Raw genomic sequence first — 72,089 nt, 5'->3', positions numbered from 1 at the left:
TGTATATGCCTGTCCCAAGTCAGCAGCCTGTAATTCAGTGGTTGTCGTTTGTTCAAGTGTTACAAATTTGTTTTTCGTTCATTTTTTAAACATAAATAAGGCCGTTAGTTTTCTCGTTTGAATTGTTTTACATTGTCTTATCGGGGCCTCTTATAGCTGACTACGCGGTATGGGCTTTGCTCATTGTTGAAGGCCTTACGGTGACCTATAGTTGTTAAAGTTTGTGTCATTTTGGTCTTTTGTGGATAGTTGTCTCATTGACAATCATACCTTCACATCTTCTTTTTTTTTATACTTCATCCATTTGTATATCAATATATTCTACTATGCTTTTAATAGTGCAGTGTAAGTGCATGGTGGACACTCTTTTGTAAGAAATCGATTTTTCTGAAAGATTAGATATGAGAAGCCATTCATATTTTCCCGCAAAAAATACAGAGTTACCGGTCCTTACCGGGAGTGTCGTAAAACGTTTTTGAGATATTCTTCCGCAAGCTTTAACACAATTTACAACTTCAAACGTTTAATGTTTTGCATGTTATTTTCTGTATTAAAGCACTAGCATGAATTTTATTAAATGGCGTGCATATATATTTCCAATTTCCTATACCTTTCCTAAGATTATAAATATAAGGCGATGTTGTATGATTGCCAATGAGACAATTTTCCACCAAAGTTCATATTAAGTAGATGTTAGCAATAAGAGGTAACGGTACGACCTTCAACAATGACAAACGCCGATACCTTAAAGTCGATTATGAAAGGACACGACATAAATAAAAAGTGAAACAATTAAATTGAGAAAAATAACGGCATAATTCACAAATCAATTGGGAAAAACAAAAATTAATGACATGAACCATTATCTTACCTCCTATACATTTCTAGGAATATGATTGCTTAAAAGCGACCTCGTGGAGACCGTGTATATTCAATATTAGGTTAGTAGGGAGGCGGGGCTTATTTCAATATTAGGTTAGTAGTGAATTTGCGACTTAGGCACTGTTTGATTATTTCAAATTTTAATATTGTTATATCAAGGTTGTTTATTATAAATATCTATCGTTTACATTAGTTTTTTTTAGTGCATATCAATTGAAGTAGGTTCTTAAAATTGAACACCTGAACACTTTAATACAGAAATAAGGAGATGTGTTATGAAAGCAAATAAGACAACTTTAGTCTAAATTCAACACATAAAGATAGTCGGTAAGATAAATTCGTTACATAGTGTGCTAGTGACCTAATATGATATATACAGGGTAAGTAAATTCCATATGGGGTTCGAGCTTCGCTCTCACCCCATATGGAATTTACTGACCCTGTATATATCATATTAGGTCACTAACACACTATGTAACTAATATTACAACCACTAAATTGCAGGTTTTAGACAAAAGACAGGCGCATACAAAATGTGGCGGGTTTAAACATGTTTGTGAGCGCTCAACCTTCTAACATATGAACAAACTATAGAAGCCAGTTGAAAATGGCTTATCTCATCAGATCGATACAAACAGAAAAAAAACTAACTAAAACATAGACCGGGTGTGACAGAGTATTTATACATCTCTTACAACAAAATATAAAAAGTAGAGACCTAAGACTATATATATTGATGTTTCAACTCATGATGGGGTTCAACTTGATTTATAGACTTAGCCTTTTGAATATATGTTTAGGCTACAACAGTGAACTAATGGAAGAAATAAATGTCTTAAAAAAAAACGAATGATATAAACATACAACAAAAGTGCCTAACTATATAAGTTTAACATAGAAAAGTATACGACGTATAATTGATTTTAAGACCGAGAAATATTTTCCAGTTAACAAACATATATACATAAGTACGTGTACGTACAATTGAAATTAAAATGAGATTTATAGAATAAATTATCGAAGAATCCAAAAAGAAAAATATTCAACGAGTGACCGAACAACACATGAATTTGCTAATGCGCGCAGCCTATTTGAATTCTTTGATTAGTTATTCTTGTTATTACATTGGCAAATGGCATTTTTTAAGTAGAAAGGGTAAGAAACTAACATGTATATCTAAAAGAGATTTAAATTTCACACACATTATTTGATAAGAAGATACCAAGTCAATAGCTGATAAAGAAATTAAGAAAACAAATGGCACACATACAGGTGAACTCGTTTGGACCCTGCAAAATGATTGACCAAAAGGAAAAATGTAAATCCTATAATATTAATGCACTGGTCATTAGTCATTTCTTTGCATGTCTTCTGTCATAATCATAACAGACTAAATGCACTGATCCAGGGTTTGGTGTTTGAAGGCTCTACCAATGAGCCATATTTTACCCCCCAAAAAATGGATGTAGTCTAATCTATGAAATATATTCATTTCTTAAAAAAAAGGGGTGAGGTATAATTGAAGAAAAAAAAATAATAAGCAACTTCGCATCCAATTTAGGATTTCAAGCATGTCAGTCATTGTGATTACAATTTCTAAAACATATCATTTATTCATTTTTTTTTTCTAATATATTTTTCGGTGTTAAAGAAGTTATCTAGTCCTCCCCTGAGTGCTCCGTATAAAAACATTTTGGGGGAAAACACAGATACATTGGATTTGACAGTTTGACACCACCATTTAATTGCTTTTGTGTTGCTACTCGTTACTCGACACGTTACTAGGATAACCTTGGGGTGATATGTATAAAACTACTTATCCGAAAGCACGGATTTTTTTCTACATGTCCTACGATAAATAAATAATACGATAAGATCTGTCCTACTAAAAAACGTTTGGGAACGCCCGAGAAAAGAAAAAGCGCCCGAGGAAGAAAAAAAGGCCCGGGAGAATAAGTGATTTCCTGAATGAAAAAAAAAACATTGCGCGTTTCACCCGTATAAATGGGGATATTTACGATGCTAAATCTAAAGTGTGTAGATAGTGTTGTTGCACTTTTACATTTTAGATTTAAAAATTGTATATAAGTTGGTAAATATAAGTATATAGAAGAATCATGAACGATATTGTCCTCGATCAAAACGTATATTTAGTTAGTTTAAAAAAAATCAGTGCCCGAGGTCTAATATTCGCAACTGCATGGTGAACACTTGTTCAATTACTTTTACCGTTCTTAAATAATGTGCAACTCCTTTAATTTTATAAAATTAATATTAATCTGGGAAATTTGAGAAACGTATCTGTCGGTGTTTAACGATTTATAAATCTTCAGCATAAACTGTGATCCATTATTATCTTTTCGAAATAGTATTCATATATTATTGTTAAAATTGAAACATTCATCTCTATATATTTCCCCCGGGCGCTAATTTTTTTCCCCGGCGCTTTTTCTTCACCCGGGCGCTCCCGACGCTTTTTAGTAGGACCCGATTAGATATCTTAACTTTAGTAGTTTTAAATTATTGAAAAACAATAGTTAATAGTTTTAAATAGTTTTAAGGAGTATGATTGAATTTAAGTAGAGTAGAACTCGTTTTTATAGTTTTACTTATAATTTTGCAAGTTAAATTAATCTAATCGTTATTTTTCAGTACAATATGAATTATGTTGAAACAAAGTTACAATTTCTTTTACAAATAACAGTATTCTTTAAATAGTTTATTACAGTGTAGAAAGTTGAACGTTAATCTTAACGGGATTCCTAAATGTTATGACACCTTCAGTAGGTCAGTCTAGTTATTAAGAGTTCAAATAATAGTCGTCTGCAAATGCAGCTGGTGGATATTTAATTACATTGTTTTTATCATCTCTGGGAATCAGGTTAACTTAGTGTGAAATTTTCTGTCTAATGTTGCAGACGTAAACAGTTCGCTTTAAAATTTATTACAGCGAAAACAATGTTGTGAAATTATAATAAATGTTGTAAATATTGGATAAAAAAATTAGTTATAAGCAAACATTCGATGTCATTGCTTTAGAGGAGATGATACTTTTGCAAATTTAAATGTGAAATTACAAAAAATCCTAATGCAATTGTTATAAAATATATCATATAACAAATACTATGAGAAAAATATAAAAATATTCATAACTGTCATACAAGCGCGTTGGGAGATATATTCTCCGTAACACATTCGAATATCAACCAGAATACAGGTGCGCCTATACATGCGATTTCTTTATAATAAATAACTAGAGGCTCTAAAGTACGAAGTCCTGTTGGTCTCACACAGATTATAAAGTGTCTTTTAAAGTCCTGCGCTGTGTAAAGTGTAGCGCTGGAGATATAGAGTCTAGCGCTAGAGATGTAAAGTCTAGCGCTGGATATGTAAAGTCCAGCGCTGAAGATGTAATGTCTAGCGCTGGAGATGTAAAGTCCAGCGCTGGAGATCTAAAGTCTAGCGCTGAATATGTAAAGTCAAGCGCTGAAGATGTAAAGTCTAGCGCTGGGGATGTAAAGTCTAGCACTGGAGATGTGTAAAATCTAGAAATGGAGATATGCAAAGTCTAGCGCTAGAGATGTAAAGTCAAGCGCTGCAGATGTAAAGTCTAGCGCTGAAGATGTACTATCAAGCGCTGGAGATGTAAAGTTAAGCGCTGGAGATCTAGATGTAAAGTAAAGCGCTGGAGATATAAAGTATAGCGCTGGAGATGTAAAGTCAAGCGCTGGAAATGTAAACTCCAGCGCTGGAGATCTAAAGTCTAGCGCTGAATATGTAAAGTCAAGCGCTGAAGATGTAAAGTCTAGCGCTGGGGATGTAAAGTCTAGCACTGGAGATGTGTAAAATCTAGCGCTGGAGATATGCAAAGTCTAGCGCTGGAGATGTAAAGTCAAGCGCTGCAGATGTAAAACCAAGCGCTGCAGATGTAAAGTCTAGCGCTGAAGATGTACTATCAAGCGCTGGAGATGTAAAGTTAAGCGCTGGAGATCTAGATGTAATGTAAAGCGCTGGAGGTATAAAGTATAGCGCTGGAGATGTAAAGTCAAGCGCTGGAAATGTAAACTCCATGCAGCGCTGGAGATCTAAAGTCTAACGCTGAATATGTAAAGTCAAGCGCTGTAGATGTAAAGTCTATCGCTGTGGATGTAAAGTCTAGCGCTGGAGATGTGTAATATCTAGCGCTAGAGATGTGCAAAGTCTAGCGCTCAAGATGTAAAGTCAAGCGCTGGAGATGTAAAATCAAGCGCTGGAGATGTAAAGTCTAGCGCTGAAGATGTAAAATCAAGCGCTGGAGATAAAATTGAGAATGGAAATGGGGAATGTGTCAAAGAGACAACAACCCGCCCAAATAAAAAACAACAGCAGAGGGTCACCAACAGGTCTTCAATGTAGCGAGAAATTCCCGCACCCGGAGGCGTCCTTCAGCTGGCCCCTAAACAAATATATACTAGTCCAGTGATAATGAACGCCATACTAATTTCCAAATTGTACACAAGAAACTAAAATTAAAATAATACAAGACTAACAAAGGCCAGAGGCTCCTGACTTGGGACAGGCGCAAAAATGCGGCGGGGTTAAACATGTTTGTGAGATCTCAACCCTCCCCCTATACCTCTAACCAATAAAGTAAATGTAAAGTTAAGCGCTGGAGATCTAGATGTAAAGTCAAGCGCTGGAGATATAAAGTCAAGCGCTGGAAATGTAAAGTCGTTTCCATTTTGTATACGTTACGTGTCCGTTATACATCTGTTGGTGGTCTGGATGATAAACTCACCAACGGACTTCAACCGGACGTATAACGGATAAAACGGATGTTAAACGAATGAGAAACGGACTTCTACCGGACGTATAACGGATAAAACGGATGATCAACGGATCTGAAACGGATATATGCCAATTGAATTTTTTGCGTCAGAAATGCCAATTATTGGTATGTCAGATTTCTTAAGGTTCATGAATTCTTATTATTCATAATCAACCTTAAAATAAGGGCGATTCTTCACAATCAAGCAGCTCTTATTTCAGACGCTGACCTTTTGCAGTATTTTGAAGAATAAACCAAAAACAGTTACACCTAAACATTTTGAATATTTATGCGATGTACATGTATTATTATTGTTGCCTTTTATTTTTCCGTATATATTGTTCATCCGTTTTATCCGGTACGCTTCCGTTAGGTGTGCGTTTTATGCGATACTCTTCCGTTAGATGTACGTTCGACATCCGTTCTGTCCGGTACATTTCCGTTTCTCGTACTTTGCATATCACACCTTACCGGATAGCACGAACGGACGCCTAACGGATGAAAAAAAAAAAGATGTCCGGACAGAACGGATGTCCAATGTATATACGGATGGTATGCTGCTTTCACGAAAAAATACTTTGGGTAGCACTTTACCATAGAGAATAAGCCTTCTTCAAATCTCTTCGTTCATAAGCTTAAGTTTTATAAAAATGTCTATGAACCAGAGTTTGAATAGTGTCGAAACTTTTATATTGACTGCTTTATTTGAATGAACGAATCAGTACATTGCTTTAAAATTAATGCACTTATATAATAGAATCGAAGAGTACATCGATAGAGAATGGTTATTAAATTGGGTATGTTGTAAATGTTAGATGAAATTGTCTACGTTTTTTTTATTCTTCTGTAATGTTTACTTTTTTCAGAGTGTTTTTTTTTCTTTTTTAGCCATGGCTTAGTCAGTTTATTTTCGACTTGTGGGTTTTTATGTCCTCTGGGTATCATTTGCCTGTTTTTTAGTTATGATTTTTTTAAAAGTAAAAGAAATGGAGGATAAATGGTTTATTTTTAAATAAATTGTTACCTATGTCAAATTCAAAACATTGCCAGTGTTTATCTTATGAGATCACCACATGGTAGACATGTCTACCGAAACAAAAACATATTCCAATAAAATCGTTATCACGATATGATCGATTTTTTTAATATCTTGATGCATTATAAGCATTTCCAAAATTATTTGATTTCATAATATTAATCCACACATTATGCTATCTTATAATATTATTGATTTTTATAATATATCTTAAATTATGGTGTACCATAATATTCGTTATGGTGTAATACTAGCACTTTACCAAAGAAAATAAGCCTTCTTTAAAAGTCTTCAATCATTAGCTTTAGTTTTTCAAAGATGACCATTAACGAGAGTTTGAATGGTGTCGATAGAGTATGCATGTTATTAAATGTGGTATTTTGTAGATGATAAATGATAGTTATGGATTAACCGTTTTACAGATGATATCGGATATGTTCCTTATTTCATAACTAAAATATCCCCTTTCCTTTTCACGTATATGACATACCGAATTAAAGTATTTACCGGGTTTGTAATAACATGAGCAACACGACAGGTGCCACATGTGGATCAGGATCAGCATACCCTACTGGAGCACCTGATATCATCCACAGTTTTCGTTGGGGTTCGTGTTGCTCAGTTTTTACCTTTCTGTGTCGTGTATTGGGTTCTATTATTTGAATGTTTGTCTTTTCTTTTTTTGCCATAGCCTTGTCAGTTTATTTTCGATCTATAAGTTTGACTGTCCCTCTGGAATCTGTCGCCCATCTTTCACAGAGAGTGGTTATATTGTTTTAGTATTTTGTAAGCGCGACATTTTTGTAAACTTAATAGGTAGTAACATTCATATATGTAATTTATTATTGTATTAGTTTAAAGCAATTCAATGGGACGTCGTCATATATCTTATATGAATTCACTCGTTTAAACTTAAATTGGAGAAAAACAGTTTCCTTACGACAAAACACGATAATACCATATCAACCCGGCTTTTTACTAGTCTGAAATGTTCACCAGGATTCAAGTCTTGCTAGTTCACAAAGTGTCAGTCTGTTGTCTGCTCTCTGGCTGGAGTTGTCTCTTTTACATATATTCCCTATTTCGATCTCAATTTTATGTAATTAGACATGACGTCCTACTCGGACATATTATTGTGAATCCGGAGCAATAAGTCATTACTCTCAATAAAAAAAAAATACTACTTAATTCGGAAATTAAGGAATACAGGTGTTATAGTTTTAGAATATTAGCCGAGATAATAGAACAATTTTTAAACCTTTATACAACATTTCTCGTAGCTTTTATATTATATTTTATTGTTTGAATCAACTGATTTACCATTCAATGAATTGCGATTAACACGTAGTGATTGATATTTGTTTGGAGTGTTCAAATCTCTATATTATAAATATTTAATATATTTATTTATATTATTCTATATTATATTTTGACTAACAAACTTCGTGTTTTGACTAGTATGATGTGTAAAGAAGTCAACGAATAAATTTGGATAAATAGAAATAGAATATTTTTTTTTTCGATTTTAATATTATATATTAACAAACAAAAATAAAAGTCTATTATAAATGTCGTCATGTATAAGTCATCATCCACATTTCATACAGTACTTATATCTTAATTTATTTCCAAAAGATTATTTTGGCAGGTTGCACTCCCATTAGTACATTGTGATATAATTTCAACTAGGCATTAATATTATGAGTTCATTCTGCAATGTGTATAAATTTTCATATCAAACGTAAATTATGTCATCTGTTTCTTACCAATTAACGATACTGCTGAACTAAATAATATTGTATTACATATGACCTTGCTTCGCATTGAAATAGTTTAATATTTACAATTTGTTTCTTCTGCTGTTTTTATACTTGTATATAAATTAATTGTGTGGTTCTCAAGAACCAATATGTTATTTTAATTTTTTAAGAATTTTTTTCTGCAGATATATAGAAGTGAAATGGACAATAACTGAATTTTGATATGCAACGTGTTATGTAGGAAAATAACAATCATACATGTCATAGTGCTGTTTTAAATACTCAGGTGTATCTATCATCAAATATTGACCGACGTCGAAATAAATATTTATTGGTAATACATCAAAATGAATATCTAATTTCTACCTGCCTATGTTTATAGATTATGATTTAAATTCTGTCTTGATGTCTCGATTTTTATTCTAAGATGTAATTTTTATTTACATGTAAGACAACACAAGAGACTTTTCTTTTACAGACACAATTTTAATTTTAAAGGATTTGAAAAGAAACATTTCAAATTTGATGGTGACAGAAAAAATACGTTGTATGCATGTGTATTCGAATTAATGTACCCACCTTACCCAATATACTCAAATACACATAAGCAACATTAAAACGGTCTGCAACATAAACTGAATTTGAAACAATAACAATTGCATGTAATGAGTTTTTGTGGATCTGACCATTAATTAAATTTCGTCAAATCAAGACATATAAACACGTGAAAGTAATGTGTTTCTATACCTATTGTGTACATAGTCATTTATAATTTATAAAGACGCCTGAAGGATGTGTACTATTTTTTTGTAACATTTCCCCTTGATAAAACTAATGTATTGAAAACGAGGTCAACTGACACACTTATTTTCTACATTTATTTTCTAAAACACGATTTATTCATTGTTTAAGGAACGATAATACATTTAAGAAAAATATGGCTTATAAGACGACACGATTTGTCTCCCTTGTACAAAATACTGTCCTAGATAAAAGACATTGAAGACGACAGCATTTTAAATATGACGCGAGAAAGGCGACGGTTGTCGGATGAATATAATCAATAGATGATCATAAGAATAGCATTTTAAGATTAATAAATTACGGAACTTGTTAGCAGTACCCAAAACATTGTTTTTCGGACACATCAAATTTAATTTTTTCATGCATAATTATGAAATTCAATAATATTCAAAATTATGGATACGCATAATATAACTGGAAATATTATTTAATCTCATAATATTATGGATTTTCATAAAGCAGTCAAATTTAGCCAATTCCATAATATTATGGAGTTCGCTAAGTGCCCCGACTGTTATATACCGTCAAAATTATTTTTTTATTAAGATTAGTACAATTTAGCATCATATTTTACTGACTACACTAAATAATAAAAGTGGGATGTTCCTTTCGTTCAGGTTTTAATACGCCCTACGGCTCATTTAGAATCATACGAAATACAAATATTAAAATATTGCTGTAATACATGAAGTAAGATACAAATAAATTGTTACCATCCAATAACGGTGTATGAAAAATTAAAGACACTTTGAAAGTAATTTTAGAATTTTTTTTCAACAATTCTAATTGAATCAAATGATAAACTCAGAATGATTTTCTTTTGAAAAGCAATACATTTTAAACAAATAATCAGGATATAATTCTACACGCTTCCTCCCCTAGCCGACCCCATTGTGAGGTACGTGTATGTTATTCAATAGAACATAAGAATATGTTAATAGTTTATCATTTGATAGAGTAAAAGGTATACAAAAATGTAAAAAAGTTAAGAACTGACACGAAGGGAGCACGAAATAGTGACACATGTACATGTAAAACGAAAACGAATATCAAACCATGTAGGGCAATGTATGATTTCATATTCAGTGTGAATCAATAATATTCAAAATCTTACACACGAATATGTTTAAATCTAACTTTTTTATAACTTTAATGAATGTTTTACATTAAATTCATCACAAATATATGATAATGTCTCCGTGTATTGTAGCTTTGAATTAACAAAACGTCACATTATTTGTTTCTAAAATTGAAATGCCAATGACGTTTTTTTTTACACCTTTAAAAACTTTAAAAATAAACTCCCCAATCGGCAAATCAGACGAATATAATTTTGAAGCAGATTATAATTTGCATTTTTTACCACGAAAAATAATGATCTCATATAGTTCGTTATTTTATGCCTTGGAGCATATTTCATTGAAACATGATATCGTCCGGGTTGATTCTTTGAAAGAAAAACATAAAAATCTATATAGGTTTAGAAGGGACGAATCAAATAGTGTAAGATTTATAGCATTTATATGTGCTAAAGCAGAGTATTTAAAGTATCGGCTATGGTATTATTTATTCTGTTTGACACCTCTCTGATTGTGAGATTTTTTTAATCGTGATTTTGATTTTTTAACCCTATGTTTTCTGTCTAATCATGATCAATACTTTTTGCAACTTTTCCCCGTGCGCTCCCACATTCGAGATATAAGGAAGAAATTTTTATTCCAGAACGTTACAGAATAACGACGTATCAATATGTTGCAACTTCCATCGTCATAGTTTTACTGTCCTATCCACAAAATGTTTTTAAAATATTCAGATAACTGTCTAGAGATGTTTAATAAAATTGTTTACGTTTGCACTAATTCTTAGAGTAGGCAGACGAAACGCCTGTCATGCGACTATGATGCAACTGAAAGTTTAAACTTACTATAAAGGTTTATAAGGTTAAATTTACCATTTTCAAAAAAGAGATATCTCACAAACCCGAAATGTTGGGACATTTTACATGATTAAAAGTCTTGAGTTTCGTATTTCTTACATTAATTCCCTTCGTAGTGAAAATTATTTAAAACATTCTGTGAAAATCATTTTGACTTCCAAATTTTTTTTTAAACAAAACATCATATTCTCTCTTGTTTAAAAACACGTAATTTATCGTAAATGTATGAGTTCGACTTCAATGAACTCATATATTATATATCAACAATAATAGTATATATATTTTATTTTTCATTCAATACTCATCATGCACCAATACACTGTAATTCATTGGGTTTCATCTTTGTATCGTTTATTGTTTTGTGCATTCACCGATTCGTCAATGAAGCATTTAAATGTTTTCATTTGTTCCTTCGGGCCTTTTTTAGCATGCTTTTATATATAATTCTTAATCATTGTTGAACGCCGTGCGGGGACATATATATATATATGCATACTTCTACATGATCTTGTCTCTTGTGATGGGCTTTCTTATTTACTTTTCGATCCCAAATTAATTTGTTGTGTTTTCAAGTTGTGTTTGTTGTTGTCATCGGATTTTTTCAAAGTTTGAACGTTAACTTTGTAGTTGTAAATCGCATTTTTTCTGTTGTATTCGTGTGTTGTGTTATGGATAACTACTCATCCAGTTCATTCGGTAGATTTGATTTTGGATCAACGATATTTACACGATATATTTGGTTTGCAGTTTGATCAGAAGAAACACCGACAAAGCTAGATAATACAATTAGGCATCTAATTACTAAAATAAATACAATTAAATATTAATTAGTTTTATCATTTTCACTATTATTAATATAAGTTAGATAAGTCATACAAATCTAATCTTGAATTTCATCCAAATACTTTCTTCATTTTCGGAACACGTTTTAGAGATTTTAATGTGACGTCACTTTGGGCGTTGCAATGACTATGGCTAACACGGCTGTGATTTTGTAATGTATTCGTTTTAATTCTATAGCTAGTCACTACTTTAGTTTTATCATGTATATTTATTATATAGTCATCTTATGAAATTTACTGTTTGCAAAACTTTTTATTGTTCTTGATAATAGTGATTGTTTTGTCACAGGCGGATAACCCTGGCCTCACAACTTTTTGGAATTTTTGGTCCTCGGCGATCTTCAACTTTGTAGTTGTTATGGCTTTCACACTTTTTCATCTGAGCATAGTTTAGTGAGGACGTAGCGCGCGTCTGGCGTATACAAATATTTTTTTAACCTGTTGTTTTTGATGGCTATTATTCGTTTGTTTCGCTGTTCTATATTTTCTCCCATTTATTTATTGTAGCCTTGTCGTTTAATGTTGTCATTTTAATGTTATATTTAACACTGCCATTTTTTCATAAAATACCCTGTACCAAGTTAGGAAAATGGCCATTGTTACATTATAGTTCGTTTCTGTGTGTGTTACATTTCGTTTACATTGTTACATTGTTGTGTTGTAGTTCTCTTATATTTGATACGTTTCCCTCAGTTTTAGTTTGTAACCCGGATTTGTTTTTTTCTCTATCGATTGATGAATTTTAAACAGTGGTATACTACTGTTGCCTTTATTTATTTGCAATCATACACCATTTTTTTTCATGGTTCACACGATGATGACATTGACATTGGGAATACTATATATGGAGCTTCATACCTGGACATCCACCTAGGTTGCATGTTTTGTATTCATAGTTTTCACCATCACAAGCAACCGACAAATGGCCTGGTAATGAAACATGGTTACACGTTCTTGTAAATAGCTTTTGGCCGCCGTCACAAGAAGTAGAGCATTCACCAAATGCTGTCCAGTCGCCCCAACGACCTTCAATATTTTAAAATAAAAATATCAGGCTGTCTTATTATAACTTCAACAAACCCCGAATATATTTGTACCAGACGAATATCAAAAAAGATAACATATACATATTATAAACATATAAAATTAGAATACTAGTGTAAGTGCTCACTTATCCGACAACAAAATCAAAGTATTTAGTAATATATAACAAGACAAGGAAATAACTATGTTAATTAACTTTTTCTTTTCCCACATCGAAACCAGATAGTCTGGCAGTTTTCTTTATAAATATATTTCTATACTACTATTGAGTCAGACTATGAAAACATATTATTGTTATGATGAGCTCGATTTTTTAATTTAATTTTAACAACGCTAAAATCCGAAGCTGTAATATACAATACATAATAGAACTTACTAAACATCTCACCATAAACTTGTTTTTGAGAGAACAATATTTGAAAATGTTGGATTTTTTTTTTACCTCTGATGAAATGTTGGAACGTTGTCAGACATCTGTTTACTGAATATTACCTTGAAATTCATAAAATTGTCTTCAGGGCAACAGTAGGATGATAATGAAACTTTGTTTACAAATCCTTTATATAAGAATTGGTGAACAAAACTTATTCAAATCAAGAATGTAAAGAAAAAAACATTTTGTGTTAACAAATTTTAAGAGGAGGCGTTTCATGCAGGGTAAATGTTTGAACACGGACATCGATATAAGCTGATCATAGTTTCTAGTAAAAGAAATGCATTGTCTTTACATATAATAAAATGAAATCAGGATGTTGTATATTAATGTACCTGTACACCCTGTATAGCTTGTGCATGGTAATTCAAAATCATTAAGTCAATTGACCACAGCGGCCAGTAAAATTTTGAGTTCCCTCTCCACAATCATTTGTACAATCTCCTGGTTCAAGTACGCACACTACAAATAAAATTTAATCTTGTTCTATTTATAGATAACGATGTTTGAGAGTGCATCGACTGTTTTAAACATTTTTGGATGAACGGTTGGTTTAAATCATATTTTCAGCAACAAATGATCAGTTTCTCCGTGTATGTAAGTAAACAGAAACGGAATGTGTTGCTGTTATTATTTTGTTTTTCTTTAGAACACTATATCATTCAAAGGGGACTCGACCTCTGAGCTCAAAATTAATTGTGTCCGCTCCGCACTCCACCACATACAAGACCTAAGTAAGGAGCTAAAAATGAAATGGTTGTCGTTTGTTGCTGATTATCATATTCTGAATTTGTTTACCGTTTCGTACAAATGTCAGACCGTTGGTTTTCTCGTTTGATTCATTTACAATTTATCATATAAGTGCCTTTTATTACTTATTATACAGTATGGTGGTTTCACTCATTATCGAAAGCCGTTCCGTGAATGTTTCTTACATCCGTGTCACTTAATAACTGGTGATTAGTAGCCTCTTGCAAGATTATGCCATTTATATATCTTTATTTCTCACATTATAAAAACCATGATACAACTACAAGAATGAAGTCAGAAAGTGAGTGTAGAGTTCTTGTGTTGAGAATTAATACAATATTTCATTTTCACAGTAACAAAACATGTAGCAACTTATTTCATTCCACCTTTTTGCGGATTGTTTTTGTCAGATCTTAGATGAATATTATTTCTACTTAAATAAAAAAAAATCCTGTATCGCTGTATGGAAGACCCATTGGTGGCTTTCTATGGAACGCCGTAACTGACTTATAGTCTATGTATATAATTTATTTTGTCGCTTTGTCTATATGTGCTATCATTTCCACTTTAAGCTATGTGTAAGTTCATTTATTTTCTGACACTGCATCTTTGTGTTGTGTCAAATTAAGTTTTTGTTTGGTCGAACAACTATATCATTTGTTATTGCTATTCTTTGTTATGTGCAATATACGTAACATTATGTTGTATCTACTGTATTTTGTGTGAATACCTCTAATAGTTATGGTCAACCACTCTTTCTTTCTTTCACATTCACTTTATGTTGTGTCTATTCCTCCGTCAAGTTAGTCAGTAAATAATTGCTTCCTGTGATAATTGTGATTATTATGTTAAATGTTCTTAAAATTTTGTTTTGATACATCTTTATTCTATGAAAACCTCATGATGTTTTAATCTAACGACTTAATGTTGTGTTTGTACATATTTATCTTATGTGAAAAGTATAATACATCATGTTATAGCTGATATGCGTTTTGCCGAAAATTGATAGTCCCAATTATCATTACTTCATGTCCACCTATAACATTATGTTCAAACAATTTTAACATTTTACGCAAACAACTTTTACGTTATATACAAACGCATATTACGTTATGTGCCTATTACATAACGTGCAAACACCATTAAATTTCTTTGATTTTATGTTCAGACTTCTATTAATTTATGTGTAAACACCTATAATGTTATGTGAAAATGGCTTTTATATTGTGAACAAACGCAAATTTTTTACAGTAGAAATTGTAACTTAAGAAAATCAAAAGAATTAAGCATGTTGAAAACAAAATGCAGACACACATTTCTTTATAGAGAATGTAAACAAAAATGATTTTGCTCTCTTTTACATACATCATCCTGGTCATTATATAGGATGCCAAAGCTTGCAATACTTTTTGAATATGTTTTTTGAAGACGGTTAGTTATATACAGCAATTATAGAGATTTGTTGGGGTAAAATCGCTATCTATAGGACATCGGCTTCGTGAAGAGCATTGAGGACATAAAGTTCCAAAAAGTTGTGCTAAATACGGCTAAGGAAATCTATTCCTTGGATTTGAAAATTCTCAGTTGTACGAAAAATTTACAAAAAAATCGTACCAGTTTTGTGTGATTATCAAAAAGGTTTATTGCGACTTTATTATACAAACATGCTCCGAATGTAATGGTCAAGACTGTTATATATTGTTTATTACTCCTTTATTCAGTTATTGTACAAATACAATTGTAAAAATATAACATACATGTACTTACAGTACGAACAAACAGAAAATATGGAAAGCATAAAAATAACTGTTTCTCCTATTCTAAGTTCCATGCTGAATTGATATTTTCAACAGGATATGAAACCGCCTCTTCTGTTTAAGCTGGAAAGTATATGTGATGATCAGCTACAAATCAGAAGTGACAGTTATTTTAAATAAAAATAAAATAGTAAATATTGACTAGATCATACAAAACGTTATATATCAAGGTAATTCTACCGAAACGCTGACCGGCTCATTTATCATAATAAAAAAGTTCTATTCCATTTGTCATTCACCATGTATAACATTATAGTTTCTGGACTACTAATATCTATTCTTATTGACGTGATTTTCCTTCTTTTCTCTCTTCAAAGCAAAACATTATAGATGACTAACTGACTTCGGAACTTGGATTATTTAGAGTTACTTGTAAAGTTTATTTTAAAAGTAAACTTTTACATACAATTTCTGAGTGTTCTTGATGTGTCTTGGTCCATTAGTTGACACTTATATAAAAACTGTTATTTATGATGAAAATTTGTGATGTAATTGACACTTGAAATACTGAACTGTACGGTGAGTTTTAAATACAAAAAAGTCACATTTTTACTGAAACAAAAGACAATTATTTTTTATATCAATCATTCCATATGCCGATCAAAATTGCTGTAATGTAAAAGTTATACCAAAAAAAGTATACAAACATTTACCATAATTACACATGTAAAAGCACATAACGTTTCTTTTCTAAAAGTTGCAAGTTATATTTTACACGATACATGTAACTTTTGCTGATATTTTTTTTCAGGTGATTATCTCTTTTATTTTAAATTAAATTACTAGTCAGACCACCTGTATAAAACAAAACATACGTTTCAAAACTATTTATTTTTATGTTCCTCTGTAGTGCATGTCCTATAGATTAAACATCAGTCCAATAAAAGCAAATTTTGCTCTCCTTTAAGTGTGATCTGTAAACAGGTTTCACAGTATAAAGAAATCACCCATTTTATAAAATGAAATGCTAATAATATGGAATAATAAAGTCTGTACAACAGCCGGAGTAATAACACAAATCAAGACAAGGAAACCAAGGTCGCTTTAAACGTATTAGTGATTTATACAGGACGATTTTTTAAAATCTTAATTCCTTAAATTGGCATACGAAAATTTTTTTCAGTAAGAGTTTACAAACCAAAACCAAGGGAAACACACCCACTTTCACAAAAAAACAACGGTAACACTTAACCTCAACAAAAACAAACGCTAGCATCATTCAAAACGGACTATTTGATAACAACTGCAATATTCCTGAGTCGGTACTTGACATTTTAAGCAAACAATTGTGGGCTGAAGCTGATTCTTTTGGCTAGCCAAATTCAGCGCTTCTACGGCAATGCTAAAAATATCGCTTTAATTGACAGCATTAATTGGCAGGAATACTGTACAAATAACAAGAGAACACCCAGGACAGAAAAATACACAAATAAATAATATAAATGTATATTGTAACATGTAAACAACAGAATAACAACGGACACCTTCCATGAATTACGAAAGTACACTAGAACACCAAAATATGATTATTAACTCTGAGTGAAATGAATGTATCAACGCAACAAAAAGTGACGTATGTTTGTGACGTTAATTTGATCACAAGTGAATTTCTATAGAATATATTATGAAGTTATGATTAAGTTTGTAATGGTGATATTTTATGTCTTTGTCGTACCATGTCGCCTTTCCTTCTAAATTAGAACTATATACAAAGCAAAAACATTTTGCATACAGCTGCTTTTAACCAAAAACTCATATATATGAAATACATGTAGTTGATAAATTTTCTTAACTTTAACATATATAAAAGGGTAAAAGAATTCAACCAAAAAAGGATAATACATAACACAATACCCAACCACATACGAATTTGACATTTTTAGTTTTATTTCAATGTGGTTTTTTTTTGGTTAGTGTCGTTTTTTTTACTATGGCTTTGAGGTCATCCCATATGGTGGGGTTCGTGTTGCTGCTGTCCCCCTGTTTGTGTCATTTTATCTGAAGTGTCTGTTTATTTTGTTCACACATCGATGTCAATATAATGGAGTTTTATGCAACTGTCATACATGTGAGACGTTTAGCGCTTTAAAACTAGGTTTTAACATTTGAAAATGCCTGTACTAATTCAGGAATATGACAGTTGTTGTCTATTCGTTTGATGTGTTTTATCATTTGATTTTGTCATTTGATCGGAGACTTTCCGTTTTAAATTTTCATCGGAGTTTAGTATTTTTGTGATTTTACTTTTTGTAAGTTTTTCTTCAACTTATAAATTTTAATATCACTTTCTTACCTTTCTTTCTCTTCAAAGGTTTTTTTTTCAATCCTTTAAACCTGAACGATGAACAGTTAAGTCAAATTTGTCAGACTTTTGTTTAGGATTTCATTCACCACACTGAATTCCATAAGAATAAATTTGTCTGCATGATCACTATTATCAACTGATTCTATGTATAAAACTACTTTAATTTGGTTTGTAAGCCAAATATGGAATTCTAAATGGTCTGGTAGAAAGGTAAAATAACAACAAAAAAACGAACAGCAAGAAAAATTCAATACGAGAAGTCCTTTAACAAATGACAAAATCGGAAGCTCAAACACATCAAATGAATAAAAAAGAAATGTCATAATCCTAAATTGGTACTGATATTTTTTTATGTAGAAAACGTTGGATTCAAAATGGTTTAATAACTGAAACTGAGAGTAACACATGAAATATAAGAGGAAAACAACGGAACAACAGTAACACTAATGTGCAACAAAAACAAAAGTCAATGTAACGTGTATAGAAATAAACTATAAGTTAACAACTGCCATTTTCTTTACTTGGAACAGGACATTTTAAGAAGCAGAAACAAATGGTTGAATGAGTCTGGTTTTGTGGCAAGTCAAACCTTGCGCTTTGTAGAAATATTAAGTATACCGCTCAAATGCCAACATGACATGATAGGAATACAGTACAGATAAATGCAAGAACACACATGACAGAGACACACACGGATAAATAAATACTCTCATAGTTCGCACGGATGTAGAATAAATCGTAGTAAAACACAATTATGTACTAAACGATAAAATACAGTTGCGGACATCATCTATTAACCAAGATATTTTCCGTTCTGATCAATAACTTAGATGAATACCAATACATACGTATAAGCTTAGTCCCTTAAATAAGGAATCATGTATCCACACAACCTTATTTAATACTATTTGTTTTCTAGCAATTTTGTTTTGAATTTCACTTCAAATTTTAGACAATGTGGTTTCCATTAAAACGTTTAATCCCGCTTCAAATGTTTGCACCTGTCCTAAATCAGGAATCTGATGTACATTAGTTATCGTTTGTTTATGTAATTTATACGCGTTTCTCGTTCCTCTTTTTTGTATATAGATTAGACCGTTGATTTCCCGTTTGAATGGTTTTACACTAGTAATTTTGGATCCATTGATAGCTTGTTGTTCGGTGTGATCCAAGGCTCCGTGTTGAAGGTCGTACCTTGACATATAATGGCTTACTTTTATAAATTGTTATTTGGATGGAGAGTTGTCTCATTGGCACTCATACCACATCTTCTTATATCCAATTATAGACTTCCTTGCACTGTGATTTATCGATTAACAATGTGAGCAACAACAATCTAATATAGCGATGTACAGTGTGGTCCGCAACTGTTAGACTCAACGATAAACAGGGAGGTCAAAATCTATCCTACCCTGCTATTAACAGTGTGATCAGCAACAATTTTACATAGCGATTAACAGTGTGGTCAATGACTATCTTACACTGCGATTTAAGTTGTGGTAATCAACTACTTGACAATACGATTTACATTAGGGTAATCGTATACCTATAACATTGGTAAAAAATAACCATATAGAAGTTTACAATAGAGGACATCGACTTTCTTACACAAATATTAACATTTTGGTCAGTGACACTCTTACACCGCAACCTTGAGTGTTGTCATCAGTTATCTGAGCGAATGACTTACACGACGAGAATCGGATTTGTCATAGTTATATTGACTAAATTCTTCCTTATTTAATAATAGCAAAACTTAATTATTATAATATAAAGTACTTACTGTCTCAAAGACGAACATAAAATATAGAAAACACCAAAATAACTGTAACAGTTTCTTCTATTTTTTAAATTCCATGTCGAATATATACATTTCTAAATATTTTAGTTAGTTAAAAGTTATACAACAATGCAGTTGTAACTGAATATAAGAAAATATATGAGTGCCAATTAAACAACTCCTCGTCCACATATTTCTATATCAAATAATTACAAATTCAACGAATCTTAAAATCGATAATTTATACAGTGTCCTTTTAAATGTTGACTTTAGCATAACACATATGCTAGATTTCAAGGAAATTCTACTGAAACTATAACAAGAATCTTTATTCAAATACAAAACAATATTGATTTTAATATTTATACATCATAAGTTACTTTACATATTTTTGGATCATTTATTCAACATGTGCATGATGTGGTGTGGTTTCTGCCCTTTTCTTTTAAACATTAAGTTTTACTCGATGACTAAGTAACTTCCGCGTTCGTTTGATGTGATTTGAATAAAACACCTGTATATCTTTTAAAGTTTATATTTAAAGCAACATTTGTTTACTACAATATCTAAGCGAATCGGATAATAATTATTCAGAAAGCTAGCGTTTTACATACTGTTTAATTATTACCAATAGGTCAATACTATATACAATTACTGTGCATTGATGAGGTGATATTCTATTGATTGATTTTTCACAATCTGGTATTCACGGAGGCCTATACTAACTCAAAAGTCAATTAAACAAAACATTTACCGATAAAAACTTGGTATTGTTGAAATCCATATTCCTATAAAAAAAAAAACGTTTAATAACAACTACATATCATGCAAAAAAAAAAACGATCGAATGAGTTCGGCATGACATACCTTTGTCATCAAATAAGGTATCAGGTCAGAAACACTCTGAACCGTCCAACATGCCAACATGTTTTATCAACATGTACAATATAACTTCTACGAAGGACAGCAATATGGCTTTAACTCTATGGTTGTATTTGTGCATGACACATTTGAAAAAATAAATGCAATGACATTCAGAATCAGGATAAAAGAATAACATACAGAAATATGTTTTTTTTTATTTTGTGTCAAATAGTTACATGCATTTTTCTATAAAAGAACAATACAATACATGTTTGAGAATTTTAATCTATCAGTGTTAGTGCTTATTTAATTTAAACAACATCCCCTCCCCATAAAACACACAATCAAAGAACATTAATTATATTCATAAATCATTATTTTGATATGAACAGATTATTAATTGATGCAAAATATTTGTACATGTGCTCATAAAAAATGGAGTGCCATATGTTGTTGTTGTTTTTCTCTACAAATGAATCAGACGTTTTCATCAGTACCCTCTACTTTTTAAAATCATTGCATGACATAAAATGAAAAAAAAAAAATTGAAAATCTTATCAACCCATGCTTTTTTTATAGCCTTGAAAGGAAAAAAGTGTCATGAATAAATTTAGGAAAATTCTCATCTTTTTAATGGCTTCTAATTCCAACATGAGAGCACGGACCTTCCTTTTTTTCTGCTTTTTTTATTCTGTTATAAATATAACATCAATTTATAATACTTGATATTCTTAAAAAAAAACATGAAATAGTAACAATTGTTTGTTTTTATAAATTTTAATAGTGTTTAAGTTGTTTCCTAAGCATTATTTTCAAAACTTAACGATTCCTTTTTTTGAATTTAAGAACTGGTTGTAACCGAATCTGACCATTGTTATACTGTAGTTTCCTTTAATCTTTTCCTTTTTTGAATCAAAGTAGTGATTAAAGATTGTTTCTTGTTACATGTATACATGTACATACGATATGAAAATGTGTTCGGCAACTATTATCCGACAATGTACAAATATTGTATAAATAAGTTTCTGGATCATGTGCTAGTGCACATTATTTTCCTTAAGAAAATGAACATTTCTGAAATTTTAGTTGACATTGAAAAAATGCATATTTGAAGTTAATTCCTAACCGTATCAACTGAAATGATACGTTCACTTATGCATTTACACGTCTGAAACTATAAAATATGTGTTTATATTTAATGCTTTTCCCTCGGTTTTAGTTTGTTACCCCGATTTTGTTTTTTATCCATGGATTTATGAGTTTTGAACAGCGGTATACTACTGTTGCCTTTATTTACCCTTTTAAATGCATGCAAGTCTTACATAGAGAAAAGGCGCATCTGATGTACGCTATCATAAGCATGGTTCTTTTGGTTAGTTTAAAAAAAAATATTCAACAGAATCTAAAGTTAGGGTTTAATCTTTAACTTGGCGAAACCTCAGTGTTGTCTACCATGATTTCATTATAATGTCAAGATCATGTTCCTTTGCTGCACTGATTTATTTGACTGCAAATATGACAAGTAATGGGAAAACGAATAACTTTAACGGATACCTCTTGAAGATATATAACTTGATGAAGCTTCATCACAAACAACGATTCGGAAACATGCAATGTACAACAATAAAAAACAAAACAAGTATAAATACTTGAATCGGTTTCTTTTTCAAAACAATCAACGTAAATGTGAACATAATTGGAAACGCTTTTTTGAGTTTTCTAACGCATATTCACTCATGTAAAATTGGAAGGAAAAACAACGACGAGAAGATACTAATTTGAGACAAATAAATCTCCTTATAATAATCAAAAGAAGTCTGACTATTTTCCCAAACATAATAAATCATGAAGGCACAACTTACTAACGATGAGAACGGTCGGAATTACATCAGTATGTTTTAAAAAAAGTAAAATTTTATCGAAATTCGTTAAAGGTGACCAAACATAAGAATAAACTAAATCAATATCATAAAATACATAAAAGCATAACTATTTTTATAAAGGATCACGAACAATCAAACAAAAAAGTGTTGAAATTCGCTTATCTGGACCGTTAACATCTACTGGTGCTCAAGACAAAAAATATTGGAATAAAACTTCATTCGACAACAGTCGTTAACAAAGAAGAGACAACATGGTAGTAACTAGGACAAATTAAAAATACAAGTTTTCATCTATAAAACAGGTATTCCGTAACGGTTAACCAAATGATGATATGTTTTTAAAATTGTTGAACAAATCACTTCAGTGAATCTATAAAGCAACATTGAATCAACAACTTTTTTGTACGATTTACACACGTAGTCTTCTTTCGAATAATCATTTACAGGGGTAAATTCAGTAAATAAATATACGCATAAGGGACTGCCCATATAGGGGAGAGCTTTCTGTATAACACTGAAGTCATATGCTCTTCTGATAGGTAGATAATGTTTGTAATAAATATTTTTTGGCAGATGGATCAAACTAAAGTTGAAAAAAAAAATGCTGAATGTACTAAATTTTTTTACTACAGGGTTGAAAAGTAATGGGGGTCAGTATAGGAATTCAGTGCGAATCTACATTGTTTGTAAACAAGGTCATGTGAATGCCCAAAAATGCCGCATGACCCTATGTTTTTATTGTTGCAAAAAATAGGGCTACATTTGTACTTTTTATGAATGGTATATGAAAGTTTACAATTTCTTACGGTAAATCAGGTATAAATTAGATTCCATACATAGATTAGCATTAAAGTCAATGGGAGATTTTTTACTGAATTTACCCCCAAGGAAAATATGTACTCTTTCACTGTACTTGTCCAAGGCCACACAATAATCAACAAACTCATTTCCTGTAAATGTTAATGTAATTGAAGGATTTGGAACCATTTGAAGTTGTTTTGTACACAAATTTCTATCTTAGCATCGGCTATCCAGGATGCACTGATTGTACTGTGAGAGAAAGCATGGGGTATATGGTAAGTCAGTTTTTGTGTGCAGATTGAAAGAAACAATACAAATTACACTTTAGAGTTATGATATTAATGAAAGGCATAAATATTCTTCCCATTTACATCACATTTTGCACAAATTTCTCCTCATAATGTATATAAAATCATATGAAAAAAAAACAGATTACCTCCCTTTGACATAGTGATTTATTTTTTAGCTGCGCTCACAATGTTAAGTTGTAGAACAAGTGGTAAATAAGCACTTTTCTAGTATTTTAACACTCGAATAATCTGACCGCATGAAGGTATTCATTTATTTTTACATAACGCCTTGCGTTTCTTTATTTAAAAATTATACTAGACAACTTTTTATGATAACATGTCCTTCATCTAGGAAACTAGTGTTGAAATGTTTGTAATTGGATTTTTATGTTAAATAATTGCTTTTAAATATTCTAAATTGCTACTTTCATCTTCCAAATGCAAAGTTTGATTATACTTAGTCTTATTTATTCTTATTTGGCACTTTTTCCAATTCGGCCGTCTAGTTTTGGCGAAGAATCCATCCTGATGTTGGGGTAACATGAATTTCTGCAGAGTGATTGTCAATGACATTTTGTGAACTTTATTAGTAATTAAAACACAGATCTAGTATAATGAAACATAATTGTTGTTTATTTGGTATCAAACTGCTTAAAAAAACCTTTGAAAAATCATTGTGTGGTCTTTTCAGGGTATTTAACCAAAAACTTCCATGTAAGGAAAAATTTAACTAAGAGTACACCAAGTCTTTAGTTTCTAGGTGTACTTGCAATACTGGTCAAAGCAAACACAAAAAACAATTCATATTTATTAAACAGAGCATTTTACACCATTCTTTTAAAAACAGTCAAAGTGCAACTTTATATACCAAATATACATTTGCCGCAGTATGGGATGTAGTATCAATTTTGCTCTATCTTTATAAATTCAGCGTTTACGAATGTTGTATTGAAACCGGAACTTGAAAATTGGATACCTTACATGTTTATTGCAAAAAAAGTGGGAAAAGAAGTTAAAAAGTCCCTTATAGGGGTAAATTCAGTAAATAAATAAACGTCATAAGGGACCGCCCATTTGGGGGAGAGCTTTCTGTATAACACTGAAGTCATATGCTCTTCTGATAGGTAGATAATGTTTGTAATAAATATTTTTTAGCAGATGGATCAAAACTAGAGTTGAAAAAAATAAAAAAAATAAATGCTGAATGTACTAATTTTTTTACTACAGGGTTGAAAAGTAATGGGGGTCAGTATAGGAATTCAGTGTGAATCTACATTGTTTGTAAACAAGGCCACGTGAATGCCCAAAAATGCCGCATGACCCTATGTTTTTATTGTTGCAAAAGATAGGGCTACATTTGTACTTTCATGAATGTTATATGAAAGTTTCCAATTTCTTAAGGTAAATCAGGAATAAATTTAATTCCATGCATAGATAAGCATTAAAGTCACTGGGAGATTTTTTACTGAATTTACTCCTACATGAAAACAAAGGAGTAGGTCCGGTAAGGGTCGATTTTGGCATCAAATATCAGGTCCATCTGACGAAAGATTTTGAACACCTATTAAACACGTACGTGTCCATTTCAATTGACTCAATTAGTTTATGTGAATGATTTTAACTGATTTGGTCATTAAAAACGCTCCGATTCAAACTTTAATATGAAAAATCTATCAAATATGCCAAAAAATGTCACTTTTCAGATGTTGACAAAATTGAAAGTGGCCGCATCCTTGTTCATTCTCATCTTTTATATATGTTATGTATTATCATGAAATACAACTTACATTTCATATTAATTAAGACCACAATTGCAGCCACTTTCATTTAAGATGGAACCGTCAAAAATTTAACTAAAATGCTAAACTTGTGAAGATTTCTGTAATTTAGCATGACTTAATGATTCTAGTACCCAATATATGTGCATTGCATTGTCAAAAAAGCCCATATTTATGTAGCAGAAGCATTCTACTTTCTAAATAATAACTAAACGTTTACATTATAACAGTTTTGTAAAACTGCTATATTCTGGGGTCACAAAAGGGTTTTACTGGACGTACTGCTTTATTCACTCATATGTTTCAACCTTCGTATTAGAATATTGCAACCACTCCGTCAAAGCATTCAAAAGAATATAAGAATGTTTTCACTTATATGTTTTTATGTTTCTTTGGTCAAAAACGGTTAAAAAACTTGACTTTGTTCATCAGATTCCTATTGAGCATTTGAAAGTTGTGCCGACTTTAATTTCTTGAACACACTTTTCTGTAAATAGTTGCTACAACGACGAAAACACGTGGAGCGTCCACAACAATAATCATTACCAATGGTATCAACAGTAGAGCGACACCTACATTACCTACAGATGCAGCAGACAGTCTGTCGTCACGTGCTGATATGCGTTTTCTGATAGCAGCAGAGATGTTTTTTGAGTCGATGGTTAAGTTGTTCTTCATTTCATTCATCTCGTCCTCCATAATTTCTTTTAGATCATTCTGTGTTAGGTTAAGTTCTTTCAAATGTCCCCATTTATAAACTGAATTGGAATAAAATCGATCAGATAACAATTTGATTATCAATAATAAGTAATATTTAATAATAATGAACCCGGAGTGAAATGGTGTTTACGTTTTTAAGACGAAGAGTAAACTCAAACACGCTTGAACATTAAAAGGTGTACCCTACTTTCCCGTTTCATTTTTAAGAGATTGTTTCCCATTTAAGGGATGTTTTGTAACTGAAATTAATGCTTTGGAGAGATCAATCGTTTGTATTTCGGTGTATTTTTTTCTGAGCGGAATGTATGCTTATGCAAAAAGATCCTCATGCAATGCATCTACAAAAATCGAGTTTTTCAAGAAGATGTTTCTCCAATATTTAGATTTAGATCTTACGTAAGTAAATGCAAAAACAATAAATAGTGCACTTACAAAAACTTTAAACGGCCATAGAAACAAATGTATACCTAAGTATATCAACTTGGACATTTTTACCTTCTCTAATAAAGAGTTCCATTGGGTTGGGTTTATTTCAACTGGGTATCAACCTGCAAGGCATATGTGAACAATTGTGTAATTGTTAAGTGCCATGTAAATTTTATGTTACTATTTATACTTTGTGTCTAATACTGTATTATTATCTTATTTTGTTTCTTCCTAATAAATTTCATTTCGTAGGCAGCATTATATGAATAAAAAAACAGATCGGCAAGAAGAGGCGAACATTTAGTTCCCATTGAAAGGCCTATTGTTTGTTAACGGTACGTCCTTTAAACGTGACAAATGTGTTGTCTACGTAGAAATCAAGCATCTTTATAATGTCAGTTTCATACAATTTGTAATTTGAATCACATTTTTTTTTTTATTAAAGTAAGATGTATTTCTCCCTAAATCAAGAGACTCTTATCTCCGTTTTGAATGATTTGACACACACACTTATTTTTAAAACAGATAAAAATAAACGACTGATTTTACATATTTTTAACCGTTATTTTATAAAGTTTAAGCGATACCTGGACACTCTTTTGTGTTACAATGCACCTTAGTCAGAATGTCACCGGGACATGTTTCTCCACCATTTGTTGGCGCTGGATTATTGCATCGTCTTCGTCTTAATTGTGTCCCATTTCCACAAGAGGTTGAGCAGTGACCATCATCCTCCCAACAACTCCACGACCCTTCAATTATTTCAGATTAACTTATCAAACAATCAATATTGTCTTTCAAAATCAAAAGATACGAATTAAATGTGAATTTTTTAAAATTACAAATTGTGGGTTCATATTCTGTAAAACAAACCATGACATAACGTATGTTTTAAGTTTCATTCAATTTTGACTTACATTGTTTCACTTTGGATTATATCAATGATATAAACTTTTGTTTTCGATTTTCATCTTTTGTTATTGTTTATAATTCTTTTTGAAATAAAATAAATTTATCATTTTTCAAAATTTCGTTCAAAGTCCATTCAGTTTATTTTCATTATTATCAATAGGTCTAATTCAAAAAGTAAAATAACAAAAATACCAAACTCCAGCGAAAATTCAAAAAAGTTATTCAGTTATAAAATGGCGAATTCAAAAGCTCAAACAAAGCCAGCGAATAGAATTAAAAATGCAACAGAACATTATACCTGGACAACCACCTAGGTTGCAGTCTACATATTGGACGTCTTCGCCATCACAATATGCAGCATCACGACCTGGTAATGGATTATCACACCTTCTTTTAACCACCTGATGTCCTTCGTCACAAGTTGTAGAACATTCACCAAAAGTTGTCCAGACACTCCAACCCCCTAAGTTATTTTAAAAAAATATATCATATGAATCAAAATAATCATTCGATCAGTGTTTCTTTTTAAATTTAATGTGTACTTTTTTTTACTAAACTTAGAAGTTTATTTATGTGAATAAAATGCATAGTTTATGCCTTCTTCATTGATCTTTTGTATGCATACCACCATTTAACGTCAATTACGCCTTTTCGAAGTTATGTTTTAATTTTGATATATATATAAAGACTGTTTATATATTAGGTAAATGTTAACATTCTGAGCATAACGTCCTTATCAGATTTAATCTCTATAGAGTTTTGAGGATAGTAGCATGTTAGCGCTGCGATGTGGAGTATATTTATTACCTTGTCGGTTATATGACATACATTAATCCCCGCTCCGAGCCATACTGGTTTACGTCTGTCGGTCCGTTCTTTAACAATTTGGTCTACTTCCCCCCCCCCGAATTTACATATCAGAACTGCCAAACATTTTATATCAAGTTTTATGTTAACATGATATACTATGCGCTGTGTGTACAGATGTGTAGCTCATCCACCTCTTTTGTATCAAATATTTATTAAATAGCAACAATACTACCATGTTTAAACTTTTGCTCTTGTTTAAGGAACTACATATATATAAAATATGGAGGATTTGGGAAATATTTTGAATCAACTTTGATATGTGTCTGTTTTATAACATGTATCGGTTATACATTCACCATTCGTCAACTGCCTATTTATCGTATACTTAAAGCGGTAGTATTATAATAAAATAATATACAAATATATCATGCTTACAAGGGGTATTTGCCAAAAATACCGGTTGAGAGGTACAAATTTCCAGAGCAGTTAGGCGAGGGAAATTTGATTACCTCGAAACCGGTATTTTTGGCAAATACCCCTTGTAAGCATGATATAATTGTTTAATTCCACCGAATGTTCCACCTCAGAAAGTTTATTATAATCAGGTATCATATGAAATTTCGACTTGAATGTACAATTTTTGTATACACTGTAGCTGTGCTCTTTGCGAAGTCAAATAGTATTGACTGTATAATCATTTCTTATCATTTTTTTTTATGTACAGTCACTGACTGACTGTATTTATTTATATTGTAGTCCTGTGTTGTCATTTTGATGTTATATTTCACATGGCCATAAAAGTGCGAGGTTTGGCATGCCACAAAACCAGGTTCAACCCACCATTTTTTCCTTTAAAAATGCCCTGTACCAAGTCAGGAATATGGTCATTGTTATATTATAGTTTGTTTCTGTGTGTATTACATTATAACGTTATGTCGTTTGTTTTCTCTTATTTTTGAGTGTAAATTCACATTGCGATAAGACGTGTCACGGTACTTGTCTATCCCAAATTCATGTATTTGGTTTTGATGTTATATATATATGTTATATTTGTTATTCTCGTGGGATTTTGTCTATATGTGTTACATTTTAGTGTTATGTCGTTGTTCTCCTCTTATATTTAATGCGTTTCCCTCGGTTTTAGTTTGTTATCCCGATTTTGTTTTTTGTCCATGGATTTATGAGTTTTGAACAGCGGTATACTACTGTTGCCTTTATTTATATATATCTCCCTTTTTATGATAATAAGCTAGTTCTCGACTGACTTCTTCACTTTGTTCGTCAGTTTCAAAGAAGCATAATACAAGTTGATCCCAGTTTTATGTGACCGGTTGACAATTCGTTTCCGTTGAGTTTTATTTATGACGTCATTCCCGGAATTTTTACGTCATTCGCTCCAAATTCAATAATGATGCTTTTTATCCTAAATATTTCATCTGGAACCATATATTTAGAATGACCAAGAATTTGTCATATTAGAATAGAAATAATTCATTGAGTTATTTTTGGACGTGGTATTTGCTAGGGTATTTCCCATCTGCCATGGTATTTGCTAGCATAGTAATTCCCTAATGGCAAATACCCCGGCAGAGAAAAGAAAATCTCAATATATAGAAATTGGTGAAAAATACCATGTTTCTAATCCAATCAAAATACAGCATTATTACATAAGGTGGAATTAATATAAAAATAACATTTAAAAAATGATATGCTTCCAAAGCATTTTTTGAATTTATCGTCATCAGGATCACTCAAAACCAAATATCCGAAAGCTAAGGATGAACAGAAATGGGAATAAAAAGTAATAGCCATAAAATTGAGAATGGAAATGGGGAATGTGCCAAAGAGACAACAACCCGACCATAGAAAAAAACAACAGCAGAAGGTCACCAACAGGTCTTCAATGTAGCGAGAAATTCCCGCACCCGGAGGCGTCCTTCAGCTGGCCCCTAAACAAATATATACTAGTGTAGTGATAATGAACGCCATACTAATTTCCAAATTGTAGATAAGAAACTAAAATTAAAATAATACAAGACTAGAAAAGGCCAGAAGCTCCTGACTTGGGACAGGCGCAAAAATGCGGCGGGGTTAAATATGTTTGTGAGATCTCAACCCTCCGCTATACCTCTAGCCAATGTAGAAAAGTAAACGCATAACAATACGCACATTAAATATCTATGTAAGGTCATCTGTGTCTGAGATGGGATCTGAGTGTTTTTAATTAATTCATAAATTCATAAACGGACAAATCCAGAAAGACATGTTATAAACTATTACAGTACTGAAACAATTACGTCAAAGCTGCTAATACCTCCAAGGTCTGTTAGTCAATAGAAATGGTATTGACTTAGTGATATATAAAAGTATGCGTTCAAAGCTTTTTTTTTAATTATTACCCTTCACCAGTAATACTTAAGGCCAAATATGTGAAAGCAAATTATGTATAAGAACTGTAAACAGGTGAAAAGTTACAGAACCAAGAAGGACCAAGTAAAATAGCCTCTCAATCTGAGGTCCATCTTGTCTACAAATTCGCAAAGGTTCACAGTTTAACTTGTTGAATTAGATAACTCAAGATAGGATTGTGGTCAAAATGTCTCAGCAGTTTCAAAGAAGAATATGTTTTGATGAACAGACACAGATTGGCAAAATGTAAGCTGAATGATGACAACGGTGAACACTATACGTAAAAGTCATATTAGAAAACGATAAAAATTCAAAAGAATAGTGAATGAATCAATCACAGAGATTCAAGATTTCGGGGTATAAGTTTTTACTTTATACATTACTTTTATATCCTAATAATTAAATTGTGAAGTGTTGGTAATATTAACACTATTTTGTTTTAAAAATTCTATTATGAAATATGAATCTGGGTGTTAAAAACGAAGCGGAAGATAATGAAACAACGTTATATCAAAACAAAATCCAAACAAAACGACGACGACAAGACAAATAACAGTCTACAAATCAAAACAAAAACACGACAAACTAAGTAACTCTACCGTCAACAAAAACCTGATTTCTCTCTCAAATAAATAGTTTTTCTCTATTTTTAAATCAAACGTCAGATATTCACCCTATCAAATCCATTCCAATTACCTTCATGTATCTATCTTTTTGCAAAGATCTCACCTTTCTTTCCCTACTTAATTGCAGAATGAAGTTAACATTTATTTATCGTAAAATTTCAAAGATAGATTCTCTATTTATTTAGTTAACTTCGTTGTAAGGATTTTATCGATTATAAGAAAATTGTCATGTTGACTATCCTATTATTTTGTTCTTGTTAGAGGTCGTTTCGATCTTCTCTAGACTTATTAATATAAGAATAAGATGTAGTATGATTGCATTATTTGTTGTTTTTCAAAACATTATTAAATATCTTTTTAAATTAATGGCTTGGTACAGTATCCGTCAGAAGTCCATGCTCCTCCTGATTTTCCCTGTTCTATTACATTGCTAACTCATGGCAGGAAATTAGTTTTAAATTTAGATCACCTTTTGTTCAAATGTTTTGTAATGATGATTAAAATATTATTTGAAATTGTCATGTTTACTCTTCTAATGAATTCATTAATGAATAATGAAGTTTTTTTGTCTTTTGATCAGGTCTTTAATACGCTTTGTAAATTAAAAGAGTTAAAATCTGTTAACACGTAACTTAATTTAAATTTTCGTCGTCAGAAATTATCTCAATGTTATTTTACTCCTCTACAAATTTCACTTATTTTACACCAAAAGATTTCTAAATACAGAATCAATAAAAAGAGGTGATCGTGAACTTCGTGTACAACGGTTACATAAACTATTGTTTGACATTTCCAACTGAATAACAGTTTCTTTGTTTAGTAATTTCATATGGAATCATGTAAGCGCCACACATTTCTTTAAATGCGTTATAACGCAAATATGTATGCACCATTAACGAAATAACGCATTGATTTTGATTTTAATTATTTATTAAATATTTTTTTTATGTTTTATCTAGACAATATACTGGATTTACATTTTAAATTGATGATATAATTTGATAGAAGTGTATTTGCAAATATACATGTAGGCGTTTGCAGGTTCGTCTGTTATTAAATTTCAGTTGTCATTTACATGTAGTCAAGAGAAGGATCATGAATGCAAGGTTAAATAAATTTTATAAATTTGCATAGGAATAAGGGAATAGTTCACGTACAATTATACTCAAATTAAGAACGGTTTTTGTACCAGAAAATTATATAGATTTAACAAGAAAATAGATTTGGCATTACCAAATTTTACTTGAAATGTTAAGATTTTGGAAATTTTGATCTTCTGATCTTATCAGTAATACTTGTTCATATTTAATACGATGGTTTTTTGAAAAATCTCATTGCAAATGCATTTACTATATCTAGTTTAAAGCCCTTTTCAGTAACGAAGAAGGTAAGTATACTAGATTCAATTACTGGAAATGTGAAGATATAATTGAAGTTTAGATTTTCTCCTAGACAGAATGAGAAACAAGAAATATCAACTGATGGATAAATTCACATTTTACCTGTACATCCGGTGCTGCTGGTACATGTAGCTGTAAATTAAATCTAATCTCGTCCCTATAATCGTCACAGAATAAACTAATATTTTGATATCCAGATCCACAACTGTTTGAACATGGTTCTCGTGGTTCAAGGGTGTACACGACAATAAAAACTTAAGCATTTTCAATTTTTCTGCAGTCAAATAGGGAATATATATGTTTAAGAAGTCTTAATTTGAACAAAACAAACTCAGTTTTAGTTAGGTTGGTTTATACATAAACATTTCAATGAGTCTCATCAATGTCGTCTTTTAAGTCATATAAGTTAAGACAGTTGACATTTTGTCTATTCTTATAAAAACCGCTTCAAATAGTAAAAAATAGGACTGAAACAGAAATATTCAGAAGTATTCACGTCAAAATTGCCATAAATGACAAATTACTACTTTTTAGCGTTTTTGACTTCAACTTAAAAAAACTATTTTAGAAATCATTTTGTTTTATTTGACAATAAAAATGCTCATGAGCTGAAATAAGTGTAAATTTTCACAAGGTGAACGAGGCTTTATACATATATTGAAATATTTATATTGTAGCAAAAGTATTCATAATATTCCATTGCGACCTTAGATGGATTCTCATATTGGTAAAATAAGCACATCTTAAGCTTTCAGTGTTCCCGTACATGTATATCTTTGACCGTTTGAGGTAAATGAAAAGTCGATAACATAACATTCTGGGTTTGTTTTCATTTTAGCGAGTCGATTGGTTATAAGCGTTTATTCTCTCATTGTAACATTCTCTAATTAGTTTTTCGAGATCAAGTTCTAGTTTATGAACTAATCAAATGGAGAACAAAAACACATTTTGATTTAAACAACTATTCCATAGATTTTATTTTATGTGATTTATTCATTCTACAAGTATATGAAATATACGTTAAATATTATGATTGAGTTTCAATGGACCTAACTCAAAATATGATAAAATATTTCAGAGCGATATATTTTTATTTGCCACTACCCTAATTATGTTTAGTGACATTGTGCATTATAACTAACATATTAATGTATAACTTTTCAATCGTTGAATTGGAGGTAAACGCTTTAAAAAAGAGGGAAATACAATAACTACATTAAAAAAAATGCATACTAGTAATATATTTTATCGCCATACAGAAATATCAATATTTTGTTATGTCTGTGTAAATATAAATAATTCTATTTTTCTAGAAGTGTTAATAACAAGTATCTGTGAACTTGACGCGTCCATGTAGTATTAAACTACCAGCAAGGCATTTATCTAATGTTCAAAGTGAACCTGTCTGTAAAGCATATTCAGACAAATGTATTTTGATAATTCTTGTTTACATCGCGGTATGCGCACGACCATTAGTTAATCAATAGACTCGTAATAAACACACAGAATATGCAATGATTATGTTTGGTATATGTTGACTATGTAATCCAAATTTCACAAGTAGAAGACATGTTTACTAATCTTTATTTTTACATTATTCTGAGTAAACAAATAATATTAAAAAAAAAGAAAAGATAACAGCTTCTGTATTTCATAAATCAATTCTGAACTAATGCTTCGTGTTTTAAAACAAAGTTATCAAATGTACAAGGATTATAATTTAATACACCAGACGCGCGTTTCGTCTACACAAAACTCACTATGGACGCTCATATCAAACAAGTTATAATGCAAAATAAACACAGACTCAAAATTCCAAAAAGTTGTGCAGACTGTCCCTACTTAAACTGTCAAGGTTAATTTTGAATTTACAAGTAACAGTCTGTTGATCTAGCTGATTATTCTACTTTTATAAATTAATAGTTCATGAATTGAACAATGGAAGTGCCAATTAAAATATATTCTGTTTTATCAATTATTTATACTTTGCATTTCTAATTGCTGTTAATAGCAAAATGCTATAAAAGACTGATTGTCAATTTGATAGATTTCGTTTGAAAATTTTAAGTGTTTACATTATGTATTATATGTAATACCTTATGGATTTACCAGTCTTACATTAAAAAATGTACTACGAAAACAAACGCACAGAAATCAGCGTGACTGATTAAAATGTCTACCACGTATGATTGTTTTTGTTGGTACTCCAGTTTCTGGACTGTCTACAGTTTGTCGGTACTTTAACATGTATGATTTGATTACTGTTAACATTTTCATGTGTTCTATTTGGACAATAATGTCTATTGCCTCACAGTTTGTAAATACAGTTTAACTTTCAATGGTGGTTAATAAAGACAGTAACTCATCAATTGCTGATGATTTATCACTTATATAAGTTTGATAGAAATACAAACCAGGCTGCCAGAAATATACAAAATTTGCGTTTATTACATGCTATCACATTGTCGTCATCCATAGATATTTGGTTTCCGGACAATAACTTAAGTAGAAGTAAATGCATCTCTATGAATCTGTTTTGCGGAATTCGGAACACAAATTTGGCCAAAAATAAGCATTTTTGTAGCTTCCGGGCAATTTCTTGTGTATTATTGAATGGGCGAACAGGGGGAGAGAAAACAACGTGTTTCTGGTTCCCGAACAATAACTTGTGTATTGATCTATATAAAATAAAAAAAACTACAAATATTCGCACCACCACTGATTAGTCATAAGAATATCCAGCTACAATAACATAAATTTATGTTTTACTTTCCCCTTTTCAATATATTGGTACTTGATGCATTGATCCCTAGGGGAAAGGCTATAGAGATAACTTGAAAATGTCTTCCAAACTTCAGTGATATTTAGGAAAAGGTTATGGAATTTAGAACGATCAGGGTTATTTCTAATTTAGTGTCTCATACTAGTATTTATTTTGTTGCAGTTAAAACCACTTTTGTAAATGTGTCAAATGTTTCCGGTATTCTTTTGACATTTGCACCAATTTAACATAACATAAATAGACTGTTGGAATTCCCAAGTGTCGATCAGCTTTGTTTTAAGAGGGAATGGCAATGTACTGCACATCAGAACATGGGTATATATACTATGTTTAAAAAAACACTTTTGAAAATGCACAGGTATGTGCGTCTAATTTGCTGGTACTTTGATAACTATTTACACCACTGGGTCGATGCCACTGCTGGTGGACGTTTCGTCCCCGAGGGTATTACCAGCCCAGTATTGTGGTCATTTTTATAAATTTCCCGTTTACAAAACTGAATTTTTCGAAAAACTAAGGATTTTCTTATCCCAGGAATAGATTACCTTAGCCGTATTTGGCACAACTTTTTGGAATTTTGGATCCTAAATGCTCTTCAACTTTGTACTTGTTTGGCTTTATAAATATTTTGATATGAGCGTCACTGATGAGTCTTAAGTAGACGAAACGCGCGTCTGGCGTACAAAATTATAATCCTGGTACTTTGATAACTATTGCTAACATCTAACCCAAAAGAATGAATTGATTAAATTCAAAATTGAAGGGACTTTTTGGTAAAACGTTTTTGAAATGTCTATTGATATAAACAACTTACAGTAATCTATAATATTTCAATAAAATCTGTGAGTACCAGAAGGGTTCTTCAATAATAAAGAGAAATTGTCTTTCAAATGACAGAACGCAGATAAATTAATTTATCCATCTGTATTCACACGCTTGAATTCATTTGCTTTATATTTGAAAAGATTATTGTGGGAATGGAATTTAAAAATCGACTTAAATATAAATCTATTTGCCTGTGAGAGAAACCTCTATATTTCTGTATAGGTTCGTTATTCACACGTAACATACAACGTCGTCTTAGTTTTGTGTATAACTGTGTCAACTATTTTTGCATTTTAACCAGTAAGAGTTGTTTGTTTGCAATAAAGATTATAACTAGAAATATATCTTTTATCTTTCTGGTTTAAACTACTTTCTTTGGTTTCTTGGGCCGCTAATATGGGTTCAAAATTATAAAAAGAAGCAAATTTGACTGTCAAAAAAAAGTATTGAAAAGGTAATTCAGGCAGGTTCCATATTGGAGAAAGTCATTCATCGAGTTCCAATCGATATCAAAGGAATAAACAATCGAGTTAGAAAAGGGAAAGTATCAAGTCAACAAAGTAAGATTTACATTACTGATCAGACTAAATAAAGACAAATGAAGCCATCAGAAGACTGATCTGACTCGTTCAACAAAAATGTTTGGTGTGGTCTATCTTGCTTGACAATGATCGAATTTTCTACACGAAATTTGTTGACATGTTAATAAATTCGAGATCAATAAGAAGATACCATGCTATCGGTATTTGTCTGTTGAATAAAGATTCAAGACTCTACACCATTATCAATATTTAACAAATTATTTAGGTTCAAGTCTTAATTAGTATATAACAGTCCAATTTTAATAAATGAAATATACGTCTGATTGCAGTACATTTGCAAAAAAGGTACAATTAATTGGGATCAGCAAAGACAATATGTAAAAACAACCTAATATTCTCATTCCCACGCTCCGATGTTATAGGGAACCACAAAGATACATTTTGTAAATTTGCTATTATCTGTTATTGCATTCTGGTCAGTGACTCTATTATACAAAACTGCACCAAATGCGATGATCAGGATTGTTATAGGTTGTAAATGTACTCCTTAATTTAATAATTACACAAAGAAAATTGCTAAACCTAATGTACTAACAGCTCTATGAACGAACTAAAAATATGGAAAACATAAAAATAGCTGTTTTTTCTATTCTAAGTTCCATGATGAATTAACGAACTTCTGTAGCATACTAAACCGCTTATTCAAATTTAAAATGGATATTATAAGCTATAGGTCCCTAGAAGAGAGGGACAAAAGATACCGTAGGGACAGTCAAACTCATAAATCTAAAATAAACTGAAAACGCCATGGCTAAAAATGAAAAAGACAAACAGACAAACAATAGTACACATGACACAACATATTGAAACATATTAAAATCAATATTGCTTATGGGATAAAATTCTTATGGAGCCGATTGTTTTTTATTACTGATAAGGAAAGTTTACATCTACAGATAACACTTATTTGTATTTGGATTATTTATTCATTATGTCGTGAGTTTTCCGCTATTCCCCCTTGAACCAAAAAGTTATGGATGAATTGCTAACGTGAATAATGGTATGACTTACAAAATACATCTTTGTTAGTAACTTCTATTCTAAAAGTAAATTTTTTACTTGCAATTTCAGGGTACACCTGATAAAAATTATGTAAGAAATAAAGCATCGTACAGAATGTAACCATGTAGTTGATAACATATACAATTACTGTCGTTTGATGAAGTAAACATGTTATTTTATTGACTTATGAAAAACCGGATAATCATGGACGTCGTTAGTTTTTCGAAAATATACTAAACAACGTATGTACCATAACAAGTTGTTTTATTTCATATTCTGATGAAAAGTATTTAAATGCCAAATTTATACCAAAACCAGTTTGAGTTTATAAATTACGCAATTCTATAAAAGAAAAACACGTTAGAAATTTATCCACGCAATACTTATAAACAGATATTTAAGAAATTGAAACGTACTAAAATCAATATTTCTTATGGGATAAAATTCTTATGGAGCCGATTTTTTTTTATTACTGATAAGGAAAGTTTACATCTACAGATAACAAGTACTACAAAAAGTAAGCACCTATATACCGCGCATTCATTTCCCACGAAAGTCTTACAATTTTTACTAAGATTAACACTTCCATAAACACCTTCATGTATTTACTTTAAGATTCTAAAAATAGCATGTCTTAAATGATTATTACCACCATTTTTTTGTTCGATACAATTTTCAACTTCGACATATACGGGGAGACACCTCTTATAGTTAAATTTAAACTAGAACACACCCGCGAAATCGCGGGCATATACAGCTTGTAGACTGTTGTAGGATGATTTCTTTGTAAAAGATATTATGTATGGAGAATTTCATAAAAGGTATCAAAAGCCCTCTCCCTTTTTCCAAAGTCCGATATTTGTTTCCTTTCTGTTAAATTCAATTATTTTCGTGTGTCTGACCTCAGACCACAATTATTCTCCTTTGCTACAATGCTTCTTTTGGTAAAAGTCAAACCAAATTAACAATTTGCACCGTTTTAAACATGAAATAAATGTCACTGCTTATATATAGACCATTATTAGTCTAATAAAATATACTTCTAGGACAATCCATCAGTGTTTTCTTTTTCTTTTGCGAGCCTTATTAACATGCCAATGGTAGGATATGAATCATGTATAAATGACTAAGGCTAATTTGAGGGGTGGTCGGACGGGTCCTGATCCCGAAATCCCGGGCTTAAACCATGAAATCCCGAAATGCAGAATTTAAAGAAATGCATATCCCGAAATCCCGAAATCGAAAAATCTTCCCGGATCCCGTAAGGATCAATCCCCAAATCCCGAGCTTAAAAACACCCGATCCCGACGCCCCAAAAAAGGTTTTGCCTACTTATGATCTCTACCTTACTTTCATTTTTGCCAAATCACTATTTTCCCTTTCAACAATAAATTGTTATGCCCCATTTATGGGCATTATGTTTTCTAGTCTGTACATCCGTTCGTTTGTTCGTCCGTCCGTGTCTGTCCCGCTTCAGGTTAAAGTTTTTGGTCGAGGTAGTTTTAGATGAAGTTGAGCATGTTTTACTTATTTTTATATATATGCAAGTGGTATGACCCCTTAAATAGTCAATTGTCCTCTCTAAGGAGATATAATAGTTGTGATTCTTGCGATCTAAACACCATGATATTGAGAACGCTCTGAATGGCTTATTTTTTTTCCATTTTTGTTATCCATCATACGATTGGTTGTCAAGTGACATGTGTCAAATGTTTTACTTATTTTAATATATATATACAACTGGTATGACCCCTTAAATAGTAAACATTTCAAAGAAAACAGTAGACAGAATACAGAGAGTCTCTATATATTAAATACAGACAGTCTCTATATATTAAAGTAGTATAATCGTAGTTTACATGTAGATATATAAACGCGAAAAATAATTGTCTTCTCTAAGGAGGTATAATAGTTGTGGTTCTTCTGATCTAAACACCATGATATGAAACGCGAAAAATAATTGTCCTCTCTAAGGAGATATAACAGTTGAGATTCTTGCGATCTAAACACCATGATATTGAGAACGCTCTGAATGGCTTATTTTTTTTCCATTTTTGTTATCCATCATACGATTGGTTGTCAAGTGACATGTGTCAAATGTTTTACTTATTCTAATATATATACAACTGGTATGACCCCTTAAATAGTAAACATTTCAAAGAAAACAGTAGACAGAATACAGAGAGTCTCTATATATTAAAGTAGTATAATCGTAGTTTACATGTAGATAAACGCGAAAAATAATTGTCCTTTATAAGGAGGTATAATAGTTGTGGTTCTTGCGATCTAAACACCATGATATATGGAGAACGCTCTGATTGGCTTATTTATTTTTCATTTTTGTTATCTATCATACAATTGGTTGTATTTGTGCATCTTTAAAACCGGAAGTCTTATCTATGACTAAAAGCTAGTCCGATGATGGAATCATAATCGGACTCCTGTTTTGTCGTTTTTCTCCCAAAATAACTCAATCTGATTAATCATAAGAATGGATGACAAATGCGACTATGCATGTTACCTATAGGACACAGAGGCATGATATTTGATTTATTGTGGAAGGAAGAGAAGCGACACCCAAAATGAGGTCTTCTCGTTTAATAGTATAGATAAGGAATGTTAAGGAAATTTTTCTTTTCTACCAGTAGCAGTAAAAACAAATCAGTGACAGCATTTTCTATTCTTATTTTCTAAATGCATATTATAAAATTTAGGAACACATATTCCATTTTAAAATTCTAATTATCAAATGTATTTCTATTCGAAACAAGTGTTTTTCATGAATAATATATGCAAAAGTGGGCTTAAAAAATAGCACTGAAACCCATACCTTTTATTTTATTTTTGAAAAAAAACATGGTGAAATTTTCATTTTTGCAAAATAATAGAAAAATCTATCTGAGGAAATAAAAAGTGACGATCCACATTAACTTCAATGAGTAAACAATAACATTGTTCAACAAAATTGTAGAATGAAGTTAAGGTCATTTTTAAGGTATTTTCTATTTAAGATACTATTTTTTTTTTTGTGAAATATGTCATGCGATGCACAAATTCAGGTTTTTTTTTGATCTATGAGTTTGACTGTCCCTCTGGTATCTTTCGTCCCTCTTTTGTGCCTAATTTTGTAAAAATGTGAAGTATATTATCTAATCTTTTATGGGCAGCAATAAATTGAAATATAAAAAAATTGATGGAATATGTTTAAGGCGAAGTGAAAAGACTTTTGAATATTTAAATCCCTTAATCGTTACACAATTGTAAAATTTTAACCCTATGATTGAAAAAAGTACGGGAACATTAATCCTACCCCCCTAGCAAAATCAATGAAAATTGCTGTTTCCCTAAGTTTATTGGGAAGATTGCATACCCCCCGCCTAGAAGGTTACACGATGTTGAATCCTACATTTAGATGATGCACACAAACACCTTCTTATTTAAAGAAAGTTAGATTAAAAATTACAATTTTACTATTTTACAATTAACATTTTTAATTAATTCGAAATAAGGAGGGAGGAATAAAAAATAAATATGAAGTATTGAATTTGACCTTAAAATCAACTTTAATTTAAATTCATTAGTGGGTCAATCAATTGGAGGAAAAAACAGACAAGACAAACTACTTTGGAAAAAAAACATTCTGGAAAATGTATAGGCTTATGATTGAAAACCGTCGATTATAAGAAATTGGTACACAGCAATGAAAATGTTGCTGTAAAAGATTCAACATCTGGCAAATCTGCAAAACGTCTTAACATGTGTTCGCAAAGTGATGAGAATATCTACAATGTACACTGTATATACAAACACAATTTTAATAAAATGCAGATCTACTGAAACTCGCTGCTAGCAAAATCCCAAATCTATATTTTAATAAGGATGATATAGTGAAATTAACCATAAAGGGCAAATTTAATGAATCCATGTATACTTAACATACGTCTAAATCATATACCATAGAAAGCTTATGATCTGTACTATCACTTTGCCCGTCGTCAAATATTTGTACGTTGCAATTCCGTTAAATGAGGTCAACGGTCAAGGACGGACAATATCGTATTTTTTAATATGTAGATATGCATGCATTTTTGCATATTACATATTCTGAATAATAAAACAATGTATCAAAGCAAGAAAATACTTAAAAACAGAAATTTAGGTACACACAAATTAAGTAGCTACGGACGTAAAACATCCGTATTAGACGGATGTTTTATGGACGCTTAGTACAACGGACGTAAAACGTCCGATGTTTCCTATCTGTATTACGTGCGTATTCACTTGTAACACTTCCATCACATAAATTGATAAATTTCGTCTATTTTACGGCCTTTGAAATAATAGTGACATTGCTCAGGATAACCACTGTATGACACATACATATAATATACACATAGTATTTGAATTTGTGTAATTCTTTCTCCCTTTAGACAAAGAGAGATAGACATGAAATATGTTTCAGTTGTGTTTCTTATTCCTCTGGGGCCTGTTTATCGAAGCAGTCTTAGGATTAGGACATGTTCTAAGACCAACTTTGGACATATCTTAGTCCTAAGTGGGTTTATCAAACATGCTGCAACTTATGATAATTCTAGGAATTGTCCTAACTTTATAATACCAATTTAGGTGTCTTATGATGGTCTTAGGATGTATTTAGGATGGTTATTTTATAAACAAATATGGTCTGTGTTGGTTGCATTACCTTTACTACATATTGAATTCCAAGCCTTCTTTTAGCACCATTGGTTGCAACATTTGACATTTTACTAAAATGCAAAGTTTTACTCTTTTTATCATCTGTAAAATTCGCATTTCGTCTCTTGCTCATATGATATTCACACTTATTTTTTGGTTGTTGCAGTAATAAAATGTTGAAGTACTCCTTATGTATACGAAATACGCCCGAGATTTGCCTTTAAACTGTTAAGTATGAAACCGTGAAACTTCGACTTCAACTCACTCAAAACATAATGATTTACCGGTTATATATTTAGTTATAACTATTTATAATTAGTTAGTTCAATTCTAATATAAAACGTAGTTATAATTTTTGTTTCATAGAGTTTAAAAGTACAAATATTATATACAAATTATCATCTTTAATTTAAATTTAATAATTATATTCTAATTATATTGGGACATCCTAGTTTAGATAATCCTAAGATAGCTTCGATGTGCATGCTGAGACATGTCGTAAGTCTGTCCTAACTTTATCCTAATTTCTGTCTTAAGAAATTCTTAGGACCGATCTTAGGAGAGTTTCGATAAACAGGCCCCTGGTTGTTCCCATACAACCTTGTTCGGGTGAATACTGTTTTATCTGTGGCCATGGTTTGTAGTATTTGATGTGAATATATACTACTACAAGACGGTGTGTCATATCACTATGAGCTTCATCTGAGTTTGACCTTTAACCTTAATGTAAAAAATAATTGATTATTCCACATTTTGTGCTCATAACAGAACTTTTCAATTCTTTGACATAGACATTTGATAATTGGCTAATGAGTGTAACGCCTATGATGTGTTACATACCATTGGAGATGACCTCTGACTTTGATCTCTGTTGATGTCAAATTATTGGTTTCTATATTTTCACTCCAAAATCCTTTATTCAAAATTCACAATGAAAGAATAAGTTCTTTGTTGATTTGCAGGTAAAAATACTGTAAAAACATAATTTCTGTTTCAAATCATTATACCTTTTTCTGGTTGGAGTTAAAAAAGAAGATTTTTTTTTTATTTAAATAAGGGTAACATTTAATTTTAGCAAAGTTTTTTTTGTAAAAAATCACAAATTTTGTAAAATGTCTTGTCATGTCATTAACTTCTGGTAGTCCCTTGTTAATATATGTATCATTGTCATTTTGCTTAGTGTCTTTTGTTACTTATTCTTACATCGGACTCGGACTGCTTTTAAACTGAGCTTTAGTGTGCGTACTGCTGTCTGTTTGTTTAAACTTCATTGGCTAGAGGTATAGGGGGAGAGTTGAGATCTCACTAAACATGTTTTATCCCGCCGCATTTTTGCGCCTGTTCCAAGTCAGGAGCCTCTGGTCTTTGTTAGTCTTGTATGTTTTTTATTTAAATTTTAGTTCATTTATATGTTTTGGAGTTTAGTATGAAGTTCATTTTCACTGAACTAGTACACATTTTTGATTATGGGTCAGCTGAAGTTCGCTTCCGGGTGTGGGATTTTCTCGCTGTATTGAAGACCCATTGGTTGCCTTCGGCTGTTTTTTAACTCTTTGGTCGGGTTCTTGTCGCTTTGACACATTCTCCATTTCAATTTTCTATTTTATTCTTATGCCAGTAAAAGAGATGATGTACAGGTGTTATAAATTATTTCAAAGTGATCGAAGGTACCAAACATCACAAAAAAGTGGTATACATTTTTGTAAAAATAATCTTTAATTTTGAGAACTGTCTTTTATTGTTGGATTTAAAATTGATATGTAGTTATAATATGCTATTATTTGTTACTCAATGTCAAAAATATAGGGTAAAAAAACTGCAAATTTAGAGAATAGTCTTTTTGTATTTTGATTTAAAAAACAAAATTATATATAGGTATAACTATTTTACGAGTTGTTTTCTGGTGTCAAAATTGTGATAAAAACTCAGATTTTGTAAATGGATGATAAACTTTAAGAAACTTCCTTTTGTTTTGCATTTTAATGAAAATTGAAAATTTAATAACTCAACAGATAGTGTTACCGTAAAAATATGTATATATATATTTGTATTTTTGATATATGTAGATAATGTCCACACATCCATTTAACAAACAAAAAATTATTATTTTAAAATTTGGAATACGCTGTAAAATATACTTGGCAATTTTTATTCCACAAGGTCTAGCAACAAGACCTTCCTACATTACTAATGTAAAACATTTTCTCATTTCTCATTAAATATTCTTTGCTGGAGATATAATACAAAAACTTGTTTTTTTTTTATATTTTCTTCTTTTGCATATAAATTAAAAGGTAATTTAACCCTGCCACATATTCATTTCACTGTTGTAGTCCAGGAACCTTGTCAGTGGTTGTTTGATTTGTATGTCTTATATGTTTGTTTTTTCCCTATTAGAATATTTGGTGTTGACAGTACCTCTCAATTGGTTCTGTTTAATCTATTTAAACTTTTATAGACGTGTGACAATTAAGAGCTTGGTATAGACTATACATGGCCCTTTATTAGTTTGAATATTGTTTTTTATTTAAATAATGGTAACATTTAATGTTAGCAAAGTTTTTTTTGTAAAACATCACATATTTTGTAAAATGTCTTGTCATGTCAGTAACTGTAGTAGTCCTTTGTTAATTTATGTATCATTGTCATTTTGCTTAGTTTCTTTTGTTACCTATTCTGACATCGGAGTCGGACTTCTTTTAAACTGAGTTTTTTTGTGCTTACTGCTGTGTGTTTGTTTAAACTTCACTGGCTAGAGGTATAGGGGGAGAGTTGAGATCTCACTAAACTTGTTTAATCCCGCCGCATTTTTGCGCCTGTCCCAAGTCACGAACCTCTGGTCTTTGTGAGTCTTGTATGTTTTTTTTTTAAATTTTAGTTCATTTATATGTTTTGGAGTTTAATATGACGTCCATCTTCACTGAACTAGTACACATTTTTGTTTATGGGTCACCTGAAGTTCGCCTCCGGGTGTTGGATTTTCTCGCTGTATTGAAGACCCATTGGTTGCCTCCTCCTCCTCCTCCTCCTCCTCCTTCGCATCATCATCATCATCATCATCATCATCATCATCATCATCATCATCATCATCATCATCATCATCATCATCATCATCATCATCATCATCATCATCATCATCATCATCATCATCATCATCATCATCATCATCATCATCATCATCATCATCATCATCATCATCATCATTTTTTTTTCAACCATGGCGTTGTCATTTTATTTTCGACTTATGAGTTTGAATGTTCCTTTGGTATCTTTAGCCTCTCTTTTATCAAAATCTAAAATACCACACTGGATACGTGTATAGATAACGGGTTTAGAAATATGCAAAATGCCCAAAACATTGAGCACATGGTCAGACACACTAAACATTAAACCTCAACTCATTTGTATCGGTATGAGGGACAATGAAAAGAAGATAATCAAGGACATTCCCTTACAAGGACTATCATTGAACGCATGCAAATCAAGCTCCTTATATAGACTTTAAACAACGTGAGAATATGATTATTTATTGTTCAAATTATGGCCTTTGACATTTACACACAGTAAAACAACACTCTAATTTTGAAAAATTGAGAAGGCTGAAAATCATGATAGGCTTTGTTTATCTCTTGGAATAATATATCTATTTCAAGTTGTATTCCACACAAAAATTGAAAATGAAATATATCTTCAATCAGATTTGATAATTGTTTAATATGAGTTCTTTGGATATAAAAGATTAACTGTCAATTTGGAGAGCATAGACACATTTTTCACGTTTTACAATTCCGATCCGAATATTGTTTGTAGATAGATACATACATTGTTTTTTGTTTTATTTGAAATAAGTATTAAGTTAGTCCCATTTTTCGTTCTGTTTTTTTTTAATGTGTCGAAATGTCGTTATTACTCGAACAATTGGAGGAGAAAACAATGAGTTCTAAATATTGCTTTATTCAAAATGATATGTACAGATAAATTCAAAACTCAATTATGTTTAATAAAAATACAGGTAATCCGGTAAAATTAAGTATTGCAAATCACATCTCCTCCGCCCGAAACCACTTTTTCAGCATACTGTAACTGGATAATAATGATACTACAAGAGCATATATATACTGTTTCAGTTAAATTTTGCCTGTCACCATAATAATTTGCTAAGATTAAAAAATAGTTTTCCACTACTTTTTGGATTAGCTGTAAGTGACAGGACCTTGAACATTTGATAAATGGTTTATTTAGTCCGACATAATTTTATAATCTATTTTACATGAACCCTATAGTTTCATACAAGTAATTGTTTCGAAGGATTCACTCCTTTCAATATATGAAATTCGGATTAAGAGCACAAACCCAGAAACTAGAGATAAACATATCTAGCAGCTAGAATGCTCTATTGTACGTTTTAAAGTTATTACTACATGTGTATAACGCATCTCTTCTATCTTAAAAAAAAACAACAAAAACAAGTTATCCTGTGATTACCTCGTGATTATCAATGGAAATCTGACTATTTTTATATTATTTTATAACTTAATAATCCAGAAAAGGTACAACTTACTTGGTGTGTAGTACAGTTGAGAAAACTACAATATCAATATGTGAAAAATTCAATCTCATAAAAATCTTTATCGGTGACACAACATCAAAACTAATAAAACAATGCCACGACATACGAAATAGCAAACCTAATTAAAATAGGATCACGAACCCCACAAACACATATTGCTGAAATCAGCGTGTCTGGACCGATAAATTCATACAGGTACTCGTCATATTGTTCAATTATAAAAAAAAAAAGTGTGGTGAATTACATTCAACGATATTCATTAAAAAAAAGAAACCAAGACATGATAGTTACTAGGACATGTTGAACACGTTTTCGTCTATACACAGGTATTCAGTAACGGCCAACCATTTTATGATGTTGTTCGTAAAATTGTGGAATACTCCAGTTTATCAATTAAGCAGCATTGGTTCATAAGCTAAAATATAAGACTCAGCCATCTTTCATAGAATGATTGACATGAAATCACAGTCTTCAATATCTCATCAACATAGTGATTTAAACATCATATAAAGGTGTAAATGAAAGGTGCACAATGAGAACATTTAAGGAAGGATCATAAACAACACATTGCATGTTTAAAGTGTATATGAAAGGTTCACAATATCAACAAAAGATACAATCATTATCATAAGGAGCACACAAAACAAATTACATCTTTCAAAGTATATATTAATGGTGCACAATAGAAACAAATGATACAATCATTACAAGAAGGAGCCCATTCAACAAATTACATATACAACAATCAAAATAGAATTCAAAATAATCTTCATCTCCCATGAACAACAAAATGATTTGTTTAAATCCTATTTTGTCAAATATCTTTTTGAAAGTTTGACTAACAATAAAAGATATGTGGGGTAAACGTTAACAAAACAGTACCATATGCAAATACAAAAAAAAAGATATATGAAAATGTTTAAATGGTGATGTGCCTAAATGGGCCTAAAAATTGAAGTATAACGAAATTAGAAATAACCACAAAGGTGATTTTATTCTGTAAGAGGAATTGGCTTGGGAAAATATTCTTGAAGATACGATTTACATGAAAAAACTAGCATCTATTGGAAATATAATACATTGCTCTGTTTTATAGTATCAAAGGACAACGAAAAATTTAACCAATGTATGTATACGTTTTTTTATTTTATTTTACTTAGTTCAGTGTCAAACAGTTCATGCACAATAAGAACGAAACAAAAAGGTAGCCTTGCAACAGGGTTTATAAGGATCCTTCAGAGGGGTGTTGTAATGGTTGTTTTACGTTTGTAGTATCATCATATTTTTTTCTCCCAGCAGAAGTTCCTACTGGAACTTTGTTATAAACAATGCTACTATATATGTTTCTATTGGAATAATTATCAGTTCTCTTTACTCCGTGTGGAACGAATACAGTAATATTTCTTTCTGTTGAAACTCAATTCCAGAAAGATTTTTTAATTTGGAACTGATATTAAAAAACAAATCCAATACCATGACATAGCAGCCCCTACTAGGCATTGAACTTCCCGTATCAATCCTGATCGGACATAGCTGAGCATTTATATATCCCGCACAGCCTAATGTGCGCGTCACGTTTACAAGAGGACGGGGAAGACCATGGATGACCATATTTCTAGATCACAGTTAACTCTTATGGAATGTTGCCAGTTAAAGATGCAAATTTATTTATACCATTATTGAAATAGCTCATGCAAAAAGGAGGACATCAAGCCCCCAAAAAACTGTAAACACTGAGGCGAATTTAGCACATTCTGTTAAACATTGACTTGGAAAGAGTAGAAATGACTGTTGACAAAAATGTACTAAAAAAAACTGAAGTTTGATAATAAGGTTTACATTCATGTTAGAATTTATCAATTTAAATTACATGAGTTAGGTTTTTGACAAACTATTTGATTAAAGACATTGGAAATCACAATGGGACAAAATGTCCTAATTCTAGAAAATCTGTAGAAAAAAATATACCATGAAACATATGAATACAGTAGTTCTAATTATTATCTAATTATTACTGACCTGAATTTCTTGCAATAGAATGGTCTGCTTCGTGAAAAATATTTTTGTTATTTTAAGATTATACATACAATTCATATTCAGTATCTGATAATAAATGTCTACAATTTTGATTTCTTATTGTTATTAATTTCTGCACAAGAAAATCGTGCAAATGATGAATCTCTGATATGAGTTCCAATCACAGTGATTTTAGATTCTTCCTGAAGTCAAAAATGGTAAAAAGACAACATTTGCCTCAATATTTTTCAATGAGCATTTGCTATTTTCACTGACTTGCATTTACAAACTTTTCTATAAATAATTGCTACAACAGCGAAAACACGTGGCGCGTCCACACAAATAATCATTACCAATGGGATAACCAACAGAGCGACACCTACATAACCTACAGATGCAGCAGACAGTCTGTCGTCACGTGCTGATATGCGTTTCCTGATAGTGGCAGAGATGTTTTTCGAGTCGATTGTTAAGTTGCTCTTCATTTCATTCAGCTCTTCCTTCATCATTTCTTTAAGATCATCCTTTGTTAGGTTTAGCTCTTTCAAATGTCCCCATTTGTACACTAAATAAAAAAATGTACCTTGTATAATGTGTTTCAGGCTGATAAGAATTGTAGTATACATCTAAAAAGTAAAATAACAAAAATACCGAGCTCCTAGGTAAATTCAAATGGGAAAGTGCCTTATCAAATAGCAAATTCAAAAGCTCATACACATAAAACAAATGGAAAACAACTGTCATATTCCTGATTTGGTACAGGCATTTTCTTATGTAGAAAAAGGTGAATTAAACCTGGTTTATACTAGCTAAACCTTTCACTTGTATGGAATACAATTCCATTATATTGACAACAAAACAAACAGACATAATAGGTAAAGATGACAAAAAATAAGGGATCAAATGGCAAAATCAAAATCTCAAACACATCAAACGAATGGAAAACAACTGTCATATTTCTGACTTGGTACAGGAATATCCTAATATTCATTAATGAACAATATAACAACCTTCTAGCATTCATTCAAACATATGATATATATCATAAACATCCATTTGTTAGAGTGAAATTGTATTGGTGCATCCAAACAAAAACTTTGATACTCTTATAAAAGTTTAGGATAATATACGTGATAAAACATGTGATGGAGCAAAGCATGCAAAGGGTAACAAACTGATATATTCACAACTTGATAGGCAGATAATATCACTTTCCACAAGTAATTTAGTCCTAAAAATAAGTTTAATGTTGCAAAATGGTAATTGCATTGAAATATGATTATTTAGATGAATACAATACATGAAAACAGAGGCAACGTCTTTGAAGCTAACAAGACAAAACTTCAGATATCAAGAGTCTTGCCTTCTTGAATTAGAAGTTCAAAATTTACTTCGTGATATAAATTTACCGCAAGCTGTCTCAAGTTGTATGTGGCTAACTTGTATGCTAAAAGTTTACTCGACTACTATTTTCACTAATGTTTTATAGATATATGCACAAAACGCAAAGTGGATACTGGGAGGCGAAATTGTGTCATACTTGATTAATTACCAATATTATAGTTGATACAAACTATCGAGAAGCTATGATTTGTAGTTTCAGACGAAAATGTCACCTAAAAGTACTATACATCTACCGTATAATTTTCATCCAAGTGTGACTGGCTTATTCTATAGGATAATGGTTTATGCAAGTACTTATTTTCTTAATTTACAAATAGAATGTTTGCGTGGTTTATAAGTCAGTTAAAGTTCAATGATAAGTTAATATTGAAACCAACTTAACATTTAACTTTCACTTTGAATAAAACTGTTTTAAGCGAATAAAGTTTTAATATACCTGGACACTCTTTGATGTTACAGTGAACGTTCGTAACATTTTCACCGGGACATTCATCTCCATCATTTGTTGGCACTGGATCATCACACCGCCTTCGCCTTATTTGTGTCCCATTGCCACAAGAAGTTGAGCAGTGACCATCATCCTCCCAACAACTCCATGATCCTACAAATATTTAAATTATAATAAGGGATGTAAAAATATCTGAAATTTGATACTCGATTACTCGGTCATGATACTGGCGATTACTCGAGTACTCGAATAAATCTTTAACGTATAGTGAAAAGTTTTGATTTTTGTTGGGATGTGGTATTTTGGTTTTTACCTTTAATAAACCTAATTATAATATGACGACATCGCTTGAGATGTTAACGAATGACATACGTATTGTTGCAGAACTCAAACTGAATGATTTGATCCTTGATTATGTGTATTGCTAGTCCTTTGTTGTGACGATAGAACAAGGAAGAATGGATCAACGTTTTTTTTAAATAATCTATCATAATATCAATTATTGTTTGTGTGTTCATGAACCAAATCAGAAATATGCCATTAAAACATTAATATGTTCATAAAGTCCGACTTGATAGACAATCTGTATCATCTTTTCCTGTGCAGTTAGTATTTGTTATCTTACGACTTGTCTCATAATTTGTCAATAAAATATTGGACTTCAAATTGCTTATCCGAAACGATATTTTATAATAAATTAAACAATAATAAAGTTTCAAATAAACTTGTATTACATTAAATGTAGATCGCATACCAATCACGTTTACAAAGAAGTTTTGATTAACAAACAAAAGAAAGTTTACAACATTTTATTCAAAATATCTGTAAGTTTTATTTTAAGATTGAATGGTACAGTCGAAGATGCACTTTTTTGTCATGAAAGATAATATTGCAGGAATGTTCTGAAAAAAGTAAAGCAACAAAAATACCGAACTCCAAGGAAAATTCAAAACGGATAGTCCCTTATCAAGTGACAAAATCAAAAGGTCAAACACATCAAACGAATAAAAAACAAATTTCATATTCCTGACATTGTACAGGCATTTCCTTTGTAGAAAACAGTGAAAGATTTATTGATTTATTAATCATATTTATTTCTTCATTACATATATGACACCACCTGACGAAGGTTTGTCTCCACGTGTTTGAATTTGCTTGAAGTTCGGTATTTTTGTTGCTTTACTCTTTTAAGAACATTTCTGCAATATTATCTTTTATGAAAAAAATGTACACATTCCACTGTACCACTAATTCAATTATAAAATAACAGGGAATGAAAAATCGTCTCCTTTTCCGTAAGTTTAAGTATGGAGTTACCCTTTAGAAATTGAAATGTCTAAATCTAGAAAAGGACAACTACTGCTTTTTATGTTAGATTTATTTAGAGTATGTTCCAATATTTACCGTTATCTTGATGATATTTTTTCGTTAAATAATCAAGAATTTTCTAAATAAACTGCCGAATTTACCCAAAGGAACTTACTTTAAATAAATCAAATTTAAACGATAATAACTGTCTTTTCCTAGATTTAGATATTTCGGTTTTACACGGGAGACTCCACACTATAATTTACGACAAAAGGGACGATTTTTCGATCCCTATTGTTAATTTTTACTTTTTGGATGGTGATGTTCCATTGGCACCATCTTACGATGTTTATATTTCACAACTCGTTCGCTATGCCCGTGTTTGTTGTGACGTTATTGATTTTAACGAACGTAATCTGTGTATTACCGGTAAATTATTAAGCCAGGGATTTCGTTACCACAAATTAATTAAAACCTTTACTTAATTCTTCCATAGATATAAATATTTGGTTTTGAAGTTTGGTTCTACATGTAGAAAACTTATTTCAAACGGGATAGCACATCCTCATTTTTACGGAAATGTTGTTTACCGTGCCCGGAAATTTAGAAACGATCCTTGTTACCAATTCAATTACCAATTCAACACTGTAATTAAATCATTGAATAATGTTTTTATTGGTATTAATATTGATTTTGGTATCGGTAAATTAATAGCAAACTGAATATTATTGTTATATACATATACACATTAATGGATCTACAATATGTCGATACCTGTATTTTGGCATTGAACAAGGTCATGTTTTCTCTGACTGTTTATGACGTCTTTACACTAAATCCATTGGATGTTGGATGTGTACTGATTGATAATTTAGTTTTAGATGCATGATTGTTTTATTAGTTGTTAGTGCTTTGAACTAGCTGTCAGTAACTGCGAGTACTCTCAGATCTGTACTATTTGTCTTTTTATTGTTGGGATATACAAGTACCCGGCAACGTTCACTATGTGCATTATTCTATTTGTATCCATCTGATGAGTTAAGCCTTTTTCAACTTATTTTTATAGTTCGTTCTTATGTTGTACTGTCCCAGGTTAGTGAAGGGTTGGGATCACGCTAACACGTTTAACCCCGCCACATTATGTGTGTGCCCAAGTCAGGAGCCTGTAATTCGGTGGTTTTCGTTTGTTTATATGTTACATATTTGTTTTTCGTTCATTTTTTGTACATAAATTAGGTCGTTAGTTTTCTCCTGTGAATTGTGTTACATTGTCATTTCGGGCCTTTTATAGCTGACTGTGCGGTATGGGCTTTGCTCATTGTTGAAGGCCGTACGGTGACCTACAGTTATTAATTTCTGTGTCATTTGGTCTCTTGTGGAGAGTTGTCTCATTTGCAATCATACCACATCTTCTTTTTTATATCCTGTTGGTAAATTACTATAGTATATTTAGAGAACTCTGGGTTATTTACTGATAACGGTAGGTATTGTTGAATGTGTAAACCAAATGTAACAATGACGTGTCTTTACTAAGTTTGGCGATAAACTGTGATTCATAGCAAAACAGGAATAAATCTGATATTAAAGGACTGCTATTACTGGCCACTACTACCTGTCGATAAACTTCATCGCTGAAACGTACCTATATTTATTTAAAATTTCAAGCTTTAATCATATCTTCACATTTCCAGCAAGTGTATCCTTTTTCGTTACAGAAGAAGGATTTAAACGAGTTTCAGCAAATAAATTTTCAATGAGATTTTTCAAGAGACCATTTTAAAAAATATGAAAACTTTTTCTTGATAAGATTGTGCGAAAGTGTAGTGTATATAAAAAAGAAGATGTGGTATGATTGTCAATATGACAACTCTTCACAAGAGACCAAATGACACAGAAATTAAAAACTACAGGTCACCATACGACCTTCAACAATGAGCAAAGCCCATACCACATTATCAGCTATAAAAGGCCCCGAAATGAAAAATGTAAAACAATTCAAACGAGAAAACAAATGGCCTAATGTACAAAATAATGAACGAAAAACAAATTTGTAACACAGCAACAAACGACAATTACTGAATTACAAGCTCCTGATTTGGGACAGGCACACACAGAATGTGGCGGTGTTAAACATGTTAGCGGGAGCCTAACCTTTCCCTGAACCTGGAACAGTGGTGTAACAGTACATCATAAGAACAAAATATAAAAATCAGCTGAAAAAGGCTTAACTTATCAGATGGATACAAAAAGAAATACATCTATCTAACAAAAAAACAGAAACACAGAGTGGACGTGGACGGGTACTTGTACATTCCAACAACAAAAAGACACTCAGTACAGATCTGAGAGTACTCGCAGTTAATGACAGCTAGTTCAAAGCGAAAAACAACTTTTAAAAACATCATGCATATAAGACTGAATTATCAATCAATACCATCCGACATCAAATAGATTTAGTGTAAAGACGTCAAAAACAGTCAAAGAAAAACATGACATTTTGCAATGCCTAGATAAAGGTATCGAGAGGTCAAAGAGCCATGAATATGTATATATATATGTCAATAATATTTAGTTTGCTTTTAATTTACTGAGACCAAAATCAATACCAATACCAATAAAAACAATATTCAAAGATCTAGTTACAGTGTTGAATTTGTAACCTTTTAGGATACGTTTATTTAAAGGGTCGATAAGTTTACCAGGATCGTTTCTTAATTTCCGGGCACGGTAAACAACATCTCCGAAAAATTAGGATGTGCTATCCCGTAGAGTAGAAAATCGTAACTGTCTAGTAGTAGAACACTTACAAGATGCAGAGAGGAAATGCAATTTCAATTGTATGGGTATATCATGAACTATATTATTAATTTCAGAATTGTTTTCAAAATGAGATATACGAATATCAAGTGTTCATAATTTTATTTAGATAACTGTCTTGTAATTTTTTATGAATTTTTTTCACGTTTAGCACAATGTTGCCTGCTGTTTCCCAATTTTTGACATTTTTACCTATCATAAAAATAAGAAGTATCATATAATTGCCATTGAGAGAACTCTCAACCAGACCCCAACTGAAATAGCAGTTAAAAATTTTAGTTCATCGTACGGCCTTCAACAATTAACAAAATCCATTCCGCATAGTTATATGTCTGTTTTACAAAATATCAGAAAACAGAAGTAGATATCTAACAAACCCGAAAAGCGCAAACACGTTAAAATCATCACTGAATTGCAGTTTATGTGTACATCATTAAAGGTCTTGAGTTTCGTATTTCTTACATCTTTGTCCATTCGTAGTGGAAATAATTCAATACATTTTGTGTGAAATCATCTTTCGTATTCGATCTTTGGGGAATCCCATTTTTCTTGTTTGTCACGTTTGACAGTAGTGGTGTCTGCTATTTTGTTTTCATTTTTATTCGAATGTATAAGGTTTAAAAAATGTTTACTTTAAAAATGTGTTTTATACAAAACATCACACAAAGTCCCTAAAATGTATACTCTTTGTAATAGAGTCACTAACTTTATCGTATATTCATGAGTATTTAGGCTTTATTACTATAATGAAACTAATAGATTATGTTTCAACAATTATAGTATCCAGTTCTTATATTATTCAATACTTCTCTCGGTATTGTTCATCATGCACAAATAAACTGTAACTCGGTGGTTTTCGTTTGTTGCTGGATATCATCTTTGTTTTTCGTGTATTGTTTTGTACATACACAAAATCGTTAGTCTAATTGTTTGAATTGTTTTCATAATCTTTCATTTCGGGGTCTATTATAGCTTGCTTTGAGATATGTGTTTTGCTAATTGACGAAGGCCGTACGGGGACATATAGTTGCTTAGTTCTACGTCATATTGTCTCTGGTGAAGAGTTTTCTCATCTGCACTCAAACCACATCTTCTTACTGTAAAATGGTTCACAAGATGATGAAACTTTTATTTGTGGGAACAATATAGCTTCATACCTGGACATCCACCTAAGATGCATGTTCCGTATTTACTGTTTTCACCATCACAATCAACAGACAAATGGCCTGGTAATGACATATGGTTACATTTTCTTGTAAATAGTCTTTGTCCTTCGTCACAAGAAGTAGAACATTCACCAAATGGTGTCCAGTCTCCCCAAACACCTTCAATATATTAAATAAATATCCTTTATCTCAGTGTGTCTTATTAAAACTCATTGTACACTATAGCTATCAACAAACTCCGAATGTATTAGTCCAGACGAACATCAAAGCAGATGTTCTATATATCGATTTTACTAGTTGGACAGATAGAAATGTAAACATATAAACCAGAAATTCTAGTTTTATTGCTCCCATATTAAACAACAAAATCAAATTATGAAATGGCCGTACGGTGACCTATAGTTGTTAATTTTTGTGTCATGTGGTCTCTTGTGAAGAGTTTGTCTCATACCAAATCTTCTTTTATATATATATACCACAGGGCAAGCAATTACTTCTGTTTAATCACTTTTTCTCTTCCCACTTTGAAACAAGATAATCTGGCAGATATCTTTATCATATATTCTGTACAAATATAAACTTTAAAAAACATATTTTTGCTATTTTAAATGATAGAGAACATGAATGCATTTTAATTTTTTTTATTTTAATTTCAGCATCGTTTACATTCCTAGGCTGAAATATACAATATTTAATAGATCTTTGTATGATCTTATGATCTCATTTAATCTTGTGAACCATAAAACAGAAAGACGAGGTTGTATGATTGCAAATGAGACAACTCTTCACGAGAGACAAACTGACGTAGAAATAAGCAACTATATGTCCCCGTGCGGCCGTCTGAATCAAATTATAAGCCTAGTACCTTTGATAACTAATTAATCATCTGACCATAAACTTGTTATTGAGTTAACCATGTTAATCATCTGACCATAAACTTGTTATTGAGTTAATCATGTTAACGATATTTTAAAAATTTCGAACATTTTTACCGCTGAAGAAATGTTGTGAAGTTGTCAGACATTTGTTTTCGAAACATTGCATTGAAATTTTATAAGATTGTCTTCAAGGTAAAAATAGGTTTATAATAGAACTTTGCTTTAAAAAAATCTTTTATCTAAGAAATGTTGAACAAAACCAATTTAAATCAAGGGTGACAAAAGATTTTTTGTGTTTATAAATTTTAAGAGGAGTAATATTTTGCAGGGTAGTTGTTTGAACAGGGACATCGATACAGCCGATCAGAGTTTCTAGTTATAATAAAAGAAAAACTATTTTCGTTACATATCATACAATGACATCATACCACTTATACATCAAATACACTGTAACATGTAATCCTTTGTACGTTGATATCAAAGTTTCATTTCACGATACGGAATGAGTTTTGCACATTGCCGAAGACCGTACAGTGATATCTAGTTGCTTACTTCGGGAATCCCAGCTAAATTAAAATACAACATTAGAGAACCGCTGATGAGGTTCCTGACTGTGATAGTCACTTAAATCTGTGGGAAATTTGGGAGGGGGGGTGGTTAAACTAGGTATTCCAAAATAAGAAATGTCCGTTGTTACTGATACATTACCTGCTATCGTATAACATTCTACTGTTGGATTGCTACTTCATATAAGTAGTGTGAAGATGGGAGTTTTGCCCCAATATGCAGAAATTTAGGTTAAAAATTATTTGATAAAAATGTTGATTTGCTCATTTTTAATCTACTGACATGAATAAAATGTTCCATAATTTAACTCGTTTGATGAAAATCTTTTCATTTGAGACTCTGATAAAGACTTAAACCGATACCAAGATTCAATGTAGCATTTAAGCAGACATATTCAATTTGATATATAATTTCATACTCATAACTACAGGTTATAAGGAAATTAAGAATTTTGAAACCACAATGCTCTTCAACTTCGTACTTTTTGTTTTGCCTTTTTTAATTTTCTAATCCTGGTTTCTATAATGAGTTTATTAATGGATAATAAGATATACTATGTGCTGGTGAAGATTACTTTTGAGCAGGGAGAACAAGAAAAAACAATTTTGAAATAAAAAAAAAAAGGTTGTAGGTGGTAGTAAATTAAAATATATGATAAATTTTACATGTTAGTTTTATACTACTTAATACTGTTTTTGATATATTGTCCTTTTATGAGATGTGAGAACAAGCAGCATTGGTCCGTCCTTTCGTTCCTCTGCTAAATACATTGCAAAGCGAACAGACAAATCATTAAATTAAACCAGTATTTCAACAAAAAAACCAAACAACTTTTGAATTCAGATATTGTATTGATGTACCTGTACACCCTGTATAGCTTGTGCATGGTAATTCAAAGTCCTTACTAAATGGAAAGCAGCGTGCATAAAATATTTGATTTCCCTGGCCACAATCATTTGAACAATCTCCTGGTGTAAGTCCGCACCCTACAAAAAACAATTAATTTTATCTTGTTCAATCTATAGAATACGATGTTTGAGAGTGTATCAATCGTTTTGAACATATTTTGTTGAGTATTGCTGGTTAAATCATGTATTCTATTACAATTTATCAGTCTCTCCTTTTACGTAAGTAAGAAGAAACACAATGTATTGCAGTTATTGTTTTGTTTTTCTTTAGAACACTATAAAATTCAAAGTTAATTCTGAGCTCAAAATATATTGTGCCCGCAAACATGTTACACCCCGCCACATTCTGTACATACCTGTCCCAAGTAAGTAGCTAACAATGAAATGGTTGTCGTTTGTCGTTGCTGTGTATAATATTTGGTTTTCGTTCATTGTTTTGTACAGACTTCGGACCGTAGGGTTTCTCGTTTGATTCGTTTTCATTTCAGCTTAGCAGTGCGTTTCATAGATTATTATACGGTAAAGTGGTTTTGCTCATTATTGAAAGTCGTCCCGTGGCCGATAGTTTCTTACATCTATGTCATAAGATATCTGTTGATTAGTAAGTTCTTGCAATCATATGACAATATATCTTTATTTCTCATATTATAAAACCTATGATACAACTAAGTACATTACTGAAGTAATGATAGTGAGTGTAGAGTTCTTGTGTTACGAATTAATACAATTTCTCTTATGGTTGTGGTCTGTTATCTACTTCTTGCATGTATCTATATTTCAAGTCAGGAATATGACAGTTGTTGTCCATTCGTTTAATGTGTTTTATACTTTGATTTTGCCATTTGATTAGGGACTTTCCGTTTTGAAATTTCCTAGGAGTTCAGTATTTTTGTGATTTTACTTTTCACGTATCACACGGCACGTGTCGTACAAAAATCTACGTTAATTTGATTGGCTTATCCAGCATCACAAGACGACATTTCGGCATTTCAATTGGCTATTCGTTAGGTCATTGATGACTTTCAAAGGTTCAGACGATGTACATGGCAATGGACATATGTGATTTCTTCAAAAAAGGTAACAGTAGTATACTGATGTTCAAAAGTCATAAATCGATTGAGAGAAAACAAATCCGGGTTACAATCTAAAACTAAAGGAAACACATCAACTATAAGAGGAAAACAAAGGAACAACAGGTACAACAGGAACCCTGAAGTGCAACAAAAACAAACACCAACATATATAGAATCGAACTATTTGAAAACAACTGCCATATTCCTGACTTGGTACAAGACATTTTAAGAAAAAAAATAGCGGATTGAACCTGGTTTTATGGCTAGCCAAACATTCCGCTCATATGGCAATGGTAAAAAATATCGCTAAAATGACAACACTATGTGACAGAAATACAGCACAAACACACGCAAGAACACTCATCACAGAGAAACAGCAGAACAACACCGGACATCTACCATCAACGACAGACAGCACAGGATATCACATACAGAGACACACTTATGTAACAATATGTAATCTTGAAATTCATACAATTATTTTCACAATACAAGTCCAAACAGTTATCATGACAATGACGGTATTGAAAGGCTATTTTATACTTACTTGGACTACAAACGATAAGACATAACACATTATCCAACCGCAACCACAACAGAATCATCATAAATAAATACATGAATGTTGGATGTATAAAACACCGAGACACGTCGTATAGCAATGCAAATTCACACTCGGTAAGACAGTCATATTCGGGAATAGGTCCACGTTTGGTACTTAGCAGACAGACGACATAGATGTTAAACCACAATCTAAGACGTGGCAAAAATGTCATTAGTTATTTTAGACACAGACATATCGTATAGATCAACCAATTCGTGATTGTGTCCATAACTCTGTTGGAGTAGTTTCTGCAAAAGGAGCAGACTCCTGTATATGAAGTCCGTATAGTGTGAACATAAACGAGCATAACGTATCAATTGAGATATGTAAACACCATGATATGTAAAACACTCACATACTTCACCTGACAATCTTCTTTTTGTTAAGTTTTTATTACATGCTGAAGCGTACAAAAAGTCTTAAAATGTCTGATGGTAATGTTTGACACGGGAAAAGGACATAAGACGTCATACTGGAATGTGCAAAATATCAACATTTCTAATTTTTAAATTAACACATTGAGAGTGTTGACCATAAGAGAAATAGGTTTGCCAACTTCTAAAAAATTGTATATCGCTTGATATCAACTCTCGTTTATTAATTTTAATAGAAATAATAAACTCGCCAAAGGCTCGTTTATTATTATATTGTTGAAATTTAATCATTTGAGTTGATATCAAACGATATCCCATTCTCTAGTGTTATGAAACCTATAAATATCCCTTTTTTCCATAATTACACTAACTGAACAGATAACAACGTATTTCTTTCCAACCTTTATCTTTGACTGATCATAGTTCATTGTCAATTTATTTAAATTAAAATAGTAGGGAAATGAATGGTTCAAATTTCATTTGAAAACTTAAAATTGGATTGCATAATGTAAACTTTTTTTTGTGAATGGTCTGGTAAAACATTATTTGACAGATTGCAAAATGTAAATGACATTTCCATTGGAATGTTGACACGGTGTCTTCAACCAATACCAACATTTGAAAAATATTATGATTGCAGTGTGCTAGTGAAATAATACGACATAAACAGGACCATTAAATTCAATATTGGGCGAGAGCGCGAAAGAAGCTGAACTTTCATTGTTTTCGACTAGAAAGGCTGCCAAAGCCAGCTGTAAAATCAAATGCCTTGTAGTCACTGAAATTATTGTATTAGAGTAAAAAATGATGGCTTTATAATTACCTAGAAATTTTTAATTCTATACTTTATGTACTTCTTCCGAAATTTTTTGTAACATTTTCAATAAAACTGGTGATGTGTTTCCGTTTGATATATCATTATTATCTTGGTATTCATAAAGAACCTCGGAGCAATGCAGTTTACGCTTATACATTGTGGTATGACTATGTGAACAGCACAGTCGTTGGTAGGTTTCTGATGATCTATGGGTGAAATGCAACTTTCGAAAATATATTTATCAACATTTATCATTATTAACCACAGAATCCGGCGATGTGCAATGTGTGACATTTAGGTACACAAACTATCACTTTAATATATAAAGTTGTATTTGTTAAATTAGTGGTAAATTCTACTAAAAGGAAGGAAATACATATAATTACATAAACAAAAATATTCTTCATACCCGCCTGAATGTGTTTTAAAGAGAAACAGAAAATAACAATATATGTTGATTCCTATCTAATCTGATTTATTTTGCTAGAAGTTTTTATCAAGAAATGCATGAAAAGAGACAAAGAAATTCAAACTATGAGTTGTATTGATTATATATTTCTTATGGCAAATATCTTTGAGCTTTCTTCGCCAATTTAGTGTCAATACAATTAGGTTTTATTATAACAACCATGGTACGTATACAGTGTTAAAAATGAAACTGACTGTGGAGCATACATAAAAAATATATATCTTTTTATTATGCTTGTTTACATAGTAGTATGCGTTCGAACATTTATTAACCCATTATAAATCCAAGGTAGATACGATGATCCGGTTTGTTATATGTTGATAACGTACTTCTACTTGCAAAAGAAAGACGAGTTTTATCATCTAAAGTTGTTTTCATTCTAAGCGATAATGTTGAGAAAGAATTAAAAGCAGCTTCTATAATTCTAAAATCTGTTCTGAGCTAAACTTTGTGTACTCCGCCTCTAATATAAATATATAGGTTAACTTTGAAGTTTCAAGTAACAGTCCGTTGATTTTACTGATTGTTCTATAATACATTAAAATTTAATGAATTGACGATGACAGTGTCATTTAAAACATAATATTGGATAAATATATAGAAAACTGGTTGCTGTACACAATAAGTTAGATTTTACAGAAAACAAATTACAATTTTTTAAATGTACTTTACCAGGTTTGGGAATATGGCAGTTGTTATTAAATATTCTGTTTCTATGTAAGTTGGCGTTTGTTTTTGTTGCAGTTTAATGTTTCTGTTGTTCCGTTGTTTTCCTCTTATAGTTGATGTGTTTCCCCTTAGTTTTAGTTTGTAGCCCAAATTTGTTTTCTCTCAATCGATTCTTTAACAACTGTATACGACTGTTGACTTTATTTATCATTTGACGGAACGTTATGAATTTATAATTCTTACAAAAGAAACAAGAGATTTACGCACAGATTCACTATGGTATTGTTTGAAGATTTTTCAAAAAAGGGATCTAAGTCACTATTTAGTAAAGTTTACAAACAATCGTACCAGTCTTGTGTGATTATCTTTTACAGTTCCACACTCCAATGTTTTAGGGCACAAAAGTATATAATTTGTTAGTTAACTCTTTTCTTTTATTTTGCATCTTGGTTAGCGACAAACACGCACCAAATGCGAAATATAATAATCTAATGTACTTACAGCTATCTGCAGGAACAGAAAATATTGAAAGTATAAATATTACTGTTTCTTCTATTCTAAGTTCCATGCTGAAATAATATTTTTCTCCAGTATATGAAACCGCCTCTGCTATTTAAGTTGGAAAGTAACGTGATGATCAGACACAGTTCATTTTAAATAATGAAAATGTAACGATACGGACAATTTAATGCAGTGTCATTTAGAAATAGTAAATATTGACAAGATCATAAAACATAAAGCGTTAGATGTCAAAGGAATTCTACTGAAACGTTGACTACATAAAGCGTTAGATGTCAAAGGAATTCTACTGAAACGTTGACTTAATTATTTATTCATATAAACGGTTTACATTTATTTTATGTCACCTTTTGCCTGTTTCTATAAATACTCTTTGTCTCTAAGGAATATTTTGAGGAGAAGTTTTAATAGTGTAGCTTCTATTCGGAATTATATAAGTGGTGTCAAGACTTTACAATTGATATTAGGATTTGAGTTTCCCAATGAAGATTGGTTTTCCATGAAATTATTGTGTAGAGTAATGTCTGGTCAAAATGACCCATAGATTATGATGATACAACACAAACTGTTATAGATTGTAATAAAGCATTTGTGAATTGAAGAGAAATATGGTATTTGTTTAAACATACAATCTAATTCATTTTATAAATTCATTTATGTCTATGTGGACAACTTCTATTTGAATTAAACAGTCAATGTGAACGGAGTGTAAATGGCATAATCATTTCATCTGTATTTTAAACAACCAATCAGATAACGGAAGCCGATAAAGGCCATTAAAAAAATATGTCGTAATTACGACATAGCATGTCGTAATTTCGACATAACATGTCGTTAAACGACATCGCTATGTCGTAATTTCGACATAACCTGTCGTTATAACGACATCGCTATGTCGTAATATCGTCACAACATATCGTAATAACGACATCACTATGCCGTAATAACGACATCGCTATATATATAAAAGAATATGTATCATGATTGCCAAGAGACTAAATGACACAGGAATTAACAACTATAGGTCATTATAATGCCCTCAATATTTTGAAAAGCCCCCGCATAGTCAGCTATAAAAGACGAAAGATATCAGAGGGAGATTCGCCGAAATGCTGTGTATGAGACAGTGTAATTAATTAATTATTAGCTCCCTTGGTTAAACTCCAAATTTCATAGTTAATGTATTTCATTGATAAATAACTTATATGAAGCTTAAAAGTATATATTTGTTAGTTGCATAGCTTGTAATTCAGTGGTTGTCTTTTGTTTATGTGTTACATATTTGTTTTTCATTCATTTTTTTTTACATAAATAAGGCCGTTAGTTGTTAAATACATTGTCTTATCAGGGCCTTTTATAGCCGACTATGCGGTATGTGCTTTGCTCATTGTTGAAGGCCGTACGGTGACCTATAGTTGTTAATGTCTGTTTCATTTTGGTCTTTTGTGGATAGTTGTCTCATTGGCAATCATACCACATCTTCTTTTTTATATTTGCTATTTGAATTTATTGGTTTAAGATATTTATTTGTATTGTAAAGTTTAATATTTGCATCGTCGCAAAATATTTTGTTACCTTCTTTGGTTTTCTTCTGTGATAAACTTATATATTCTATAGATCCCTGTTAAAGCCTCGGTCACACCCTACCGGAAAGCACGAACGGACGTCTAACGGAAGTTGTCCTTTGACAAAATTGTTATCCGTTGGGGGTCCGTTGATGTATTGACCAAATAAAACGGACGCGTAACGAATGCATAACGATTACGCACCGGATATGCAATGTACGAGAAACGGAAACGTACATCCAACGGACGAGTACCGCATAAAACGGATCCCTAACGGAAGCGTACCGGATAAAACGGATGAACAAGATATACGGAAAAATTAAAGGCGACACTAATAAGACATGTAAATCGCATAAATATTCAAAATGTTTCTGTGTAACTAGTTTTGCTTTCTTCTTCAAAATGTCGCCAAAGGGCAGTGTCTGGTCTGAATAAGAGCTGCTTGATTGTGAAGACGTGCCCTTACTCTAAGATCGATTATGAATAATAAGAATTCATGAACCTTAAGAAATCTAATTGGCATTTCTGACGCGAAATTTTCATTTGGCATTTATCCGTTTCAGATCCGTTCATGATCCGTTTTATCCGATAAACGTCCGGTAGAAGTCCGTTTCACATTCGTTCAACATCCGTTTTAACCATTAGACGTCCGTTAGAAGTCCGTTGGTGAATTTATCTGCCAGACCTCCACCGGATGTACAACGGACACTTAACATCCGTTGAACGTCCGTTCAAAGTTTTGAACATGCACAAAATTTTCCACCGGACAGAATGGACGTCGACGGATAAAACGTACGCTAAACGGACATGCAACGGATATGGACGGACATCTAACGGATAAGAACGGACTTCTAGCGGACATGAACGGATTGAAAAAAAAGTTGTCCGTTAGGCATCCGTTCGAGCTATCCGTTAAGGTGTGACCGAGGCTTTAGGTTAATATTTGACCGACCGTGCAAGGGCTGTATAGCCATTCAAGGTCGTTAAAAACTTACATGTGATGAAGGATTAATAAGTGGAACAAATTTTTTAGGACTGACATTCAGTCCAACCAAGGCAAGCCAAACTTTCCCCCCCCCCCTTTTCAATTTAGCGCATACTATTTGCCTTCTTGTAATAAGGGTGAATTGAAGTATTGATTTCTCTATTTCACTTTCAAACGTTGGACAAGATGTTCCTACAACACGACGTTACACTTAAAATGCAGCGTCGAAGAGGTTGTTTGACGTCGAATAATTTCTGCCAGTTTTATTTGGTTTTTTATATGTGGGTTGATTCTGGTTGTGTTCGTTTTGTGATGTCATTTTATCATAAATTACCTCAAGTTGCGGAAATCGATTTAATAATGTTTACCCTTTATGTTATTTCAACTAAAAATGCAGTACTGTCGCAAGTAATGTAGGAAGGGAAAATGGGACGAAAGTATATGTGTACGGTTATACTAGTATGCGCTAATTTCATGGGGTGGAAAGCTTGGCTTGCCTTGGTTGGACTGAATGTTAGTTCTTAAGAATTTCACTAATTAATCTTAAAGTCATATGTAACGAGTGACCGGTGAAAAATAATGTCATTCCAATTTTTTAACCAATGCATACACACATCATAAACTTCTGTGGACTTTATCATATTTTTTTTTTTGCATAAATTTCGTATAATCGTCAATTTTTTTTTCAATCGGTCAGTGTTGTTGTGAAACTATGGCAGATAATTAAAGTTTTTTTGAAGCCGAAGTTTAACGATTCCATCCTCTATGCCTCATCAAACACGACTCAACTAAGGCATGCTTAAAAAAGATAAGATTATATCATCAGAATGAAGTCTACTTAGAAGATCAGCACAATGAGAAGACACTTAAATATCTTAAAATACTAAAAAAAAAATATCCATCATCTATGCCTCATGATATATGACACAACAAAGGCAAACTGAAACAGGATGGTTTTATATCATCAGAATGATGTCTACGTAGAAGATTAGTATAAGAAGAAGACATTGAATAACTTAAAATACTAAAAAAAATATCCATCATCTATGCCTCATAATATATGACACAACAAAGGCAAACTGAAACAGGATAGTTTATATCATCAGAATGATGTTTACGTAGAAGATAAGTATAAGAAGAAGACATTGAATATCTTAAAATACAAAAAAAAAAAGATTCATCATCTATGTCTCATCATATATGACACATCAAAGGCAAACTGAAAAAGGATGGTTTTATATCATCAAAATGAAGTCTACTTAGAAGATTAGTATAAACAGAAGACACTGAAATATCTTTAAACACTAAAAAGTAATCTATCCTAGTAAATAATATGATAATTCATAGGGAAGAATTCAGTTAGTGTGATAATAGGAGAAACAAAGAGTAGTCTAATAACACAAACATATATTCTACAGACATTTAGGTCAAAATTTAATTTACAATGTGTGAAGCAGCAGTTGAAGATCTAGAACACATCATACGTTCGTTTACTAGTGAAAAACATACATGTAAAAGGTATCCCCTGACAATAAGGTCATACCTTGACAACTTAATGGAAAGGATGAGTCAGACATCGGTTGACTGTGACCGATCTTATTAATCAAAGCGCTGTAAGCGCTGAAGGCAGTTAACCAAAAACCAAGGCAATCGTAATTATGAAAAGTGTGGCAATGTTGCCTCAACATTAAACTTTCATATATAGCCCATTCATGTTTATGTAATGATTTATTTATTAAGGCAAATAATTTATATGTTATCAAGGTTTCAAAAGCAATGCATATATCAATGTATATTTTTTTATGGTGAGTCTGCAGTGGTACAAGTTCCCAATGATTGCAGTTGTTCTACTTGGTAGTTAACCTTGGTTTTATTTGACTGCTAAGAGTTCAAGTTGACTTAGTATGAACATGTAATTGTATGAACGGACTGGTTTCCCGGGAAAGAAAACTGAGTTTTTGTTCTATAGTACAAAAGTTATGAGACATGAATCAGACAAATGTTCACTACAACAGGGATCAAAGGTGAGGTCTGACTGACCTGCCCATAGCAAACGTAAATGATTTGTTATTTTGTCCTATACATATGAATATATATAATTTAGGGGTGGAGATCTCAATGGTTTTCAAGTTCTCAAACAGGTAGGGGTAGGCAGAGGATTTAGGGGGCAGGGGGGGCTGCCCTCCCCTTTTTGGGAAAAAATTGGTTGCTTATGTATGGAATCATTGAAGCGTGTCTGAAGCGGGCCCCCTCTTAGGTCAGTCAGTGGGCCCCCACTTACGAAAATTTCTGGATCCGCCACTTGGGATAGGGTGACCCTAGGGACTTCCCCTACATTTCATTTTATTTGTTATATTGTCCCATGCATGAATATATATGGTTTAGGGGTGGGGAACTCATTTGTTTCCAAGTTCTCAAACAGGAGGGGTAGGGTGACCCCAGGGACTCCATCTATATTTCATTTAATTAGTTATAGTTTGGCCCATACATGAATATATATTGTTTTGGTGTGGGGATCTCAACCGTTTCCAAGTTCTCAAACAGGAGGGTTGGGGTGACCACAGGGACTTCCCCTATATTTTATTTGATTTGTTATATTGTCCCATACATGAGTATATATGGTGTAGGGATAAGGATTTTGACCATTTCCAAGTTCTCAAACAGGAGGGTGTACAGTGACCTCAGGGACTCCCCTATCTTTCATTTGAATTGTTATATTGTCCCGTACATGAATATATGGTTAAGGGGTGGCGATCTCAACGGGTTTCAAATTCTCAAACAGGAGGGGGTGGGGTGACCCAAGGGACTCCCCTATATTTCATCTGATTTGTTATGTTGTCCCATACATGAATATATATGGTTTAGGGGTGGGGATCTGGACCATTTTTAAATTCGAAAACAGGAAGGGTGGGGTGACCCCCCAGCGACTCTTTCTATATTTCATTTGATTTTTCATATTGTCACAAACATGAATATATATGGTTGCACCCTCCTTAAATTTGCAAAGCATGGGTTGTTCTCAGCTTAATAAAGAATATTCCGATAATTTTACCTCAAATTTTTTTTAGCCTCGCTCTGCTCGGCGAAAATTGAAGTTTGCGCCCTTCCTAACCTAAAATCCTGGATCTGCCCCTCATATGGTTTAGGGGTGGGGAGCTCGACCGTTTCCAAGTTATCAAACAGGAGGGGGTAGAGTGGCCCAAAGAATGCCACCTATATATCATATGATTTACTTACATTTAGGTATATATAATATAGTTGCATTATTTGTGAAAATAAAGAAAGACACTTTCAGCTACTTTAATTGACCCTTCAAAATTGAGAAAAACAAATAACCCTTCGAAATTGCAGTAATATGTTTACACTTTAAAAGCATCTCACATGCATTATCATCATTTATCACTGATAAAGAAAATTAAGACTGTGACTATGAATATGTATATTGTTAGATATACTGTTCCCAGCTGCCACTTTGTATTGGATTTTTAAATTAAAATTTGTCAAAAAGTAATTTTGAGTTTCTGTATAAAATATTTTTCTGCTTTTTCTTTCTTTTACATATATCTTCTAGTGTTTATATTCATTTACCATGCATAGATTTATTTTTTCACCTGCTTTGATTTATTTAGTAATTGATCGCCAAACCAGGAATTGTCCTTATCCGCTTCCGGAATCGTATCCGATATTGTAAAATTTTGACTTCACGGCCGCCATTGTTATGTGTTTACAATGTTGTTTTTGTCAATCAGATACGATTTTACTCGAATTTCTACAATATTTGTCGGCGATTTTCTGTATAAAGCTAGCGGTTGAACAAAATGAATATCGCTGTCATAAATAATAATGATAAAAATAACTTTTTAGCTCGTTTAATTGGAGACCTTGGTGAACATGGTGAAAAGGTTTGCAAAGTAATTTCTTATTTTCTTTCAAGTGGAAGGTAACTACGTCGGGCGTAGCTAGAAACCAACTATCCTATTCGAAATTCCGCTAGCAAAAGTGGAAGGTCGAGGACCTCGGACCACCTCTAATTTACACACATGCCTCCAAATTGAAAAGAAAATTTCTTTTTTCTAATTTGAAATTGCCGCCAACAGCATGCTATATAATAGACTACTGACGTAGGTGTGCTACGTATTGATGACAAATAATATCCCTACGACTTTTGCCATTTGGGAAATTAAACTACTTGTCTTAAGAGATTTTCGGTGATTAAATAGTTCATACAATTGTTCTTTGACATCTTAGCTAAAAGCACAAGTCATAATGAACCACAATAGGATTCTTAATGAGCACTACTTCCTATGTGTAACTTCAAAACTTTTGGATAAATCGACGATCATTTAAGGTTTTTCTGGTCATATTTTTTGTAATCCAGAATAAAAAGTATTAAAAAAGTGTTCAATTAGTTATATATAACATAGTAGCGAGCTAGGTAATAACAATGGCAAGTATTTCAGCATTTATTGGGTAGAACACAAATCTACGGTGCTCGCATAATGCAGCTTAACTGCATAAAAAGGAAGTCAGTTTGCTTGACTAGTAATATATATAGAACATACCTCTATCTAGTGTATTAATAATATTTATGTATTACATTGTGCTTTAATGTTCCCTTTGAATATTAGGCATATTCTAAGCAAACTGCTTATGCACGCTGTTAGACATATTGTTTATATTTTTTTAGTACGTTTTTTGTAAATTTATTAAGAATCTATAACGTTTAATCTACAAAAAATATTTCATTCTGTAAATGTTAATCAAACACTTTGGCTGCTCTTTCACCTGCAGGTTTAGGTGCCGACATTTACCGATACAGGCCTTGGTAAACATAGAATCATGAGTATAATATTGAAGTGGGATGATAGAGCTATATTCTATTGTTTTTGTTTGGTTTTTTTTTTTAATTATCCAAGGCATGCGTTCCCATTTGATAATCAAATTTGTCATAACAGATGATAATTTATTTGAGGGATTAAGATTTTCTTTCAGAATCGGTAAATACTATCTTTCTTCCAGCTTTGATTACTTATCCTTCAGTCACGGTTTTTCACTTCGCAATTGCGCTGTGCGATTACTGAATTTTTAACATAATTAAGGTCACTTCATACAGAAAGCTGTCGATAAATCAGAATATATACAGAAAGGTAGTAATGAAATAGCAGTACATTTCTGAAAAGTGAATAAAATACAGTATTTTTTTTTAAAAGAAAGTCTTTGTAAACATGTTTTATAGTAAAGCGTAGCCATACAAGTGTATGAACCATTTTATCTTTGTTGTTAAATTTGAAGTTTCCTATGACTTTAACTTAATTTATTAATGCACAGATGTTGAAAAATGTATATGAAAGTGCTGTATATGTACAGCACGTTTTCACACCTATGAATTAGTGGATTAATGGCATATTAAAATGGAAATAAAAGAACAGACTTTCAATGTCCCCCGCGTTGCACATATTTTATCTATCCAAGGTACAAGGTACAAGGGCAATAACTAAAAAAAACCCACCTTTTTTACTTCTTTTAAACTTTTTATAAATATCTAAGAGAAATGAAGGCTTCAGAGCAAATGTAATGCGTTTTCTGTTATAATTAAAATTTCAAACGGGGAAACTCTTTAAAAATATTTGATCAGCACTTATTTTCTAAAGTGTCAAAGACATTGCTGATAAAAACATATTGATATAAGTTTCAAACTAGAAATAGAAAATATATGTACAAACCACTAGCAAAGTGAAAACTTCCTAGCATTCAAACTGTAGGAGTAGTTATCTAGAAACGCTAAGCACCTCTAATGTAAGTAAATACTTCAAAAAATGACAAAGTTCAAGTATCTCCCAAAAGAGCAAATATTAGTAAAAACCAAAACCCTGATCACATGCACACCTTCAATATATTTACAAACAGCCAA

At 31.7% G+C, this 72,089-nt stretch overlaps 1 protein-coding gene across 1 annotated transcript; it reads right to left on the bottom strand.

Annotated features, from left to right (window-relative positions):
- Window positions 1-12,905: 12,905 nt before the first annotated feature.
- On the bottom strand, window positions 12,906-63,677 carry LOC143081049 (coadhesin-like). The gene is made up of 5 exons (XM_076257285.1): window positions 63,611-63,677; window positions 56,742-56,909; window positions 51,448-51,612; window positions 28,169-28,333; window positions 12,906-13,093 (listed from the first exon to the last, which is right to left on the bottom strand). Exons 1-5 carry the CDS (start codon window positions 63,675-63,677, stop codon window positions 12,906-12,908), a joined length of 753 nt encoding a protein of 250 aa, XP_076113400.1.
- Window positions 63,678-72,089: the final 8,412 nt, after the last annotated feature.

Source organism: Mytilus galloprovincialis, chromosome 6 (genome assembly GCF_965363235.1).
Source record: "Mytilus galloprovincialis chromosome 6, xbMytGall1.hap1.1, whole genome shotgun sequence".
NCBI classification, from domain to species: Eukaryota; Metazoa; Mollusca; class Bivalvia; order Mytilida; family Mytilidae; genus Mytilus; species Mytilus galloprovincialis.
This window is presented reverse-complemented; position numbering and strand designations above follow the sequence as displayed.

What these genes read in the sequence shown, in the direction of transcription:
- LOC143081049 (XM_076257285.1), bottom strand. Translation starts at nt 63,677, where the DNA reads ATGGAACTTAGAATAGAAGAAACAGTAATATTTATACTTTCAATATTT. An exon ending in TTCTGTTCCTGCAGATAGCT is followed by an intron (nt 56,910 to 63,610) that starts GTAAGTACATTA and finishes AATATATTGAAG; the next exon opens with GTGTTTGGGGAGACTGGACA. An exon ending in TAACATCAAAGAGTGTCCAG is followed by an intron (nt 28,334 to 51,447) that starts GTATATTAAAAC and finishes AAAATAACTTAG; the next exon opens with GGGGTTGGAGTGTCTGGACA.